Here is a 72089-nt window from a genome sequence, read left to right as displayed (position 1 = left end):
GCTCAACCTCTGATAGACAAAAGAATGCTCATAAGGGAAAAGAGAAGTATGACAAGAAGAAGATCCAATGTTACTGTTGTAAGAAGTTTGGTCACTTTGCTAGAGACTGTTGGTCAAACAAGGAGAGAAAATCAGAAGAAGCAAATATAGCCAGAAGTTCTGATGACAAATCTGTGCTATTGATGGCATCTGAATCTGATGATATGGATCTGATAGACTGGTGGTATATGGACACTGGCTGTTCAAATCATCTTACTGGAAACAAGAAATGGCTGGTTGACTTTGACTCTGGAAAGAGGACAAAGATCAGATGTGCTGATGACAAATATCTTAATACAGAAGGTATGGGAAATGTCAGAGTGATTCTGAACAATGGGAAAACAGCATTGATTCAGAACGTGTGGTATGTACCTGGCATCAGAAGCAATCTGATGAGTGTGGGACAATAATTGAGAAAGGTTTTTCAGTTACCATGAAGGACAATCTTCTGAAGCTGTATGACTGCAATCAGAAGTTGATTATGGAGTCAGAACAGGGAAGGAATAGAACATTCAAGGTGAATGTCAGAACTGCAGACTCAGAATGTCTTAGTGCAACAAGTGCTGAGAAGGAGAGTGCGCTGTGGCACAGAAGATTTGGTCATTTGAATTTCAGAAGCTTAAAACATCTGAATTCAAAGAAGTTGGTACATGGAATTCCTGCAATTAAGAAGCCTGAAAAGTCATGCAAAGTTTGCATGGAAGGAAAACAACCACGATTGCCATTTGCATCAGAAACTGCTCAAAGAGCAAAACATGCATTGGGAGTTGTACATTCTGATGTGTGTGGTCCATTTCCAGTAGCATCGATTGGAGGGAATAAATACTTTGTGTTATTTGTTAATGAATTCACAAGACTGACATGGGTATCCCTTATTAAGTTTAAACACGAGGTGTTTGATGAATTCAAGAAGTTCAGAATGAAGGCTGAGAATCAGAGTGGTCAGAAGTTGAAGATTCTTAGAACTGACGGTGGAGGTGAGTATAACTCCAAAGAGTTCCAGAAGTTCTGTGAGGAGAATGGAATTGAGCATGAGGTTACTGCTCCTTATACCCCTCAACACAATGGTCTTGCTGAAAGAAGAAACCGCACTTTGCTTGATATGGTGAGAAGCATGCTAAAGGAGAAGAAGCTTCCTCAGAAGCTCTGGGGAGAAGCTGTTGCCACCGCAACGTATGTACTCAACCGATGTCCTACGAAGAAGTTGAAGGAAATAGTTCCAATACAGAAGTGGACTGGAGATAAGCAAAGTGTTAGTCATCTGAAGGTGTTTGGCTCTGTTTGCTATAAACATGTTCCAGAAGCCAGAAGACAGAAGCTGGATGATAGAAGCAAAGTGATGATTCTGATAGGGTACCACAGTACAGGTGCATACAAGCTCTATTGTCCAGAAACTAATAAAATTGAATTCGGCAGAGATGTGATTGTGAAGGAATCAGAAATTTGGAATTGGGATAAGTCTCAATCTGATTCTGATGTTAGAACTTCCGAAGAAAGGTCAGAGTTAAGAATTTCTGAAGTTGGAGTAAACTCTGACGTTGATTCTGATTCTGATAGTGATTCTGACTCTGGAGAAGACTCAGAAGATGAAGTTGACTCTGATGATCCAGACTCTGATGGTAATCCAGATTCTGGTGGCAATTCAGACTCTGGAAATATGCCAGACCCTGAAGATGGTCAAAACTCTAGAGGAAGTCAACTATCTGAAGCTAGAAACTCTGAAGCTCAAGACTCTGAACAAGTTCAGAGACCACAAAGAATCAGAAACATCCCCAAAAGATATGCAGAATTTGACATGCTGCAAGACACTGAAGTAGACTCTGAAGGAGAAGTTATTCAGTGTGCCATGTTAGTAGACTCTGAACCCATAAGTATAGAAGAGGCTCTTAAGCAGAAGCTCTGGCTGAAGGCCATGAAAGAAGAACTTGATGCTATAGAAAGAAACAAGACTTGGAAGCTGACAGAACTTCCAAAAGACAAGAAAGCCATCAGCGTCAGATGGGTTTTCAAGCAGAAGTTAAAGCGAGATGGTTCAATTGGCAAACATAAAGCAAGGTTGGTAGCCAGAGGATTTCTACAGAAACCTGGGCTGGATTACTCTGAAGTGTTTGCACCTGTAGCAAGACATGAAACAATCAGAATGGTGATTGCAATAGCTGCTAACAGGAATTGGCCTCTGATGCATTTAGATGTAAATCTGCATTTCTGAATGGTCCATTAGAAGAAGAAGTTTACGTGTCACAACCTCCTGGATTTGTGAAAAAGAATCAGGAAGGGATGGTGTACAGATTATACAAAGCTCTGTATGGATTGAAACAAGCGCCCAGAGCTTGGAATCAGAAGATTGATTCATTTTTCAAGAAGCAAGGCTTTCAGAAATGTGAGATGGAGTACGGTGTCTATGTTCAGCATACTTTTGAAGGAAATATGACTCTGGTATGTTTATATGTTGATGATATACTGCTGACTGGAAGTTCTGAACAGGAGATAGCCAAGTTCAAGAAAGTTCTGATGAATGAATTCGAAATGACTGATCTAAGCAAAATGACATACTTTCTAGGGATGGAATTCAGATACTCTGAGAAAGGTATTATTTTGCATCAGCTCAAGTATGAATTAGAACTTCTGAAGAGATTTGATCTAAAGAATTGTAAGATTGCTGTCACACCTTCTGATACAAATCAGAAACTGGATTCTGACTCTGATGGAAAGGATGTGGGCGCTACAACCTTCAAACAATTGGTTGGTTCTCTGAGGTATTTGTGCAATACCAGACCTGATATTTGCTATCCAATTGGGATGGTTAGTAGGTTCATGAGTAAACCTAAGTGGTCCCATTATCAAGCTGCTGTCAGGATTCTGAGGTATATCAAGGGAACTCTGAAGTATGGAGTATTATTTCCTTCTGGAAGAAAGGATGAGTCAGAACTTCTGAGTTATTCAAATTCTGATTGGTGTGGAGACAGAGTTGACAGAAGAAGTACGTCTGGGTACTTATTCAAATTTCTGGGAGGTCCCATTTCTTGGTGTTCCAAGAAGCAACCTGTTGTGGCGTTGTCAACTTGTGAAGCTGAATACATTGCAGGTGCTGTTACTGCATGCCAAACTGTGTGGATTCTGAATCTATTGCAGGATCTGAAGATTAAAGTAAACAAACCTCTGAAGCTAATGATTGACAACAAGTCTGCAATCAATCTTGCCAGAAACCCAGTGTTGCATGGGAGAAGCAAGCACATTGAGACCAAGTATCATTTTCTGAGACATCAAGTTCAGAGGGGAGTGTTAGAAGTTGTACACTGCAGCACTCAGAAACAGTTGGCAGATGTTCTGACGAAAGCTATCAAGACTGATCAATTTCTCAGATTAAGGGATGGAATTGGTGTTACAAGTTTTGATGGAATATGAATTAAGGGATGGTATTAGAAGTAATTCATATTTATTAGTTGTACTATTTTCTTAGCCCCTAAGTTTGTTAGAGGGTATTTTAGTATTTTATCCTATTATAGTAACCCTAGTTTTAGCTTATAAATAGGGTGGCAATCATTGTAATTTTATCATGTTTTGTAGCCGTCATTCTCTTAATAGAATAATTCCATTCATCATTTATTCTACCTTTGCACCAACAATTTTTTTCTCTTATTTTATCAATATTCATATAACAGAGAAAAACTTAAGTGTTGCCCAATATTTTTTTATCAAAATAATACTTAAAAGTTAATATTTTTGTTTACGTTACAGAAAATATAGAAAAATTATTAATCAAATAAGGTAAAATTATTTATTCTGAATTACTATATATATATATATATATATATATATATATATATATATATATATATATATATATATATATATATATATATATATATATATATATATATATATATATATATATATAATATATATATATATATATATATATATATATATATATATATATATTTTATATGTTAAATAGAAGATCACTTTCGTTCTGATAATATCTTACACATTACTATTTAAAAAGCATGACTATTTTCTATTTGAAATATGTTTCCATCTATTTAAAATTAACAATAATGATATATAAAAAAAAATATCAAATACAATACCTTTATAGATTGAATCATTAAATTTTTATAAAATAAGTTAAAATTAGTTGTTAAAAATAATTAATTAGTTAAATCTTCCAACAGTGTTTTGTTAGATTTTTGGACAACTTAAAAAGTTTTGTTTCTAATTTTTACGGTTGGATATGAAAGACGTTGTAACCACATAATATAGAAAATATAAATAATATTTTATAACTATTTACAAAAAAATTATATTTTTATTTGTACCATTGGTTAGGGAAGACATTGTAGCCAAAAGATGTAATAAACATATTATATAGACTAAATTCTCTGCATTTGTAGATTAATTATGGGATCTAAATAAAGCAATTTGGAAAATAAAATTTGACTCTTAAAACATATTGAGAAATAAAATTATCATGTATTTTTATTTTGAGTTTCGTAACTGTTTAATATTTGTGACAAGTTAATAAATGACTAAAAAATGTTTTACTACTAAAAGAGATGTTATTAAAACATATTAAAGTTGACATTTCAATGGCTTTTTTACATAGGAATTTAATAGGTTATGTCGTATAAAACTTGTATATTGACATGGTGTTTAATTCTGAACAATAATATGTCCCCATCATTATTGGGTATTAATAAAAATTTAAATCCATACAAACTTCTAAGTTTGGTCACATCGTTATAGTTTGGTCACAAAAAAGAATTACATTTTTTTACATCCATACAAACTTCTAAGTTTGGTCACATCGTTATAGTTTTTCTTTCAACTACACTCCATCATCATCACGCTGTCTTTTTCAAACATAGTCACGATGTCCTGCATAATGTTAATTTCCGTTTAATTCAATATTGTTTGTTGTTGTCAACTTTAACTTGTTTGTCGTAGTTCAACTCGATTTTTTTAATTTAATTTAGTTTATTGTATTCTTTATTTTTGGTATTTTATCTTATTTGATTTAGCTATTCTTAGTTATTTGAACTTTATTTTAGTTATTATCTTCTATTATTTTAATTTTGGTTTGAATTAGCTTAAGTTATTTTATTATAACTTTTTAATTTGTTCAAATTATTCTTAAATGAAGATTAAATGAACTGTGCAACTATGTTGTGTTATTATATATGCTATTGACATTGTCGTATTAAGTTTGTAATTTATTTTTGAAATATTTCTTTTATTAAGTTGTGAACCTATGATTATGTGTGACATATCTATGAATATTAGTTTATTTAATAAACAGTTCAACTGTATGTTTAACCGGTTGAATTCATTGAACCTTAAACCAGGAATTTCACGGGTTCGATTTTTAAAACATTGATGAACCTATAAAAGTTGGCATTTAATAGGATATGTCACATAAAATTTGTATATTCATATGTATGAAACTATTTTATTTGAGCAACAAATTATCTGATAAAATATAATGTACATAATTTAGTTCAAATTAATATATATTAATTTATTCTATAAGTAAGTCTTATGTTCTTATCCTCTTAATATTAAACACAATAACGTTGAAATAAAAGATAAGATTTCTCATTTGAAATATATTGCCATGTAGTTAAAATTTCCAAAATGGCACAACAAGAAGTAATTAAGGAAATACAATTCATTGATAGAAGAAATCGTTAGGTTTTGTAAAAAATAATTTTAAAAATAATTTTCATAAATAAAAGAATATTTATTAGTAGACAATACATTACTTTTAACAATCATGGACTTTATGAGTTTAAGAAAAAAAAAATTATTAAGAACAAAAGTGATTGGATTTTAAACCAATGGTTTAGGCCAAGATATTACATTATGGAAAAATAGTAGAAAAATAAGTTTTAATATATTTTTTTTAATATTTATTAATAAGAATATCAAATGATGGTTTTTTAACTTTGGAGTATATTTTTTCTCTTATTTTATCAATATTCATATAACAGAGAATAACTTGAGTGTTGCCCAATATTTTTTTATCAAAATAATACTTAAAAGTTAATATTTTTGTTTAAGTTACAAAAAATATAGAAAAATTATTATTCAAATAAGGTAAAAATTATTTATTCTGAATTACTATATATATATATATTTATTTATTTTATATGTTAAATAGAAAATCACTTTAATGCTGATAATATCTTACACATTACTATTTAAAAAGCATGACTATTTTCTATTTGAAATATGTTTCCATCTATTTAAAATTAACAATAATGATATATAAAAAAAATATCAAATACAATTCCTTTATAGATTGAATCATTAAATTTTTATAAAATAAGTTAAAATTAGTTTTTTAAAAAATAATTAATTAGTTAAATCTTCCAACAGTGTTTTGTTAGATTTTTGGACAACTTAAAAAGTTTTGTTTTTAATTTTTACGGTTGGATATGAAAGACGTTGTAACCACATAATATAGAAAATATAAATAATATTTTATAACTATTCACAAAAAAAATTATATTTTTATTTGTACCATTGGTTGGGGAAGACATTGTAGCCAAAAGATGTAATAAACATATTATATAGACTAAATTCTCTGCATTTGTAGATTAATTATGGGATCTAAATAAAGCAATTTGGAAAATAAAATTTGACTCTTAAAACATATTGAGAAATAAAATTATCATGTTTTGTTATTTTGAGTTTCGTAGCTGTTTAATATTTGTGACAATTTAATAAATGACTAAAAAATGTTTTACTACTAAAAGAGATGTTATTAAAACATATTAAAGTTGACATTTCAATGGCTTTTTTACACAGGAATTCAATAGGTTATGTCGTATAAAACTTGTATATTGACATGGTGTTTAATTCTGAACAATAATATGTCCCCATCATTATTGGGTATTAATAAAAATTTAAATCTATCCCAAAAATAGTTTAATATTTGAGAAGTTATATAAATAAAATAATATTTGGAAATTTTATGTATTATTCATTGGGTCGATTTAAAAAAAGCATAAAAATAAATTAAAAGATTTAAATTAAAAGATAGAATTTTTAAAATCGGGATAATATCGTATTTCATAATTAAATTATGTCCTTTGGCTCACTTCTTGAAACTATTGTTCTAACTTAATTCCCAAAGTCCTTATAAATAGGCATTTGCAACATGCTTACTTCAACATTAAAAAACAAAATGGCATCCTACAAGACTCTCATTTTAACCATTTTGATCATTTGCATTGCTTCAGGCATGGTTGCCGGTAATAATCTAATTATAAAACTCAATTTTTATTGCTTCATATTCATTGTTATGTTTTTATTAAAACATTTGGATGGTAGGATACTATCGAGTATACTAAAAGGAATATGTTTTTGTTTAAGAAAACACAATCTTATGAACACAATTTTATATATTATTTCTAATGTAATTGAAATGATAGTTTCAGGAGCAAACGGAAAATTATGCTTCGCATCAAATTTTTGTCCAACTGCATCAGAACAGTGTGACCATTTTTGTAAAGCATCATTGGGCAAACCAAAAGGTGGCTCGTGTTTAGGGGGTGAATGTTGTTGCAATTTGGAAAGTTTGAATATAAAATAAACATTTTCGTTGTTTCTTTGAATACATTTATCTACAAACACTCCATCTGAAATTTACATAATTTTTTTTTGAAGTATCAATAATGTAATTTCATTTCAAAACTTTAATTTTATAATTTCTACTTATTAATTGGAATAAAAATTTAATAATTTTCAACACTAAACTTATATTAAATTAATGTATTTACAAATTATTTAATTAATAGTTGTTATGGATTTTATAATTATAGTTATAAAAATAATGAAAAATATAACATGAGTAACTTATAAAAATAATCTACCATACATAAACTTCACATGACAAAATATTTATATTCCTTTAAAGAAAAAAGTGCGGAATTTTGTTTTTATTGAGACTGAGGAAATATAATTAAATTTTTTTTTAATGTATGACATTTTTTATTTTTTAATTTATCAAAAACATTGTTATCTAATGACCGTATATTTTAGCAATAGTTAATAATAAGAAATTCAAATGACATCCGTTGTTTTTGTAAAAATAATAATTAAAAGCTAATATTGGTGTTTAAATTATAATAAAATCTCATCAAATTATTTTATCAAGTGGTTTGGATTATAATAAAATATCTTCAAATTATTTGATCAAATATAGTGAAAATAATATATTTTTAATTAATATATAATTATTTCATTAATAAGTTAGACTGATGTTCTCAATCTCATGTTATTAAACACAATGGAACAACACAAAATATTTTAGGAGACACAATTAATGTATAGATTGAATTATTCAAGTTTAATGAAAATAATTTAAATATAAATTGTTAGAGAGTAACTTAATATTTATTACCTAGAAAATACTCCAATTTACATATGTAGTAGATTATTAAATAATTTGTTTTAACTTTCGAGTAGTTTTTATAGGTTATTTTTTACAGATGTGTAGAATTAGAGCAAAACCTATGTGTTGCCAATATTTTTATTAAAATACTACCTAAAAGCCATCTGTAAATATTTTTATTTTATTCTGTAACATTGATTATGAAAGATATTTTATGAAATAAAAATATTATCCAGATTATATGATCTGCACTTGAAGAAGAATTATGGGTTCTACAGAAAGTAATTTTAAATTTTAAATTTCTTTTAAAAAGAAATCTAGAAAGAGAGTTATAATATTTTAAAATCAAGAGTTGTGAAAATATTTGACATTATTAATCGTCACTAATAAAAGAGATCTTAATTGAATCTATAAAAGTTTGAGTTTAATAGGATATGTTGTATACAATTTGTATGTTTATATGTATCAAAATAATTTTTTTGAACCAAATGTTTTAAAAACAAGATCGAACCGGTCGGTTCAATCGGTTGGTCCGGGAACCAGCGATGAATCTGGTTGGGTCAACCTTTTAAAACCGCTAGTGGGTCAAAACCGGAATAAAATTGCAAAAACTAGATTAAACAGTCCAAAACCATTCGAACCAAATAACCGAAGTTGGTTTTGTTATACCGTCTGGTTCAGAAAAATACATCAAATTGACCATTTTGTTAAAAAAACACTTTAAAAATTAATATGTCAATATTAAAACTTAACACGCATTCCCCAATCACAAAAAAGAATTACATTTTTTACATCCATACAAACTTCTAAGTTTGGTCACATCGTTATAGTTTTTCTTTCAACTACACTCCATCATCATCACGCTGTCTTTTTCAAACATAGTCACGATGTCCTGCATAATGTTAATTTCCGTTTAATTCAATATTGTTTGTTGTTGTCAACTTTAACTTGTTTGTCGTAGTTCAACTCGATTTTTTTAATTTAATTTAGTTTATTGTATTCTTTATTTTTGGTATTTTATCTTATTTGATTTAGCTATTCTTAGTTATTTGAACTTTATTTTAGTTATTATCTTCTATTATTTTAATTTTGGTTTGAATTAGCTTAAGTTATTTTATTATAACTTTTTAATTTGTTCAAATTATTCTTAAATGAAGATGAAATGAACTGTGCAACTATGTTGTGTTATTATATATGCTATTGACATTGTCGTATTAAGTTTGTAATTTATTTTTGAAATATTTATTTTATTAAGTTGTGAACCTATGATTATGTGTGACATATCTATGAATATTAGTTTATTTAATAAACAGTTCAACTGTATGTTTAACCGGTTGAATTCATTGAACCTTAAACCAGGAATTTCACCGGTTCGATTTTTAAAACATTGATGAACCTATAAAAGTTGGCATTTAATAGGATATGTCACATAAAATTTGTATATTCATATGTATGAAACTAATTTATTTGATCAACAAATTATTTGATAAAATATAATGTACAAAATTTATTTCAAATTAATATATATTAATTTATTCTATAAGTTAGTCTTATGTTCTTATCCTCTTAATATTAAACACAATAACGTTGAAATAAAAGATAAGATTTCTCATTTGAAATATATTGCCGTGTAGTTAAAATTTCCCAAATGGCACAACAAGAAGTAATTAAGGAAATACAATTCATTGATAGAAGAAATCGTTAGGTTTTGTAAAAAATAATTTTAAAAATATTTTTCATAAATAAAAGAATGTTTATTAGTAGACAATACATTACTTTTAACAATCATGGGCTTTATGAGTTTAAGAAAAGTTGTTTTATTAAGAACAAAAGTGATTGGATTTTAAACCAATGGTTTAGGCCAAGATATTACATTATGGAAAAATAGTAGAAAAATAAGTTTTAATATATTTTTTTTAATATTTATTAATAAGATTATCAAATGATGGTTTTTTAACTTTGGAGTATATTTTTTCTCTTATTTTATCAATATTCATATAACAGAGAAAAACTTAAGTGTTGCCCAATATTTTTGTATCAAAATAATACTTAAAAGTTAATATTTTTGTTTAAGTTACAGAAAATATAGAAAAATTATTAATCAAATAAGGTAAATATTATTTATTTTGAATTACTATATATATATATATATATATATATATATATATATATATATATATATATATATTTGTTTATTTATTTTATATGTTAAATAGAAGATCACTTTCGTTCTGATAATATCTTACACATTAGTATTTAAAAAGCATGACTATTTTCTATTTGAAATATGTTTCCATCTATTTAAAATTAACAATAATGATATATAAAAAAAATATCAAATACAATTCCTTTATAGATTGAATCATTAAATTTTTATAAAATAAGTTAAAATTAGTTGTTAAAAAATAATTAATTAGTTAAATCTTCCAACAGTGTTTTGTTAGATTTTTGGACAACTTAAAAAGTTTTGTTTCTAATTTTTACGGTTGGATATGAAAGACGTTGTAACCATATAATATAGAAAATATAAATAATATTTTGTAACTATTCACAAAAAAATTATATTTTTATTTGTACCATTGGTTGGGGAAGACATTGTAGCCAAAAGATGTAATAAACATATTATATAGACTAAATTCCCTGCATTTGTAGATTAATTATGGGATCTAAATAAAGCAATTTGGAAAATAAAATTTGACTCTTAAAACATATTGAGAAATAAAATTATCATGTTTTTTTATTTTGAGTTTCGTAACTGTTTAATATTTGTGACAATTTAATAAATGACTAAAAAATGTTTTACTACTAAAAGAGATGTTATTAAAACATATTAAAGTTGACATTTCAATGGCTTTTTTACACAGGAATTTAATAGGTTATGTCGTATAAAACTTGTATATTGACATGGTGTTTAATTCTGAACAATAATATGTCCCCATCATTATTGGGTATTAATAAAAATTTAAATCTATCCCAAAATAGTTTAATATTTGAGAAGTTATATAAATAAAATAATATTTGGAAATTTTATGTATTATTCATTGGGTCGATTTAAAAAAAGCATAAAAATAAATTAAAAGATTTAAATTAAAAGATAGAATTTTTAAAATCGGGATAATATCGTATTTCATAATTAAATTATGTCCTTTGGCTCACTTCTTGAAACTATTGTTCTAACTTAATTCCCAAAGTCCTTATAAATAGGCATTTGCAACATGCTTACTTCAACATTAAAAAACAAAATGGCATCCTACAAGACTCTCATTTTAACCATTTTGATCATTTGCATTGCTTCAGGCATGGTTGCCGGTAATAATCTAATTATAAAACTCAATTTTTATTGCTTCATATTCATTGTTATGTTTTTATTAAAGCATTTGGATGGTAGGATACTATCGAGTATACTAAAAGGAATATGTTTTTGTTTAAGAAAACACAATCTTATGAACACAATTTTATATATTATTTCTAATGTAATTGAAATGATAGTTTCAGGAGCAAACGGAAAATTATGCTTCGCATCAAATTTTTGTCCAACTGCATCAGAACAGTGTGACCATTTTTGTAAAGCATCATTGGGCAAACCAAAAGGTGGCTCGTGTTTAGGGGGTGAATGTTGTTGCAATTTGGAAAGTTTGAATATAAAATAAACATTTTCGTTGTTTCTTTGAATACATTTATCTACAAACACTCCATCTGAAATTTACATAATTTTTTTTTGAAGTATCAATAATGTAATTTCATTTCAAAACTTTAATTTTATAATTTCTACTTATTAATTGGAATAAAAATTTAATAATTTTCAACACTAAACTTATATTAAATTAATGTATTTACAAATTATTTAATTAATAGTTGTTATGGATTTTATAATTATAGTTATAAAAATAATGAAAAATATAACATGAGTAACTTATAAAAATAATCTACCATACATAAACTTCACATGACAAAATATTTATATTCCTTTAAAGAAAAAAGTGCGGAATTTTGTTTTTATTGAGACTGAGGAAATATAATTAAATTTTTTTTTAATGTATGACATTTTTTATTTTTTAATTTATCAAAAACATTGTTATCTAATGACCGTATATTTTAGCAATAGTTAATAATAAGAAATTCAAATGACATCCGTTGTTTTTGTAAAAATAATAATTAAAAGCTAATATTGGTGTTTAAATTATAATAAAATCTCATCAAATTATTTTATCAAGTGGTTTGGATTATAATAAAATATCTTCAAATTATTTGATCAAATATAGTGAAAATAATATATTTTTAATTAATATATAATTATTTCATTAATAAGTTAGACTGATGTTCTCAATCTCATGTTATTAAACACAATGGAACAACACAAAATATTTTAGGAGACACAATTAATGTATAGATTGAATTATTCAAGTTTAATGAAAATAATTTAAATATAAATTGTTAGAGAGTAACTTAATATTTATTACCTAGAAAATACTCCAATTTACATATGTAGTAGATTATTAAATAATTTGTTTTAACTTTCGAGTAGTTTTTATAGGTTATTTTTTACAGATGTGTAGAATTAGAGCAAAACCTATGTGTTGCCAATATTTTTATTAAAATACTACCTAAAAGCCATCTGTAAATATTTTTATTTTATTCTGTAACATTGATTATGAAAGATATTTTATGAAATAAAAATATTATCCAGATTATATGATCTGCACTTGAAGAAGAATTATGGGTTCTACAGAAAGTAATTTTAAATTTTAAATTTCTTTTAAAAAGAAATCTAGAAAGAGAGTTATAATATTTTAAAATCAAGAGTTGTGAAAATATTTGACATTATTAATCGTCACTAATAAAAGAGATCTTAATTGAATCTATAAAAGTTTGAGTTTAATAGGATATGTTGTATACAATTTGTATGTTTATATGTATCAAAATAATTTTTTTGAACCAAATGTTTTAAAAACAAGATCGAACCGGTCGGTTCAATCGGTTGGTCCGGGAACCAGCGATGAATCTGGTTGGGTCAACCTTTTAAAACCGCTAGTGGGTCAAAACCGGAATAAAATTGCAAAAACTAGATTAAACCGTCCAAAACCATTCGAACCAAATAACCGAAGTTGGTTTTGTTATACCGTCTGGTTCAGAAAAATACATCAAATTGACCATTTTGTTAAAAAAACACTTTAAAAATTAATATGTCAATATTAAAACTTAACACGCATTCCCCAATCACAAAAAAGAATTACATTTTTTACATCCATACAAACTTCTAAGTTTGGTCACATCGTTATAGTTTTTCTTTCAACTACACTCCATCATCATCACGCTGTCTTTTTCAAACATAGTCACGATGTCCTGCATAATGTTAATTTCCGTTTAATTCAATATTGTTTGTTGTTGTCAACTTTAACTTGTTTGTCGTAGTTCAACTCGATTTTTTTAATTTAATTTAGTTTATTGTATTCTTTATTTTTGGTATTTTATCTTATTTGATTTAGCTATTCTTAGTTATTTGAACTTTATTTTAGTTATTATCTTCTATTATTTTAATTTTGGTTTGAATTAGCTTAAGTTATTTTATTATAACTTTTTAATTTGTTCAAATTATTCTTAAATGAAGATGAAATGAACTGTGCAACTATGTTGTGTTATTATATATGCTATTGACATTGTCGTATTAAGTTTGTAATTTATTTTTGAAATATTTCTTTTATTAAGTTGTGAACCTATGATTATGTGTGACATATCTATGAATATTAGTTTATTTAATAAACAGTTCAACTGTATGTTTAACCGGTTGAATTCATTGAACCTTAAACCAGGAATTTCACCGGTTCGATTTTTAAAACATTGATGAACCTATAAAAGTTGGCATTTAATAGGATATGTCACATAAAATTTGTATATTCATATGTATGAAACTAATTTATTTGATCAACAAATTATTTGATAAAATATAATGTACAAAATTTATTTCAAATTAATATATATTAATTTATTCTATAAGTTAGTCTTATGTTCTTATCCTCTTAATATTAAACACAATAACGTTGAAATAAAAGATAAGATTTCTCATTTGAAATATATTGCCGTGTAGTTAAAATTTCCAAAATGGCACAACAAGAAGTAATTAAGGAAATACAATTCATTGATAGAAGAAATCGTTAGGTTTTGTAAAAAATAATTTTAAAAATATTTTTCATAAATAAAAGAATATTTATTAGTAGACAATACATTACTTTTAACAATCATGGGCTTTATGAGTTTAAGAAAAGTTTTTTATTAAGAACAAAAGTGATTGGATTTTAAACCAATGGTTTAGGCCAAGATATTACATTATGGAAAAATAGTAGAAAAATAAGTTTTAATATATTTTTTTTAATATTTATTAATAAGATTATCAAATGATGGTTTTTTAACTTTGGAGTATATTTTTTCTCTTATTTTATCAATATTCATATAACAGAGAAAAACTTAAGTGTTGCCCAATATTTTTGTATCAAAATAATACTTAAAAGTTAATATTTTTGTTTAAGTTACAGAAAATATAGAAAAATTATTAATCAAATAAGGTAAATATTATTTATTTGAATTACTATATATATATATATATATATATATATATATATATATATATATATATATATATATATATATATATATATTTGTTTATTTATTTTATATGTTAAATAGAAGATCACTTTCGTTCTGATAATATCTTACACATTACTATTTAAAAAGCATGACTATTTTCTATTTGAAATATGTTTCCATCTATTTAAAATTAACAATAATGATATATAAAAAAAAATATCAAATACAATTCCTTTATAGATTGAATCATTAAATTTTTATAAAATAAGTTAAAATTAGTTGTTAAAAAATAATTAATTAGTTAAATCTTCCAACAGTGTTTTGTTAGATTTTTGGACAACTTAAAAAGTTTTGTTTCTAATTTTTACGGTTGGATATGAAAGACGTTGTAACCACATAATATAGAAAATATAAATAATTTTTTATAACTATTCACAAAAAAATTATATTTTTATTTGTACCATTGGTTGGGGAAGACATTGTAGCCAAAAGATGTAATAAACATATTATATAGACTAAATTCCCTGCATTTGTAGATTAATTATGGGATCTAAATAAAGCAATTTGGAAAATAAAATTTGACTCTTAAAACATATTGAGAAATAAAATTATCATGTTTTTTTATTTTGAGTTTCGTAACTGTTTAATATTTGTGACAATTTAATAAATGACTAAAAAATGTTTTACTACTAAAAGAGATGTTATTAAAACATATTAAAGTTGACATTTCAATGGCTTTTTTACACAGGAATTTAATAGGTTATGTCGTATAAAACTTGTATATTGACATGGTGTTTAATTCTGAACAATAATATGTCCCCATCATTATTGGGTATTAATAAAAATTTAAATCTATCCCAAAAATAGTTTAATATTTGAGAAGTTATATAAATAAAATAATATTTGGAAATTTTATGTATTATTCATTGGGTCGATTTAAAAAAAGCAAAAAATAAATTAAAAGATTAAATTAAAAGATAGAATTTTTAAAATCGGGATAATATCGTATTTCATAATTAAATTATGTCCTTTGGCTCACTTCTTGAAACTATTGTTCTAACTTAATTCCCAAAGTCCTTATAAATAGGCATTTGCAACATGCTTACTTCAACATTAAAAAACAAAATGGCATCCTACAAGACTCTCATTTTAACCATTTTGATCATTTGCATTGCTTCAGGCATGGTTGCCGGTAATAATCTAATTATAAAACTCAATTTTTATTGCTTCATATTCATTGTTATGTTTTTATTAAAGCATTTGGATGGTAGGATACTATCGAGTATACTAAAAGGAATATGTTTTTGTTTAAGAAAACACAATCTTATGAACACAATTTTATATATTATTTCTAATGTAATTGAAATGATAGTTTCAGGAGCAAACGGAAAATTATGCTTCGCATCAAATTTTTGTCCAACTTCACCAGAACAGTGTGACCATTTTTGTAAAGCATCATTGGGCAAACCAAAAGGTGGCTCGTGTTTAGGGGGTGAATGTTGTTGCAATTTGGAAAGTTTGAATATAAAATAAACATTTACGTTGTTTCTTTGAATACATTTATCTACAAACACTCCATCTGAAATTTACATAATTTTTTTTGAAGTATCAATAATGTAATTTCATTTCAAATATTTAATTTTATAATTTCTACTTATTAATTGGAATAAAAATTTAATAATTTTCAACACTAAACTTATATTAAATTAATGTATTTACAAATTATTTAATTAATAGTTGTTATGGATTTTATAATTATAGTTATAAAAATAATGAAAAATATAACATGAGTAACTTATAAAAATAATCTACCATACATAAACTTCACATGACAAAATATTTATATTCCTTTAAAGAAAAAAGTGCGGAATTTTGTTTTTATTGAGACTGAGGAAATATAATTAAATTTTTTTTAATGTATGACATTTTTTATTTTTTAAATTTATCAAAAACATTGTTATCTAATGACCTTATATTTTAGCAATAGTTAATAATAAGAAATTCAAATGACATCCGTTGTTTTTGTAAAAATAATAATTAAAAGCTAATATTGGTGTTTAAATTATAATAAAATCTCATCAAATTATTTTATCAAGTGGTTTGGATTATAATAAAATATCTTCAAATTATTTGATCAAATATAGTGAAAATAATATATTTTTAATTAATATATAATTATTTCATTAATAAGTTAGACTGATGTTCTCAATCTCATGTTATTAAACACAATGGAACAACACAAAATATTTTAGGAGACACAATTAATGTATAGATTGAATTATTCAAGTTTAATGAAAATAATTTAAATATAAATTGTTAGAGAGTAACTTAATATTTATTACCTAGAAAATACTCCAATTTACATATGTAGTAGATTATTAAATAATTTGTTTTAACTTTCGAGTAGTTTTTATAGGTTATTTTTTACAGATGTGTAAGAATTAGAGCAAAACCTATGTGTTGCCAATATTTTTATTAAAATACTACCTAAAAGCCATCTGTAAATATTTTTATTTTATTCTGTAACATTGATTATGAAAGATATTTTATGAAATAAAAATATTATCCAGATTATATGATCTGCACTTGAAGAAGAATTATGGGTTCTACAGAAAGTAATTTTAAATTTTAAATTTCTTTTAAAAAGAAATCTAGAAAGAGAGTTATAATATTTTAAAATCAAGAGTTGTGAAAATATTTGACATTATTAATCGTCACTAATAAAAGAGATCTTAATTGAATCTATAAAAGTTGGAGTTTAATAGGATATGTTGTATACAATTTGTATGTTTATATGTATCAAAATAATTTTTTTGAACCAAATGTTTTAAAAACAAGATCGAACCGGTCGGTTCAATCGGTTGGTCCGGGAACCAGCGATGAATCTGGTTGGGTCAACCTTTTAAAACCGCTAGTGGGTCAAAACCGGAATAAAATTGCAAAAACTAGATTGAACCGTCCAAAACCATTCGAACCAAATAACCGAAGTTGGTTTTGTTATACCGTCTGGTTCAGAAAAATACATCAAATTGACCATTTTGTTAAAAAACACTTTAAAAATTAATATGTCAATATTAAAACTTAACACGCATTCCCCAATCACAAAAAAGAATTACATTTTTTACATCCATACAAACTTCTAAGTTTGGTCACATCGTTATAGTTTTTCTTTCAACTACACTTCATCATCATCACGCTGTCTTTTTCAAACATAGTCACGATGTCCTGCATAATGTTAATTTCCGTTTAATTCAATATTGTTTGTTGTTGTCAACTTTAACTTGTTTGCCGTAGTTCAACTCGATTTTTTTAATTTAATTTAGTTTATTGTATTCTTTATTTTTGGTATTTTATCTTATTTGATTTAGCTATTCTTAGTTATTTGAACTTTATTTTAGTTATTATCTTCTATTATTTTAATTTTGGTTTGAATTAGCTTAAGTTATTTTATTATAACTTTTTAATTTGTTCAAATTATTCTTAAATGAAGATGAAATGAACTGTGCAACTATGTTGTGTTATTATATATGCTATTGACATTGTCGTATTAAGTTTGTAATTTATTTTTGAAATATTTCTTTTATTAAGTTGTGAACCTATGATTATGTGTGACATATCTATGAATATTAGTTTATTTAATAAACAGTTCAACTGTATGTTTAACCGGTTGAATTCATTGAACCTTAAACCAGGAATTTCACCGGTTCGATTTTTAAAACATTGATGAACCTATAAAAGTTGGCATTTAATAGGATATGTCACATAAAATTTGTATATTCATATGTATGAAACTAATTTATTTGATCAACAAATTATTTGATAAAATATAATGTACAAAATTTATTTCAAATTAATATATATTAATTTATTCTATAAGTTAGTCTTATGTTCTTATCCTCTTAATATTAAACACAATAACGTTGAAATAAAAGATAAGATTTCTCATTTGAAATATATTGCCATGTAGTTAAAATTTCCAAAATGGCACAACAAGAAGTAATTAAGGAAATACAATTCATTGATAGAAGAAATCGTTAGGTTTTGTAAAAAATAATTTTAAAAATATTTTTCATAAATAAAAGAATATTTATTAGTAGACAATACATTACTTTTAACAATAATGGGCTTTATGAGTTTAAGAAAAGTTTTTTTATTAAGATAAAAAGTGATTGGATTTTAAACCAATGGTTTAGGCCAAGATATTAGTTTATGGAAAAATAGTAGAAAAATAAGTTTTCATATATTTTTTTTAATATTTATTAATAAGAATATCAAATGATGGTTTTTTAACTTTGGAGTATATTTTTTCTCTTATTTTATCAATATTCATATAACAGAGAAAAACTTAAGTGTTGCCCAATATTTTTTTATCAAAATAATACTTAAAAGTTAATATTTTTGTTTAAGTTACAGAAAATATAGAAAAATTATTAATCAAATAAGGTAAAAATTATTTATTCTGAATTACTATATATATATATATATATATATATATATATATATATATATATATATATATATATATTTTATATGTTAAATAGAAGATCACTTTCGTTCTGATAATATCTTACACATTACTATTTAAAAAGCATGACTATTTTCTATTTGAAATATGTTTCCATCTATTTAAAATTAACAATAATGATATATAAAAAAAATATCAAATACAATTCCTTTATAGATTGAATCATTAAATTTTTATAAAATAAGTTAAAATTAGTTGTTAAAAAATAATTAATTAGTTAAATCTTCCAACAGTGTTTTGTTAGATTTTTGGACAACTTAAAAAGTTTTGTTTCTAATTTTTACGGTTGGATATGAAAGACGTTGTAACCACATAATATAGAAAATATAAATAATTTTTTATAACTATTCACAAAAAAATTATATTTTTATTTGTACCATTGGTTGGGGAAGACATTGTAGTCAAAAGATGTAATAAACATATTATATAGACTAAATTCTCTGAATTTGTAGATTAATTATGGGATCTAAATAAAGCAATTTGGAAAATAAAATTTGACTCTTAAAACATATTGAGAAATAAAATTATCATGTTTTTTTATTTTGAGTTTCGTAACTGTTTAATATTTGTGACAATTTAATAAATGACTAAAAAATGTTTTACTACTAAAAGAGATGTTATTAAAACATATTAAAGTTGACATTTCAATGGCTTTTTTACACAGGAATTTAATAGGTTATGTCGTATAAAACTTGTATATTGACATGGTGTTTAATTCTGAACAATAATATGTCCCCATCATTATTGGGTATTAATAAAAATTTAAATCTATCCCAAAAATAGTTTAATATTTGAGAAGTTATATAAATAAAATAATATTTGGAAATTTTATGTATTATTCATTGGGTCGATTTAAAAAAAGCAAAAAAATAAATTAAAAGATAGAATTTTTAAAATCGGGATAATATCGTATTTCATAATTAAATTATGTCCTTTGGCTCACTTCTTGAAACTATTGTTCTAACTTAATTCCCAAAGTCCTTATAAATAGGCATTTGCAACATGCTTACTTCAACATTAAAAAACAAAATGGCATCCTACAAGACTCTCATTTTAACCATTTTGATCATTTGCATTGCTTCAGGCATGGTTGCCGGTAATAATCTAATTATAAAACTCAATTTTTATTGCTTCATATTCATTGTTATGTTTTTTATTAAAGCATTTGGATGGTAGGATACTATCGAGTATACTAAAAGGAATATGTTTTTGTTTAAGAAAACACAATCTTATGAACACAATTTTATATATTATTTCTAATGTAATTGAAATGATAGTTTCAGGAGCAAACGGAAAATTATGCTTCGCATCAAATTTTTGTCCAACTTCACCAGAACAGTGTGACCATTTTTGTAAAGCATCATTGGGCAAACCAAAAGGTGGCTCGTGTTTAGGGGGTGAATGTTGTTGCAATTTGGAAAGTTTGAATATAAAATAAACATTTACGTTGTTTCTTTGAATACATTTATCTACAAACACTCCATCTGAAATTTACATAATTTTTTTTGAAGTATCAATAATGTAATTTCATTTCAAATATTTAATTTTATAATTTCTACTTATTAATTGGAATAAAAATTTAATAATTTTCAACACTAAACTTATATTAAATTAATGTATTTACAAATTATTTAATTAATAGTTGTTATGGATTTTATAATTATAGTTATAAAAATAATGAAAAATATAACATGAGTAACTTATAAAAATAATCTACCATACATAAACTTCACATGACAATATATTTATATTCCTTTAAAGAAAAAAGTGCGGAATTTTGTTTTTATTGAGACTGAGGAAATATAATTAAATTTTTTTTAATGTATGACATTTATTATTATTTTTTTAAATTTATCAAAAACATTGTTATCTAATGACCTTATATTTTAGCAATAGTTAATAATAAGAAATTCAAATGACATCCGTTGTTTTTGTAAAAATAATAATTAAAAGCTAATATTGGTGTTTAAATTATAATAAAATCTCATCAAATTATTTTATCAAGTGGTTTGGATTATAATAAAATATCTTCAAATTATTTGATCAAATATAGTGAAAATAATATATTTTTAATTAATATATAATTATTTCATTAATAAGTTAGACTGATGTTCTCAATCTCATGTTATTAAACACAATGGAACAACACAAAATATTTTAGGAGACACAATTAATGTATAGATTGAATTATTCAAGTTTAATGAAAATAATTTAAATATAAATTGTTAGAGAGTAACTTAATATTTATTACCTAGAAAATACTCCAATTTACATATGTAGTAGATTATTAAATAATTTGTTTTAACTTTCGAGTAGTTTTTATAGGTTATTTTTTACAGATGTGTAAGAATTAGAGCAAAACCTATGTGTTGCCAATATTTTTATTAAAATACTACCTAAAAGCCATCTGTAAATATTTTTATTTTATTCTGTAACATTGATTATGAAAGATATTTTATGAAATAAAAATATTATCCAGATTATATGATCTGCACTTGAAGAAGAATTATGGGTTCTACAGAAAGTAATTTTAAATTTTAAATTTCTTTTAAAAAGAAATCTAGAAAGAGAGTTATAATATTTTAAAATCAAGAGTTGTGAAAATATTTGACATTATTAATCGTCACTAATAAAAGAGATCTTAATTGAATCTATAAAAGTTGGAGTTTAATAGGATATGTTGTATACAATTTGTATGTTTATATGTATCAAAATAATTTTTTTGAACCAAATGTTTTAAAAACAAGATCGAACCGGTCGGTTCAATCGGTTGGTCCGGGAACCAGCGATGAATCTGGTTGGGTCAACCTTTTAAAACCGCTAGTGGGTCAAAACCGGAATAAAATTGCAAAAACTAGATTGAACCGTCCAAAACCATTCGAACCAAATAACCGAAGTTGGTTTTGTTATACCGTCTGGTTCAGAAAAATACATCAAATTGACCATTTTGTTAAAAAACACTTTAAAAATTAATATGTCAATATTAAAACTTAACACGCATTCCCCAATCACAAAAAAGAATTACATTTTTTACATCCATACAAACTTCTAAGTTTGGTCACATCGTTATAGTTTTTCTTTCAACTACACTTCATCATCATCACGCTGTCTTTTTCAAACATAGTCACGATGTCCTGCATAATGTTAATTTCCGTTTAATTCAATATTGTTTGTTGTTGTCAACTTTAACTTGTTTGCCGTAGTTCAACTCGATTTTTTTAATTTAATTTAGTTTATTGTATTCTTTATTTTTGGTATTTTATCTTATTTGATTTAGCTATTCTTAGTTATTTGAACTTTATTTTAGTTATTATCTTCTATTATTTTAATTTTGGTTTGAATTAGCTTAAGTTATTTTATTATAACTTTTTAATTTGTTCAAATTATTCTTAAATGAAGATGAAATGAACTGTGCAACTATGTTGTGTTATTATATATGCTATTGACATTGTCGTATTAAGTTTGTAATTTATTTTTGAAATATTTCTTTTATTAAGTTGTGAACCTATGATTATGTGTGACATATCTATGAATATTAGTTTATTTAATAAACAGTTCAACTGTATGTTTAACCGGTTGAATTCATTGAACCTTAAACCAGGAATTTCACCGGTTCGATTTTTAAAACATTGATGAACCTATAAAAGTTGGCATTTAATAGGATATGTCACATAAAATTTGTATATTCATATGTATGAAACTAATTTATTTGATCAACAAATTATTTGATAAAATATAATGTACAAAATTTATTTCAAATTAATATATATTAATTTATTCTATAAGTTAGTCTTATGTTCTTATCCTCTTAATATTAAACACAATAACGTTGAAATAAAAGATAAGATTTCTCATTTGAAATATATTGCCATGTAGTTAAAATTTCCAAAATGGCACAACAAGAAGTAATTAAGGAAATACAATTCATTGATAGAAGAAATCGTTAGGTTTTGTAAAAAATAATTTTAAAAATATTTTTCATAAATAAAAGAATATTTATTAGTAGACAATACATTACTTTTAACAATAATGGGCTTTATGAGTTTAAGAAAAGTTTTTTTATTAAGATAAAAAGTGATTGGATTTTAAACCAATGGTTTAGGCCAAGATATTAGTTTATGGAAAAATAGTAGAAAAATAAGTTTTCATATATTTTTTTTAATATTTATTAATAAGAATATCAAATGATGGTTTTTTAACTTTGGAGTATATTTTTTCTCTTATTTTATCAATATTCATATAACAGAGAAAAACTTAAGTGTTGCCCAATATTTTTTTATCAAAATAATACTTAAAAGTTAATATTTTTGTTTAAGTTACAGAAAATATAGAAAAATTATTAATCAAATAAGGTAAAAATTATTTATTCTGAATTACTATATATATATATATATATATATATATATATATATATATATATATATATTTTATATGTTAAATAGAAGATCACTTTCGTTCTGATAATATCTTACACATTACTATTTAAAAAGCATGACTATTTTCTATTTGAAATATGTTTCCATCTATTTAAAATTAACAATAATGATATATAAAAAAAATATCAAATACAATTCCTTTATAGATTGAATCATTAAATTTTTATAAAATAAGTTAAAATTAGTTGTTAAAAAATAATTAATTAGTTAAATCTTCCAACAGTGTTTTGTTAGATTTTTGGACAACTTAAAAAGTTTTGTTTCTAATTTTTACGGTTGGATATGAAAGACGTTGTAACCACATAATATAGAAAATATAAATAATTTTTTATAACTATTCACAAAAAAATTATATTTTTATTTGTACCATTGGTTGGGGAAGACATTGTAGTCAAAAGATGTAATAAACATATTATATAGACTAAATTCTCTGAATTTGTAGATTAATTATGGGATCTAAATAAAGCAATTTGGAAAATAAAATTTGACTCTTAAAACATATTGAGAAATAAAATTATCATGTTTTTTTATTTTGAGTTTCGTAACTGTTTAATATTTGTGACAATTTAATAAATGACTAAAAAATGTTTTACTACTAAAAGAGATGTTATTAAAACATATTAAAGTTGACATTTCAATGGCTTTTTTACACAGGAATTTAATAGGTTATGTCGTATAAAACTTGTATATTGACATGGTGTTTAATTCTGAACAATAATATGTCCCCATCATTATTGGGTATTAATAAAAATTTAAATCTATCCCAAAAATAGTTTAATATTTGAGAAGTTATATAAATAAAATAATATTTGGAAATTTTATGTATTATTCATTGGGTCGATTTAAAAAAAGCAAAAAAATAAATTAAAAGATAGAATTTTTAAAATCGGGATAATATCGTATTTCATAATTAAATTATGTCCTTTGGCTCACTTCTTGAAACTATTGTTCTAACTTAATTCCCAAAGTCCTTATAAATAGGCATTTGCAACATGCTTACTTCAACATTAAAAAACAAAATGGCATCCTACAAGACTCTCATTTTAACCATTTTGATCATTTGCATTGCTTCAGGCATGGTTGCCGGTAATAATCTAATTATAAAACTCAATTTTTATTGCTTCATATTCATTGTTATGTTTTTTATTAAAGCATTTGGATGGTAGGATACTATCGAGTATACTAAAAGGAATATGTTTTTGTTTAAGAAAACACAATCTTATGAACACAATTTTATATACTATTTCTAATGTAATTGAAATGATAGTTTCAGGAGCAAACGGAAAATTATGCTTCGCATCAAATTTTTGTCCAACTTCACCAGAACAGTGTGACCATTTTTGTAAAGCATCATTGGGCAAACCAAAAGGTGGCTCGTGTTTAGGGGGTGAATGTTGTTGCAATTTGGAAAGTTTGAATATAAAATAAACATTTACGTTGTTTCTTTGAATACATTTATCTACAAACACTCCATCTGAAATTTACATAATTTTTTTTGAAGTATCAATAATGTAATTTCATTTCAAATATTTAATTTTATAATTTCTACTTATTAATTGGAATAAAAATTTAATAATTTTCAACACTAAACTTATATTAAATTAATGTATTTACAAATTATTTAATTAATAGTTGTTATGGATTTTATAATTATAGTTATAAAAATAATGAAAAATATAACATGAGTAACTTATAAAAATAATCTACCATACATAAACTTCACATGACAATATATTTATATTCCTTTAAAGAAAAAAGTGCGGAATTTTGTTTTTATTGAGACTGAGGAAATATAATTAAATTTTTTTTAATGTATGACATTTATTATTATTTTTTTAAATTTATCAAAAACATTGTTATCTAATGACCTTATATTTTAGCAATAGTTAATAATAAGAAATTCAAATGACATCCGTTGTTTTTGTAAAAATAATAATTAAAAGCTAATATTGGTGTTTAAATTATAATAAAATCTCATCAAATTATTTTATCAAGTGGTTTGGATTATAATAAAATATCTTCAAATTATTTGATCAAATATAGTGAAAATAATATATTTTTAATTAATATATAATTATTTCATTAATAAGTTAGACTGATGTTCTCAATCTCATGTTATTAAACACAATGGAACAACACAAAATATTTTAGGAGACACAATTAATGTATAGATTGAATTATTCAAGTTTAATGAAAATAATTTAAATATAAATTGTTAGAGAGTAACTTAATATTTATTACCTAGAAAATACTCCAATTTACATATGTAGTAGATTATTAAATAATTTGTTTTAACTTTCGAGTAGTTTTTATAGGTTATTTTTTACAGATGTGTAAGAATTAGAGCAAAACCTATGTGTTGCCAATATTTTTATTAAAATACTACCTAAAAGCCATCTGTAAATATTTTTATTTTATTCTGTAACATTGATTATGAAAGATATTTTATGAAATAAAAATATTATCCAGATTATATGATCTGCACTTGAAGAAGAATTATGGGTTCTACAGAAAGTAATTTTAAAATTTAAATTTCTTTTAAAAAGAAATCTAGAAAGAGAGTTATAATATTTTAAAATCAAGAGTTGTGAAAATATTTGACATTATTAATCGTCACTAATAAAAGAGATCTTAATTGAATCTATAAAAGTTGGAGTTTAATAGGATATGTTGTATACAATTTGTATGTTTATATGTATCAAAATAATTTTTTTGAACCAAATGTTTTAAAAACAAGATCGAACCGGTCGGTTCAATCGGTTGGTCCGGGAACCAGCGATGAATCTGGTTGGGTCAACCTTTTAAAACCGCTAGTGGGTCAAAACCGGAATAAAATTGCAAAAACTAGATTGAACCGTCCAAAACCATTCGAACCAAATAACCGAAGTTGGTTTTGTTATACCGTCTGGTTCAGAAAAATACATCAAATTGACCATTTTGTTAAAAAACACTTTAAAAATTAATATGTCAATATTAAAACTTAACACGCATTCCCCAATCACAAAAAAGAATTACATTTTTTACATCCATACAAACTTCTAAGTTTGGTCACATCGTTATAGTTTTTCTTTCAACTACACTTCATCATCATCACGCTGTCTTTTTCAAACATAGTCACGATGTCCTGCATAATGTTAATTTCCGTTTAATTCAATATTGTTTGTTGTTGTCAACTTTAACTTGTTTGCCGTAGTTCAACTCGATTTTTTTTAATTTAATTTAGTTTATTGTATTCTTTATTTTTGGTATTTTATCTTATTTGATTTAGCTATTCTTAGTTATTTGAACTTTATTTTAGTTATTATCTTCTATTATTTTAATTTTGGTTTGAATTAGCTTAAGTTATTTTATTATAACTTTTTAATTTGTTCAAATTATTCTTAAATGAAGATGAAATGAACTGTGCAACTATGTTGTGTTATTATATATGCTATTGACATTGTCGTATTAAGTTTGTAATTTATTTTTGAAATATTTCTTTTATTAAGTTGTGAACCTATGATTATTTGTGACATATCTATGAATATTAGTTTATTTAATAAACAGTTCAACTGTATGTTTAACCGGTTGAATTCATTGAACCTTAAACCAGGAATTTCACCGGTTCGATTTTTAAAACATTGATGAACCTATAAAAGTTGGCATTTAATAGGATATGTCACATAAAATTTGTATATTCATATGTATGAAACTAATTTATTTGATCAACAAATTATTTGATAAAATATAATATACAAAATTTATTTCAAATTAATATATATTAATTTATTCTATAAGTTAGTCTTATGTTCTTATCCTCTTAATATTAAACACAATAACGTTGAAATAAAAGATAAGATTTCTCATTTGAAATATATTGCCATGTAGTTAAAATTTCCAAAATGGCACAACAAGAAGTAATTAAGGAAATACAATTCATTGATAGAAGAAATCGTTAGGTTTTGTAAAAAATAATTTTAAAAATATTTTTCATAAATAAAAGAATATTTATTAGTAGACAATACATTACTTTTAACAATAATGGGCTTTATGAGTTTAAGAAAAGTTTTTTTATTAAGATAAAAAGTGATTGGATTTTAAACCAATGGTTTAGGCCAAGATATTAGTTTATGGAAAAATAGTAGAAAAATAAGTTTTCATATATTTTTTTTAATATTTATTAATAAGAATATCAAATGATGGTTTTTTAACTTTGGAGTATATTTTTTCTCTTATTTTATCAATATTCATATAACAGAGAAAAACTTAAGTGTTGCCCAATATTTTTTTATCAAAATAATACTTAAAAGTTAATATTTTTGTTTAAGTTACAGAAAATATAGAAAAATTATTAATCAAATTAGGTAAAAATTATTTATTCTGAATTACTATATATATATATATATATATATATATATATATATATATATATATATATATTATATGTTAAATAGAAGATCACTTTCGTTCTGATAATATCTTACACATTACTATTTAAAAAGCATGACTATTTTCTATTTGAAATATGTTTCCATCTATTTAAAATTAACAATAATGATATATAAAAAAAATATCAAATACAATTCCTTTATAGATTGAATCATTAAATTTTTATAAAATAAGTTAAAATTAGTTGTTAAAAAATAATTAATTAGTTAAATCTTCCAACAGTGTTTTGTTAGATTTTTGGACAACTTAAAAAGTTTTGTTTCTAATTTTTACGGTTGGATATGAAAGACGTTGTAACCACATAATATAGAAAATATAAATAATTTTTTATAACTATTCACAAAAAAATTATATTTTTATTTGTACCATTGGTTGGGGAAGACATTGTAGTCAAAAGATGTAATAAACATATTATATAGACTAAATTCTCTGAATTTGTAGATTAATTATGGGATCTAAATAAAGCAATTTGGAAAATAAAATTTGACTCTTAAAACATATTGAGAAATAAAATTATCATGTTTTTTTATTTTGAGTTTCGTAACTGTTTAATATTTGTGACAATTTAATAAATGACTAAAAAATGTTTTACTACTAAAAGAGATGTTATTAAAACATATTAAAGTTGACATTTCAATGGCTTTTTTACACAGGAATTTAATAGGTTATGTCGTATAAAACTTGTATATTGACATGGTGTTTAATTCTGAACAATAATATGTCCCCATCATTATTGGGTATTAATAAAAATTTAAATCTATCCCAAAAATAGTTTAATATTTGAGAAGTTATATAAATAAAATAATATTTGGAAATTTTATGTATTATTCATTGGGTCGATTTAAAAAAAGCAAAAAAATAAATTAAAAGATAGAATTTTTAAAATCGGGATAATATCGTATTTCATAATTAAATTATGTCCTTTGGCTCACTTCTTGAAACTATTGTTCTAACTTAATTCCCAAAGTCCTTATAAATAGGCATTTGCAACATGCTTACTTCAACATTAAAAAACAAAATGGCATCCTACAAGACTCTCATTTTAACCATTTTGATCATTTGCATTGCTTCAGGCATGGTTGCCGGTAATAATCTAATTATAAAACTCAATTTTTATTGCTTCATATTCATTGTTATGTTTTTTATTAAAGCATTTGGATGGTAGGATACTATCGAGTATACTAAAAGGAATATGTTTTTGTTTAAGAAAACACAATCTTATGAACACAATTTTATATACTATTTCTAATGTAATTGAAATGATAGTTTCAGGAGCAAACGGAAAATTATGCTTCGCATCAAATTTTTGTCCAACTTCACCAGAACAGTGTGACCATTTTTGTAAAGCATCATTGGGCAAACCAAAAGGTGGCTCGTGTTTAGGGGGTGAATGTTGTTGCAATTTGGAAAGTTTGAATATAAAATAAACATTTACGTTGTTTCTTTGAATACATTTATCTACAAACACTCCATCTGAAATTTACATAATTTTTTTTGAAGTATCAATAATGTAATTTCATTTCAAATATTTAATTTTATAATTTCTACTTATTAATTGGAATAAAAATTTAATAATTTTCAACACTAAACTTATATTAAATTAATGTATTTACAAATTATTTAATTAATAGTTGTTATGGATTTTATAATTATAGTTATAAAAATAATGAAAAATATAACATGAGTAACTTATAAAAATAATCTACCATACATAAACTTCACATGACAATATATTTATATTCCTTTAAAGAAAAAAGTGCGGAATTTTGTTTTTATTGAGACTGAGGAAATATAATTAAATTTTTTTTAATGTATGACATTTATTATTATTTTTTTAAATTTATCAAAAACATTGTTATCTATTAGAATATCATTGTTATTATTAGGATATCATTGTTATTATTAGAATATTATTGTTATTAAATAGTCTTGATTGTATAGCAAACAGACAGAGAGAAAAACTGATTGTATATATATCATTGAAAATCAATAGAAAGGCCTATCATTCCAATATGGTATCAGTAAGCATCAGGTACTGATCCTAAACCCTAATCCTTGCGCCACCGCTCTTCTCACATAACCGGCTGCGCAACCTTCCTCTTTCTCTCATCTCACTCACGCTTCTCTCATCAGATTTCTTTCTCTCATCATGAGCACCGATCGATCATTCCAACCGAAACCACATCATCTCCTAATCTCAAAGACACCGATCCTACTCTTTGGGCACGTCTTGATGCTGTTGTCCTTCAATGGATTTATGGCACAATTTCTGATGATCTTCTCCACACCATCATTGAGCGCGATTCAACCGCAGAAAATGCGTGGAACAGGCTATTCAACATTTTTTATGACAATAAAAATTCTAGGGCTCTCTACCTCGAGCAAGAATTTTCTAATGTTCATATGGAGCAATTTCCTGATGCCTCCGCCTATTGTCAACATCTCAAATCCCTATCTGATCAACTCTCTAATGTCGGTGCTCCCGTGTCTAACGAAAGGCTTGTTCTTCAACTCATTTCTGGCCTGACAGATGCGTATGCCACGGTGGGTTCACAAATCCGTCATGGAGACTCTCTTCCACCTTTTTACAAAGCTCGTTCTATGATAATTTTGGAAGAAACAGCTAAAGCAAAGAAAGTAGAAAATTCTAGCAGCAACTCTGCTTTCGTATCATCTCTTGATGATAACGCGGCCTCAACCACTCTAAATCAACAACGTAACAACCGCAACAACAATGGTGCTGGTCGTGGTGGTAGAAGCAATGGTCGTGGTGGAGGTCGTGGCAGGGGTAGAAGCAATGGTCGTGGTGGAGGTCGTTCCCAGCCACAACCACATCAGTGGCCTCAGTATCCCTATCAGCAACCTCAGTGGACTACTCCCACTTATCCCAGACAGCAGCAACAGTGGGCATATCCATGGCAGCCATGGGCCACTCCACCATGTCCATATCCGACAACGGTTTCTCCCCATCAACAATCAGGCATACTAGGTCCTAAACCTCAGCAAGCTCACATGGCAACTGCTCCACCTCACATGAACAGTCAGCAAGGTTCATCTTCTTATGCTCCGACAGACATCCAAGTTGCTATGCATACTTTCTCCATCTCTCCTCCTGATGATCAATGGTATATGGACAGCGGAGCGACTTCTCATATGACGGGTAATGGAGGTAATCTCACATCTTATTTTAATATGAGTAATAATATTACTGTTGGAAGTGGTCATCATATACCTGTAATTGGTTGTGGTCATGCATCTTTACCCAATTCCCTAACCTTAAACAATGTTTTGCATGCACCAAAACTTATCAAAAACCTTGTTTCTGTCAGAAAATTTACAATCGATAATGATGTTTCTGTTGAATTTGATTATCTCGGTTTTTCTGTGAAGGATTTTCAGACAGGAACGCTTTTAATGAGATGTAATAGTTCTGGCGACCTCTACCCTATTCCCACAAAACCAAACACAACAGCACTACCACCATCCGCCTTTGCTGCTTCATCTAACGAGTTATGGCATAGTCGTTTAGGACATCCAGGAGCTCCTATCTTAAATTCTCTTCATCGAAACAAATTTTTGCTGTGTAATAAGTTTCGAAATGATTTCTTTTGTCAATCTTGTCCACTTGGGAAACAAATAAAATTGCCTTTTCATAATTCCCTGTCATTTACTTGTATGCCTTTTGACATTGTTCATAGCGATCTTTGGACATCTCCGGTATTAAGCTCCGGAGGGCATCGTTACTATGTTTTATTTCTTGATGATTTTACTAATTTTTTATGGACTTCTCCAGTTTCTAACAAATCACAAGTACATTCCATTTTTTTACAATTCCGTGCTCACATTAAAACACAATTTGAACGTGAAATAAAATGTTTTCAATGTGACAATGGAAAGGAATACGATAATGCTCTCTTTCATAAGTTTTGTGAACAAAATGGAATGTCTTTTCGATTCTCTTGTCCTCATACCTCCCCACAAAATGGAAAAGCCGAAAGAAAAATTCGTACAATCAATAATATAATCCGAACCCTCCTTGCTCATGCTTCTATTCCACCGGTTTTCTGGCACCATGCTCTTCAAATGGCCACTTACCTACACAACATACTTCCAAATAAGAAACTCACTCTCCAATCACCCACCAAAATTCTCTACCAAAAAGATCCGTCTTATTCACACCTCCGAGTATTTGGATGTCTCTGTTATCCCTTAATTCCGTCCACAACTAGGAATAAACTCCAACCTCGGTCTACACCATGTGTCTTTCTAGGATATCCGTCTAATCATAGAGGTTATAAGTGTTACGATTTGTCAAGTCATAAAATCATTATTTCTCGGCATGTCATTTTTGAGGAAAATACGTTTCCCTTTTCCACCATGAATGCGCCTACAACGACTAACTATAACTTCTTAGATGACGGCATAATCCCCCTTCTTCCCTCACACTTGTACACCACATCTCCAGCAGCCCCCTCTCCCAACGTAACTGTCACCCAACCACCATCACCAGCAGTACCACAAACTCCTCCCCCTCCAACCACGAATCAAACAACCTCTCCCTCGGCCCAACAAACTACACCCACGGCTCAAACACCTTCTCCCTCCCAAACAACAACTTCATCTACAAAAACAACACCTACCACCTCCTCTGCACCTATTCCGACACCCATTTCCCCTCCTGCACCTCATTCACCTCAAATGACAACCCGGTCACAACACGGAATTGTCAAACCCCGTAAGCTTTTCAAACTACACACATCAACCCACCAATCAATCTCTCCTTTGCCTACAAATCCAATTGATGCATTAAGAGATCCTAATTGGAAAATGGCCATGAAAGACGAATATTATGCTCTTATTGAAAATAAGACGTGGGAATTAGTTCCTCGTCCCTCTAATGCTAATGTTATTCGAAGTTTGTGGATTTTCAGGCACAAGAAGAAATCTGATGGGTCTTTTGAGCGATACAAAGCTCGTCTTGTAGGTAATGGTGCTAATCAACAATCAGGTGTCGATTGTGGTGAAACCTTCAGCCCTGTCGTCAAACCGGCCACTATTCGCATGGTACTTAGCATTGCAATATCCAAATCATGGTGTCTCCACCAACTAGATGTCAAAAATGCCTTTTTGCACGGAAATCTGGATGAAACAGTGTATATGCACCAGCCTCCTGGATTCCGCGATCCACAATATCCTGAGCACGTTTGTCTACTCAAAAAGTCTCTCTATGGTCTAAAACAAGCACCTCGTGCCTGGTACCAAAGATTCACTGATTATGTTGCCACATTGGGTTTCTCTCACAGCATCTCTGATCATTCCTTATTCGTTTTTCATCGCGGTATTGATACTGCTTATATCCTTCTATATGTGGATGACATAATTCTCACTGCTTCGTCTGATGCTCTTCGTGACTCTATTATGTCTAAACTTAGTTCTGAATTCGCCATGAAGGATTTGGGTCCTCTAAGTTATTTTCTGGGAATATCTGTCACCAAACATACAGGTGGTCTTTTCTTGTCTCAAAGAAAATATGCAGAGGAAATTATAGAACGAGCAGGCATGTCCTCTTGCAAACCATCACCCACTCCAGTCGACACCAAGGCAAAACTCAGTGGCTCTTCTGGGAATCCATATCATGACCCAACTGAATATCGGAGTCTTGCAGGAGCATTGCAGTATTTAACCTTCACAAGACCCGATATCTCTTATGCAGTACAACAGGTATGCCTATTCATGCATGACCCAAAAACACAACATATGTCAGCACTGAAGCGTATAATTCGGTATATTCACGGCACTATTGATTTCGGCCTTCACTTGCATCCCTCCTCTGTCAGCAAATTGGTTTCTTACACTGATGCAGATTGGGCTGGTTGCCCAGACACCAGGCGATCCACCTCTGGTTACTGTGTCTATCTTGGTGACAATTTAATATCATGGTCTGTCAAACGCCAGCACACCCTCTCTCGGTCCAGTGCCGAAGCCGAGTACCGTGGAGTCGCCAATGTAGTATCTGAATCTTGTTGGATTAGAAACTTACTGTTGGAACTACATTGCCCAGTCACAACAGCCACTATAGTCTATTGTGACAATGTGAGTGCTGTCTATCTATCTGGCAACCCAGTTCAACATCAGCGTACCAAACACATCGAGATGGATATACATTTTGTGCGTGAAAAAGTCGCCCGGGGCCAAGTACGGGTCTTACATGTCCCTTCACGTTACCAAATCGCTGACATCTTCACCAAAGGACTTCCGCTGCAACTCTTTGATGATTTTCGTGATAGTCTCAACATTCGTCAGCCTCCCGTTTCGACTACGGGGGTGTATTAGAATATCATTGTTATTATTAGGATATCATTGTTATTATTAGAATATTATTGTTATTAAATAGTCTTGATTGTATAGCAAACAGACAGAGAGAAAAACTGATTGTATATATATCATTGAAAATCAATAGAAAGGCCTATCATTCCAATATTATCTAATGACCTTATATTTTAGCAATAGTTAATAATAAGAAATTCAAATGACATCCGTTGTTTTTGTAAAAATAATAATTAAAAGCTAATATTGGTGTTTAAATTATAATAAAATCTCATCAAATTATTTTATCAAGTGGTTTGGATTATAATAAAATATCTTCAAATTATTTGATCAAATATAGTGAAAATAATATATTTTTAATTAATATATAATTATTTCATTAATAAGTTAGACTGATGTTCTCAATCTCATGTTATTAAACACAATGGAACAACACAAAATATTTTAGGAGACACAATTAATGTATAGATTGAATTATTCAAGTTTAATGAAAATAATTTAAATATAAATTGTTAGAGAGTAACTTAATATTTATTACCTAGAAAATACTCCAATTTACATATGTAGTAGATTATTAAATAATTTGTTTTAACTTTCGAGTAGTTTTTATAGGTTATTTTTTACAGATGTGTAAGAATTAGAGCAAAACCTATGTGTTGCCAATATTTTTATTAAAATACTACCTAAAAGCCATCTGTAAATATTTTTATTTTATTCTGTAACATTGATTATGAAAGATATTTTATGAAATAAAAATATTATCCAGATTATATGATCTGCACTTGAAGAAGAATTATGGGTTCTACAGAAAGTAATTTTAAATTTTAAATTTCTTTTAAAAAGAAATCTAGAAAGAGAGTTATAATATTTTAAAATCAAGAGTTGTGAAAATATTTGACATTATTAATCGTCACTAATAAAAGAGATCTTAATTGAATCTATAAAAGTTGGAGTTTAATAGGATATGTTGTATACAATTTGTATGTTTATATGTATCAAAATAATTTTTTTGAACCAAATGTTTTAAAAACAAGATCGAACCGGTCGGTTCAATCGGTTGGTCCGGGAACCAGCGATGAATCTGGTTGGGTCAACCTTTTAAAACCGCTAGTGGGTCAAAACCGGAATAAAATTGCAAAAACTAGATTGAACCGTCCAAAACCATTCGAACCAAATAACCGAAGTTGGTTTTGTTATACCGTCTGGTTCAGAAAAATACATCAAATTGACCATTTTGTTAAAAAACACTTTAAAAATTAATATGTCAATATTAAAACTTAACACGCATTCCCCAATCACAAAAAAGAATTACATTTTTTACATCCATACAAACTTCTAAGTTTGGTCACATCGTTATAGTTTTTCTTTCAACTACACTTCATCATCATCACGCTGTCTTTTTCAAACATAGTCACGATGTCCTGCATAATGTTAATTTCCGTTTAATTCAATATTGTTTGTTGTTGTCAACTTTAACTTGTTTGCCGTAGTTCAACTCGATTTTTTTTAATTTAATTTAGTTTATTGTATTCTTTATTTTTGGTATTTTATCTTATTTGATTTAGCTATTCTTAGTTATTTGAACTTTATTTTAGTTATTATCTTCTATTATTTTAATTTTGGTTTGAATTAGCTTAAGTTATTTTATTATAACTTTTTAATTTGTTCAAATTATTCTTAAATGAAGATGAAATGAACTGTGCAACTATGTTGTGTTATTATATATGCTATTGACATTGTCGTATTAAGTTTGTAATTTATTTTTGAAATATTTCTTTTATTAAGTTGTGAACCTATGATTATGTGTGACATATCTATGAATATTAGTTTATTTAATAAACAGTTCAACTGTATGTTTAACCGGTTGAATTCATTGAACCTTAAACCAGGAATTTCACCGGTTCGATTTTTAAAACATTGATGAACCTATAAAAGTTGGCATTTAATAGGATATGTCACATAAAATTTGTATATTCATATGTATGAAACTAATTTATTTGATCAACAAATTATTTGATAAAATATAATGTACAAAATTTATTTCAAATTAATATATATTAATTTATTCTATAAGTTAGTCTTATGTTCTTATCCTCTTAATATTAAACACAATAACGTTGAAATAAAAGATAAGATTTCTCATTTGAAATATATTGCCATGTAGTTAAAATTTCCAAAATGGCACAACAAGAAGTAATTAAGGAAATACAATTCATTGATAGAAGAAATCGTTAGGTTTTGTAAAAAATAATTTTAAAAATATTTTTCATAAATAAAAGAATATTTATTAGTAGACAATACATTACTTTTAACAATAATGGGCTTTATGAGTTTAAGAAAAGTTTTTTTATTAAGATAAAAAGTGATTGGATTTTAAACCAATGGTTTAGGCCAAGATATTAGTTTATGGAAAAATAGTAGAAAAATAAGTTTTCATATATTTTTTTTTAATATTTATTAATAAGAATATCAAATGATGGTTTTTTAACTTTGGAGTATATTTTTTCTCTTATTTTATCAATATTCATATAACAGAGAAAAACTTAAGTGTTGCCCAATATTTTTTTATCAAAATAATACTTAAAAGTTAATATTTTTGTTTAAGTTACAGAAAATATAGAAAAATTATTAATCAAATAAGGTAAAAATTATTTATTCTGAATTACTATATATATATATATATATATATATATATATATATATATATATATATATATATATATTTTATATGTTAAATAGAAGATCACTTTCGTTCTGATAATATCTTACACATTACTATTTAAAAAGCATGACTATTTTCTATTTGAAATATGTTTCCATCTATTTAAAATTAACAATAATGATATATAAAAAAAATATCAAATACAATTCCTTTATAGATTGAATCATTAAATTTTTATAAAATAAGTTAAAATTAGTTGTTAAAAAATAATTAATTAGTTAAATCTTCCAACAGTGTTTTGTTAGATTTTTGGACAACTTAAAAAGTTTTGTTTCTAATTTTTACGGTTGGATATGAAAGACGTTGTAACCACATAATATAGAAAATATAAATAATTTTTTATAACTATTCACAAAAAAATTATATTTTTATTTGTACCATTGGTTGGGGAAGACATTGTAGTCAAAAGATGTAATAAACATATTATATAGACTAAATTCTCTGAATTTGTAGATTAATTATGGGATCTAAATAAAGCAATTTGGAAAATAAAATTTGACTCTTAAAACATATTGAGAAATAAAATTATCATGTTTTTTTATTTTGAGTTTCGTAACTGTTTAATATTTGTGACAATTTAATAAATGACTAAAAAATGTTTTACTACTAAAAGAGATGTTATTAAAACATATTAAAGTTGACATTTCAATGGCTTTTTTACACAGGAATTTAATAGGTTATGTCGTATAAAACTTGTATATTGACATGGTGTTTAATTCTGAACAATAATATGTCCCCATCATTATTGGGTATTAATAAAAATTTAAATCTATCCCAAAAATAGTTTAATATTTGAGAAGTTATATAAATAAAATAATATTTGGAAATTTTATGTATTATTCATTGGGTCGATTTAAAAAAAGCAAAAAAATAAATTAAAAGATAGAATTTTTAAAATCGGGATAATATCGTATTTCATAATTAAATTATGTCCTTTGGCTCACTTCTTGAAACTATTGTTCTAACTTAATTCCCAAAGTCCTTATAAATAGGCATTTGCAACATGCTTACTTCAACATTAAAAAACAAAATGGCATCCTACAAGACTCTCATTTTAACCATTTTGATCATTTGCATTGCTTCAGGCATGGTTGCCGGTAATAATCTAATTATAAAACTCAATTTTTATTGCTTCATATTCATTGTTATGTTTTTTATTAAAGCATTTGGATGGTAGGATACTATCGAGTATACTAAAAGGAATATGTTTTTGTTTAAGAAAACACAATCTTATGAACACAATTTTATATATTATTTCTAATGTAATTGAAATGATAGTTTCAGGAGCAAACGGAAAATTATGCTTCGCATCAAATTTTTGTCCAACTTCACCAGAACAGTGTGACCATTTTTGTAAAGCATCATTGGGCAAACCAAAAGGTGGCTCGTGTTTAGGGGGTGAATGTTGTTGCAATTTGGAAAGTTTGAATATAAAATAAACATTTACGTTGTTTCTTTGAATACATTTATCTACAAACACTCCATCTGAAATTTACATAATTTTTTTTGAAGTATCAATAATGTAATTTCATTTCAAATATTTAATTTTATAATTTCTACTTATTAATTGGAATAAAAATTTAATAATTTTCAACACTAAACTTATATTAAATTAATGTATTTACAAATTATTTAATTAATAGTTGTTATGGATTTTATAATTATAGTTATAAAAATAATGAAAAATATAACATGAGTAACTTATAAAAATAATCTACCATACATAAACTTCACATGACAATATATTTATATTCCTTTAAAGAAAAAAGTGCGGAATTTTGTTTTTATTGAGACTGAGGAAATATAATTAAATTTTTTTTAATGTATGACATTTATTATTATTTTTTTAAATTTATCAAAAACATTGTTATCTAATGACCTTATATTTTAGCAATAGTTAATAATAAGAAATTCAAATGACATCCGTTGTTTTTGTAAAAATAATAATTAAAAGCTAATATTGGTGTTTAAATTATAATAAAATCTCATCAAATTATTTTATCAAGTGGTTTGGATTATAATAAAATATCTTCAAATTATTTGATCAAATATAGTGAAAATAATATATTTTTAATTAATATATAATTATTTCATTAATAAGTTAGACTGATGTTCTCAATCTCATGTTATTAAACACAATGGAACAACACAAAATATTTTAGGAGACACAATTAATGTATAGATTGAATTATTCAAGTTTAATGAAAATAATTTAAATATAAATTGTTAGAGAGTAACTTAATATTTATTACCTAGAAAATACTCCAATTTACATATGTAGTAGATTATTAAATAATTTGTTTTAACTTTCGAGTAGTTTTTATAGGTTATTTTTTACAGATGTGTAAGAATTAGAGCAAAACCTATGTGTTGCCAATATTTTTATTAAAATACTACCTAAAAGCCATCTGTAAATATTTTTATTTTATTCTGTAACATTGATTATGAAAGATATTTTATGAAATAAAAATATTATCCAGATTATATGATCTGCACTTGAAGAAGAATTATGGGTTCTACAGAAAGTAATTTTAAATTTTAAATTTCTTTTAAAAAGAAATCTAGAAAGAGAGTTATAATATTTTAAAATCAAGAGTTGTGAAAATATTTGACATTATTAATCGTCACTAATAAAAGAGATCTTAATTGAATCTATAAAAGTTGGAGTTTAATAGGATATGTTGTATACAATTTGTATGTTTATATGTATCAAAATAATTTTTTTGAACCAAATGTTTTAAAAACAAGATCGAACCGGTCGGTTCAATCGGTTGGTCCGGGAACCAGCGATGAATCTGGTTGGGTCAACCTTTTAAAACCGCTAGTGGGTCAAAACCGGAATAAAATTGCAAAAACTAGATTGAACCGTCCAAAACCATTCGAACCAAATAACCGAAGTTGGTTTTGTTATACCGTCTGGTTCAGAAAAATACATCAAATTGACCATTTTGTTAAAAAACACTTTAAAAATTAATATGTCAATATTAAAACTTAACACGCATTCCCCAATCACAAAAAAGAATTACATTTTTTACATCCATACAAACTTCTAAGTTTGGTCACATCGTTATAGTTTTTCTTTCAACTACACTTCATCATCATCACGCTGTCTTTTTCAAACATAGTCACGATGTCCTGCATAATGTTAATTTCCGTTTAATTCAATATTGTTTGTTGTTGTCAACTTTAACTTGTTTGCCGTAGTTCAACTCGATTTTTTTAATTTAATTTAGTTTATTGTATTCTTTATTTTTGGTATTTTATCTTATTTGATTTAGCTATTCTTAGTTATTTGAACTTTATTTTAGTTATTATCTTCTATTATTTTAATTTTGGTTTGAATTAGCTTAAGTTATTTTATTATAACTTTTTAATTTGTTCAAATTATTCTTAAATGAAGATGAAATGAACTGTGCAACTATGTTGTGTTATTATATATGCTATTGACATTGTCGTATTAAGTTTGTAATTTATTTTTGAAATATTTCTTTTATTAAGTTGTGAACCTATGATTATGTGTGACATATCTATGAATATTAGTTTATTTAATAAACAGTTCAACTGTATGTTTAACCGGTTGAATTCATTGAACCTTAAACCAGGAATTTCACCGGTTCGATTTTTAAAACATTGATGAACCTATAAAAGTTGGCATTTAATAGGATATGTCACATAAAATTTGTATATTCATATGTATGAAACTAATTTATTTGATCAACAAATTATTTGATAAAATATAATGTACAAAATTTATTTCAAATTAATATATATTAATTTATTCTATAAGTTAGTCTTATGTTCTTATCCTCTTAATATTAAACACAATAACGTTGAAATAAAAGATAAGATTTCTCATTTGAAATATATTGCCATGTAGTTAAAATTTCCAAAATGGCACAACAAGAAGTAATTAAGGAAATACAATTCATTGATAGAAGAAATCGTTAGGTTTTGTAAAAAATAATTTTAAAAATATTTTTCATAAATAAAAGAATATTTATTAGTAGACAATACATTACTTTTAACAATAATGGGCTTTATGAGTTTAAGAAAAGTTTTTTTATTAAGATAAAAAGTGATTGGATTTTAAACCAATGGTTTAGGCCAAGATATTAGTTTATGGAAAAATAGTAGAAAAATAAGTTTTAATATATTTTTTTTAATATTTATTAATAAGAATATCAAATGATGGTTTTTTAACTTTGGAGTATATTTTTTCTCTTATTTTATCAATATTCATATAACAGAGAAAAACTTAAGTGTTGCCCAATATTTTTTTATCAAAATAATACTTAAAAGTTAATATTTTTGTTTAAGTTACAGAAAATATAGAAAAATTATTAATCAAATAAGGTAAAAATTATTTATTCTGAATTACTATATATATATATATATATATATATATATATATATATATATATATATATATATATATATATATATATATATATATTTTATATGTTAAATAGAAGATCACTTTCGTTCTGATAATATCTTACACATTACTATTTAAAAAGCATGACTATTTTCTATTTGAAATATGTTTCCATCTATTTAAAATTAACAATAATGATATATAAAAAAAATATCAAATACAATTCCTTTATAGATTGAATCATTAAATTTTTATAAAATAAGTTAAAATTAGTTGTTAAAAAATAATTAATTAGTTAAATCTTCCAACAGTGTTTTGTTAGATTTTTGGACAACTTAAAAAGTTTTGTTTCTAATTTTTACGGTTGGATATGAAAGACGTTGTAACCACATAATATAGAAAATATAAATAATTTTTTATAACTATTCACAAAAAAATTATATTTTTATTTGTACCATTGGTTGGGGAAGACATTGTAGTCAAAAGATGTAATAAACATATTATATAGACTAAATTCTCTGAATTTGTAGATTAATTATGGGATCTAAATAAAGCAATTTGGAAAATAAAATTTGACTCTTAAAACATATTGAGAAATAAAATTATCATGTTTTTTTATTTTGAGTTTCGTAACTGTTTAATATTTGTGACAATTTAATAAATGACTAAAAAATGTTTTACTACTAAAAGAGATGTTATTAAAACATATTAAAGTTGACATTTCAATGGCTTTTTTACACAGGAATTTAATAGGTTATGTCGTATAAAACTTGTATATTGACATGGTGTTTAATTCTGAACAATAATATGTCCCCATCATTATTGGGTATTAATAAAAATTTAAATCTATCCCAAAAATAGTTTAATATTTGAGAAGTTATATAAATAAAATAATATTTGGAAATTTTATGTATTATTCATTGGGTCGATTTAAAAAAAGCAAAAAAATAAATTAAAAGATAGAATTTTTAAAATCGGGATAATATCGTATTTCATAATTAAATTATGTCCTTTGGCTCACTTCTTGAAACTATTGTTCTAACTTAATTCCCAAAGTCCTTATAAATAGGCATTTGCAACATGCTTACTTCAACATTAAAAAACAAAATGGCATCCTACAAGACTCTCATTTTAACCATTTTGATCATTTGCATTGCTTCAGGCATGGTTGCCGGTAATAATCTAATTATAAAACTCAATTTTTATTGCTTCATATTCATTGTTATGTTTTTTATTAAAGCATTTGGATGGTAGGATACTATCGAGTATACTAAAAGGAATATGTTTTTGTTTAAGAAAACACAATCTTATGAACACAATTTTATATATTATTTCTAATGTAATTGAAATGATAGTTTCAGGAGCAAACGGAAAATTATGCTTCGCATCAAATTTTTGTCCAACTTCACCAGAACAGTGTGACCATTTTTGTAAAGCATCATTGGGCAAACCAAAAGGTGGCTCGTGTTTAGGGGGTGAATGTTGTTGCAATTTGGAAAGTTTGAATATAAAATAAACATTTACGTTGTTTCTTTGAATACATTTATCTACAAACACTCCATCTGAAATTTACATAATTTTTTTTGAAGTATCAATAATGTAATTTCATTTCAAATATTTAATTTTATAATTTCTACTTATTAATTGGAATAAAAATTTAATAATTTTCAACACTAAACTTATATTAAATTAATGTATTTACAAATTATTTAATTAATAGTTGTTATGGATTTTATAATTATAGTTATAAAAATAATGAAAAATATAACATGAGTAACTTATAAAAATAATCTACCATACATAAACTTCACATGACAAAATATTTATATTCCTTTAAAGAAAAAAGTGCGGAATTTTGTTTTTATTGAGACTGAGGAAATATAATTAAATTTTTTTTAATGTATGACATTTATTATTATTTTTTTAAATTTATCAAAAACATTGTTATCTAATGACCTTATATTTTAGCAATAGTTAATAATAAGAAATTCAAATGACATCCGTTGTTTTTGTAAAAATAATAATTAAAAGCTAATATTGGTGTTTAAATTATAATAAAATCTCATCAAATTATTTTATCAAGTGGTTTGGATTATAATAAAATATCTTCAAATTATTTGATCAAATATAGTGAAAATAATATATTTTTAATTAATATATAATTATTTCATTAATAAGTTAGACTGATGTTCTCAATCTCATGTTATTAAACACAATGGAACAACACAAAATATTTTAGGAGACACAATTAATGTATAGATTGAATTATTCAAGTTTAATGAAAATAATTTAAATATAAATTGTTAGAGAGTAACTTAATATTTATTACCTAGAAAATACTCCAATTTACATATGTAGTAGATTATTAAATAATTTGTTTTAACTTTCGAGTAGTTTTTATAGGTTATTTTTTACAGATGTGTAAGAATTAGAGCAAAACCTATGTGTTGCCAATATTTTTATTAAAATACTACCTAAAAGCCATCTGTAAATATTTTTATTTTATTCTGTAACATTGATTATGAAAGATATTTTATGAAATAAAAATATTATCCAGATTATATGATCTGCACTTGAAGAAGAATTATGGGTTCTACAGAAAGTAATTTTAAATTTTAAATTTCTTTTAAAAAGAAATCTAGAAAGAGAGTTATAATATTTTAAAATCAAGAGTTGTGAAAATATTTGACATTATTAATCGTCACTAATAAAAGAGATCTTAATTGAATCTATAAAAGTTGGAGTTTAATAGGATATGTTGTATACAATTTGTATGTTTATATGTATCAAAATAATTTTTTTGAACCAAATGTTTTAAAAACAAGATCGAACCGGTCGGTTCAATCGGTTGGTCCGGGAACCAGCGATGAATCTGGTTGGGTCAACCTTTTAAAACCGCTAGTGGGTCAAAACCGGAATAAAATTGCAAAAACTAGATTGAACCGTCCAAAACCATTCGAACCAAATAACCGAAGTTGGTTTTGTTATACCGTCTGGTTCAGAAAAATACATCAAATTGACCATTTTGTTAAAAAACACTTTAAAAATTAATATGTCAATATTAAAACTTAACACGCATTCCCCAATCACAAAAAAGAATTACATTTTTTACATCCATACAAACTTCTAAGTTTGGTCACATCGTTATAGTTTTTCTTTCAACTACACTTCATCATCATCACGCTGTCTTTTTCAAACATAGTCACGATGTCCTGCATAATGTTAATTTCCGTTTAATTCAATATTGTTTGTTGTTGTCAACTTTAACTTGTTTGCCGTAGTTCAACTCGATTTTTTTAATTTAATTTAGTTTATTGTATTCTTTATTTTTGGTATTTTATCTTATTTGATTTAGCTATTCTTAGTTATTTGAACTTTATTTTAGTTATTATCTTCTATTATTTTAATTTTGGTTTGAATTAGCTTAAGTTATTTTATTATAACTTTTTAATTTGTTCAAATTATTCTTAAATGAAGATGAAATGAACTGTGCAACTATGTTGTGTTATTATATATGCTATTGACATTGTCGTATTAAGTTTGTAATTTATTTTTGAAATATTTCTTTTATTAAGTTGTGAACCTATGATTATGTGTGACATATCTATGAATATTAGTTTATTTAATAAACAGTTCAACTGTATGTTTAACCGGTTGAATTCATTGAACCTTAAACCAGGAATTTCACCGGTTCGATTTTTAAAACATTGATGAACCTATAAAAGTTGGCATTTAATAGGATATGTCACATAAAATTTGTATATTCATATGTATGAAACTAATTTATTTGATCAACAAATTATTTGATAAAATATAATGTACAAAATTTATTTCAAATTAATATATATTAATTTATTCTATAAGTTAGTCTTATGTTCTTATCCTCTTAATATTAAACACAATAACGTTGAAATAAAAGATAAGATTTCTCATTTGAAATATATTGCCATGTAGTTAAAATTTCCAAAATGGCACAACAAGAAGTAATTAAGGAAATACAATTCATTGATAGAAGAAATCGTTAGGTTTTGTAAAAAATAATTTTAAAAATATTTTTCATAAATAAAAGAATATTTATTAGTAGACAATACATTACTTTTAACAATAATGGGCTTTATGAGTTTAAGAAAAGTTTTTTTATTAAGATAAAAAGTGATTGGATTTTAAACCAATGGTTTAGGCCAAGATATTAGTTTATGGAAAAATAGTAGAAAAATAAGTTTTAATATATTTTTTTTTAATATTTATTAATAAGAATATCAAATGATGGTTTTTTAACTTTGGAGTATATTTTTTCTCTTATTTTATCAATATTCATATAACAGAGAAAAACTTAAGTGTTGCCCAATATTTTTTTATCAAAATAATACTTAAAAGTTAATATTTTTGTTTAAGTTACAGAAAATATAGAAAAATTATTAATCAAATAAGGTAAAAATTATTTATTCTGAATTACTATATATATATATATATATATATATATATATATATATATATATATATATATATATATATATATATATATTTTATATGTTAAATAGAAGATCACTTTCGTTCTGATAATATCTTACACATTACTATTTAAAAAGCATGACTATTTTCTATTTGAAATATGTTTCCATCTATTTAAAATTAACAATAATGATATATAAAAAAAATATCAAATACAATTCCTTTATAGATTGAATCATTAAATTTTTATAAAATAAGTTAAAATTAGTTGTTAAAAAATAATTAATTAGTTAAATCTTCCAACAGTGTTTTGTTAGATTTTTGGACAACTTAAAAAGTTTTGTTTCTAATTTTTACGGTTGGATATGAAAGACGTTGTAACCACATAATATAGAAAATATAAATAATTTTTTATAACTATTCACAAAAAAATTATATTTTTATTTGTACCATTGGTTGGGGAAGACATTGTAGTCAAAAGATGTAATAAACATATTATATAGACTAAATTCTCTGCATTTGTAGATTAATTATGGGATCTAAATAAAGCAATTTGGAAAATAAAATTTGACTCTTAAAACATATTGAGAAATAAAATTATCATGTTTTTTTATTTTGAGTTTCGTAACTGTTTAATATTTGTGACAATTTAATAAATGACTAAAAAATGTTTTACTACTAAAAGAGATGTTATTAAAACATATTAAAGTTGACATTTCAATGGCTTTTTTACACAGGAATTTAATAGGTTATGTCGTATAAAACTTGTATATTGACATGGTGTTTAATTCTGAACAATAATATGTCCCCATCATTATTGGGTATTAATAAAAATTTAAATCTATCCCAAAAATAGTTTAATATTTGAGAAGTTATATAAATAAAATAATATTTGGAAATTTTATGTATTATTCATTGGGTCGATTTAAAAAAAGCAAAAAAATAAATTAAAAGATAGAATTTTTAAAATCGGGATAATATCGTATTTCATAATTAAATTATGTCCTTTGGCTCACTTCTTGAAACTATTGTTCTAACTTAATTCCCAAAGTCCTTATAAATAGGCATTTGCAACATGCTTACTTCAACATTAAAAAACAAAATGGCATCCTACAAGACTCTCATTTTAACCATTTTGATCATTTGCATTGCTTCAGGCATGGTTGCCGGTAATAATCTAATTATAAAACTCAATTTTTATTGCTTCATATTCATTGTTATGTTTTTTATTAAAGCATTTGGATGGTAGGATACTATCGAGTATACTAAAAGGAATATGTTTTTGTTTAAGAAAACACAATCTTATGAACACAATTTTATATATTATTTCTAATGTAATTGAAATGATAGTTTCAGGAGCAAACGGAAAATTATGCTTCGCATCAAATTTTTGTCCAACTTCACCAGAACAGTGTGACCATTTTTGTAAAGCATCATTGGGCAAACCAAAAGGTGGCTCGTGTTTAGGGGGTGAATGTTGTTGCAATTTGGAAAGTTTGAATATAAAATAAACATTTACGTTGTTTCTTTGAATACATTTATCTACAAACACTCCATCTGAAATTTACATAATTTTTTTTGAAGTATCAATAATGTAATTTCATTTCAAATATTTAATTTTATAATTTCTACTTATTAATTGGAATAAAAATTTAATAATTTTCAACACTAAACTTATATTAAATTAATGTATTTACAAATTATTTAATTAATAGTTGTTATGGATTTTATAATTATAGTTATAAAAATAATGAAAAATATAACATGAGTAACTTATAAAAATAATCTACCATACATAAACTTCACATGACAATATATTTATATTCCTTTAAAGAAAAAAGTGCGGAATTTTGTTTTTATTGAGACTGAGGAAATATAATTAAATTTTTTTTAATGTATGACATTTATTATTATTTTTTTAAATTTATCAAAAACATTGTTATCTAATGACCTTATATTTTAGCAATAGTTAATAATAAGAAATTCAAATGACATCCGTTGTTTTTGTAAAAATAATAATTAAAAGCTAATATTGGTGTTTAAATTATAATAAAATCTCATCAAATTATTTTATCAAGTGGTTTGGATTATAATAAAATATCTTCAAATTATTTGATCAAATATAGTGAAAATAATATATTTTTAATTAATATATAATTATTTCATTAATAAGTTAGACTGATGTTCTCAATCTCATGTTATTAAACACAATGGAACAACACAAAATATTTTAGGAGACACAATTAATGTATAGATTGAATTATTCAAGTTTAATGAAAATAATTTAAATATAAATTGTTAGAGAGTAACTTAATATTTATTACCTAGAAAATACTCCAATTTACATATGTAGTAGATTATTAAATAATTTGTTTTAACTTTCGAGTAGTTTTTATAGGTTATTTTTTACAGATGTGTAAGAATTAGAGCAAAACCTATGTGTTGCCAATATTTTTATTAAAATACTACCTAAAAGCCATCTGTAAATATTTTTATTTTATTCTGTAACATTGATTATGAAAGATATTTTATGAAATAAAAATATTATCCAGATTATATGATCTGCACTTGAAGAAGAATTATGGGTTCTACAGAAAGTAATTTTAAATTTTAAATTTCTTTTAAAAAGAAATCTAGAAAGAGAGTTATAATATTTTAAAATCAAGAGTTGTGAAAATATTTGACATTATTAATCGTCACTAATAAAAGAGATCTTAATTGAATCTATAAAAGTTGGAGTTTAATAGGATATGTTGTATACAATTTGTATGTTTATATGTATCAAAATAATTTTTTTGAACCAAATGTTTTAAAAACAAGATCGAACCGGTCGGTTCAATCGGTTGGTCCGGGAACCAGCGATGAATCTGGTTGGGTCAACCTTTTAAAACCGCTAGTGGGTCAAAACCGGAATAAAATTGCAAAAACTAGATTGAACCGTCCAAAACCATTCGAACCAAATAACCGAAGTTGGTTTTGTTATACCGTCTGGTTCAGAAAAATACATCAAATTGACCATTTTGTTAAAAAACACTTTAAAAATTAATATGTCAATATTAAAACTTAACACGCATTCCCCAATCACAAAAAAGAATTACATTTTTTACATCCATACAAACTTCTAAGTTTGGTCACATCGTTATAGTTTTTCTTTCAACTACACTTCATCATCATCACGCTGTCTTTTTCAAACATAGTCACGATGTCCTGCATAATGTTAATTTCCGTTTAATTCAATATTGTTTGTTGTTGTCAACTTTAACTTGTTTGTCGTAGTTCAACTCGATTTTTTTAATTTAATTTAGTTTATTGTATTCTTTATTTTTGGTATTTTATCTTATTTGATTTAGCTATTCTTAGTTATTTGAACTTTATTTTAGTTATTATCTTCTATTATTTTAATTTTGGTTTGAATTAGCTTAAGTTATTTTATTATAACTTTTTAATTTGTTCAAATTATTCTTAAATGAAGATGAAATGAACTGTGCAACTATGTTGTGTTATTATATATGCTATTGACATTGTCGTATTAAGTTTGTAATTTATTTTTGAAATATTTCTTTTATTAAGTTGTGAACCTATGATTATGTGTGACATATCTATGAATATTAGTTTATTTAATAAACAGTTCAACTGTATGTTTAACCGGTTGAATTCATTGAACCTTAAACCAGGAATTTCACCGGTTCGATTTTTAAAACATTGATGAACCTATAAAAGTTGGCATTTAATAGGATATGTCACATAAAATTTGTATATTCATATGTATGAAACTAATTTATTTGATCAACAAATTATTTGATAAAATATAATGTACAAAATTTATTTCAAATTAATATATATTAATTTATTCTATAAGTTAGTCTTATGTTCTTATCCTCTTAATATTAAACACAATAACGTTGAAATAAAAGATAAGATTTCTCATTTGAAATATATTGCCATGTAGTTAAAATTTCCAAAATGGCACAACAAGAAGTAATTAAGGAAATACAATTCATTGATAGAAGAAATCGTTAGGTTTTGTAAAAAATAATTTTAAAAATATTTTTCATAAATAAAAGAATATTTATTAGTAGACAATACATTACTTTTAACAATAATGGGCTTTATGAGTTTAAGAAAAGTTTTTTTATTAAGATAAAAAGTGATTGGATTTTAAACCAATGGTTTAGGCCAAGATATTAGTTTATGGAAAAATAGTAGAAAAATAAGTTTTATATATTTTTTTTTAATATTTATTAATAAGAATATCAAATGATGGTTTTTTAACTTTGGAGTATATTTTTTCTCTTATTTTATCAATATTCATATAACAGAGAAAAACTTAAGTGTTGCCCAATATTTTTTATCAAAATAATACTTAAAAGTTAATATTTTTGTTTAAGTTACAGAAAATATAGAAAAATTATTAATCAAATAAGGTAAAAATTATTCTGAATTACTATATATATATATATATATATATATATATATATATATATATATATATATATATATATATATATATTTTATATGTTAAATAGAAGATCACTTTCGTTCTGATAATATCTTACACATTACTATTTAAAAAGCATGACTATTTTCTATTTGAAATATGTTTCCATCTATTTAAAATTAACAATAATGATATATAAAAAAAATATCAAATACAATTCCTTTATAGATTGAATCATTAAATTTTTATAAAATAAGTTAAAATTAGTTGTTAAAAAATAATTAATTAGTTAAATCTTCCAACAGTGTTTTGTTAGATTTTTGGACAACTTAAAAAGTTTTGTTTCTAATTTTTACGGTTGGATATGAAAGACGTTGTAACCACATAATATAGAAAATATAAATAATTTTTTATAACTATTCACAAAAAAATTATATTTTTATTTGTACCATTGGTTGGGGAAGACATTGTAGTCAAAAGATGTAATAAACATATTATATAGACTAAATTCTCTGCATTTGTAGATTAATTATGGGATCTAACTAAAGCAATTTGGAAAATAAAATTTGACTCTTAAAACATATTGAGAAATAAAATTATCATGTTTTTTTATTTTGAGTTTCGTAACTGTTTAATATTTGTGACAATTTAATAAATGACTAAAAAATGTTTTACTACTAAAAGAGATGTTATTAAAACATATTAAAGTTGACATTTCAATGGCTTTTTTACACAGGAATTTAATAGGTTATGTCGTATAAAACTTGTATATTGACATGGTGTTTAATTCTGAACAATAATATGTCCCCATCATTATTGGGTATTAATAAAAATTTAAATCTATCCCAAAAATAGTTTAATATTTGAGAAGTTATATAAATAAAATAATATTTGGAAATTTTATGTATTATTCATTGGGTCGATTTAAAAAAAGCAAAAAAATAAATTAAAAGATAGAATTTTTAAAATCGGGATAATATCGTATTTCATAATTAAATTATGTCCTTTGGCTCACTTCTTGAAACTATTGTTCTAACTTAATTCCCAAAGTCCTTATAAATAGGCATTTGCAACATGCTTACTTCAACATTAAAAAACAAAATGGCATCCTACAAGACTCTCATTTTAACCATTTTGATCATTTGCATTGCTTCAGGCATGGTTGCCGGTAATAATCTAATTATAAAACTCAATTTTTATTGCTTCATATTCATTGTTATGTTTTTTATTAAAGCATTTGGATGGTAGGATACTATCGAGTATACTAAAAGGAATATGTTTTTGTTTAAGAAAACACAATCTTATGAACACAATTTTATATATTATTTCTAATGTAATTGAAATGATAGTTTCAGGAGCAAACGGAAAATTATGCTTCGCATCAAATTTTTGTCCAACTTCACCAGAACAGTGTGACCATTTTTGTAAAGCATCATTGGGCAAACCAAAAGGTGGCTCGTGTTTAGGGGGTGAATGTTGTTGCAATTTGGAAAGTTTGAATATAAAATAAACATTTACGTTGTTTCTTTGAATACATTTATCTACAAACACTCCATCTGAAATTTACATAATTTTTTTTGAAGTATCAATAATGTAATTTCATTTCAAATATTTAATTTTATAATTTCTACTTATTAATTGGAATAAAAATTTAATAATTTTCAACACTAAACTTATATTAAATTAATGTATTTACAAATTATTTAATTAATAGTTGTTATGGATTTTATAATTATAGTTATAAAAATAATGAAAAATATAACATGAGTAACTTATAAAAATAATCTACCATACAAAAAATTCACATGACAATATTTATATTCCTTTAAAGAAAAAAGTGCGGAATTTTGTTTTTATTGAGACTGAGGAAATATAATTAAATTTTTTTTAATGTATGACATTTATTATTATTTTTTTAAATTTATCAAAAACATTGTTATCTAATGACCTTATATTTTAGCAATAGTTAATAATAAGAAATTCAAATGACATCCGTTGTTTTTGTAAAAATAATAATTAAAAGCTAATATTGGTGTTTAAATTATAATAAAATCTCATCAAATTATTTTATCAAGTGGTTTGGATTATAATAAAATATCTTCAAATTATTTGATCAAATATAGTGAAAATAATATATTTTTAATTAATATATAATTATTTCATTAATAAGTTAGACTGATGTTCTCAATCTCATGTTATTAAACACAATGGAACAACACAAAATATTTTAGGAGACACAATTAATGTATAGATTGAATTATTCAAGTTTAATGAAAATAATTTAAATATAAATTGTTAGAGAGTAACTTAATATTTATTACCTAGAAAATACTCCAATTTACATATGTAGTAGATTATTAAATAATTTGTTTTAACTTTCGAGTAGTTTTTATAGGTTATTTTTTACAGATGTGTAAGAATTAGAGCAAAACCTATGTGTTGCCAATATTTTTATTAAAATACTACCTAAAAGCCATCTGTAAATATTTTTATTTTATTCTGTAACATTGATTATGAAAGATATTTTATGAAATAAAAATATTATCCAGATTATATGATCTGCACTTGAAGAAGAATTATGGGTTCTACAGAAAGTAATTTTAAATTTTAAATTTCTTTTAAAAAGAAATCTAGAAAGAGAGTTATAATATTTTAAAATCAAGAGTTGTGAAAATATTTGACATTATTAATCGTCACTAATAAAAGAGATCTTAATTGAATCTATAAAAGTTGGAGTTTAATAGGATATGTTGTATACAATTTGTATGTTTATATGTATCAAAATAATTTTTTTGAACCAAATGTTTTAAAAACAAGATCGAACCGGTCGGTTCAATCGGTTGGTCCGGGAACCAGCGATGAATCTGGTTGGGTCAACCTTTTAAAACCGCTAGTGGGTCAAAACCGGAATAAAATTGCAAAAACTAGATTGAACCGTCCAAAACCATTCGAACCAAATAACCGAAGTTGGTTTTGTTATACCGTCTGGTTCAGAAAAATACATCAAATTGACCATTTTGTTAAAAAACACTTTAAAAATTAATATGTCAATATTAAAACTTAACACGCATTCCCCAATCACAAAAAAGAATTACATTTTTTACATCCATACAAACTTCTAAGTTTGGTCACATCGTTATAGTTTTTCTTTCAACTACACTTCATCATCATCACGCTGTCTTTTTCAAACATAGTCACGATGTCCTGCATAATGTTAATTTCCGTTTAATTCAATATTGTTTGTTGTTGTCAACTTTAACTTGTTTGTCGTAGTTCAACTCGATTTTTTTAATTTAATTTAGTTTATTGTATTCTTTATTTTTGGTATTTTATCTTATTTGATTTAGCTATTCTTAGTTATTTGAACTTTATTTTAGTTATTATCTTCTATTATTTTAATTTTGGTTTGAATTAGCTTAAGTTATTTTATTATAACTTTTTAATTTGTTCAAATTATTCTTAAATGAAGATGAAATGAACTGTGCAACTATGTTGTGTTATTATATATGCTATTGACATTGTCGTATTAAGTTTGTAATTTATTTTTGAAATATTTCTTTTATTAAGTTGTGAACCTATGATTATGTGTGACATATCTATGAATATTAGTTTATTTAATAAACAGTTCAACTGTATGTTTAACCGGTTGAATTCATTGAACCTTAAACCAGGAATTTCACCGGTTCGATTTTTAAAACATTGATGAACCTATAAAAGTTGGCATTTAATAGGATATGTCACATAAAATTTGTATATTCATATGTATGAAACTAATTTATTTGATCAACAAATTATTTGATAAAATATAATGTACAAAATTTATTTCAAATTAATATATATTAATTTATTCTATAAGTTAGTCTTATGTTCTTATCCTCTTAATATTAAACACAATAACGTTGAAATAAAAGATAAGATTTCTCATTTGAAATATATTGCCATGTAGTTAAAATTTCCAAAATGGCACAACAAGAAGTAATTAAGGAAATACAATTCATTGATAGAAGAAATCGTTAGGTTTTGTAAAAAATAATTTTAAAAATATTTTTCATAAATAAAAGAATATTTATTAGTAGACAATACATTACTTTTAACAATAATGGGCTTTATGAGTTTAAGAAAAGTTTTTTTATTAAGATAAAAGTGATTGGATTTTAAACCAATGGTTTAGGCCAAGATATTAGTTTATGGAAAAATAGTAGAAAAATAAGTTTTAATATATTTTTTTTAATATTTATTAATAAGAATATCAAATGATGGTTTTTTAACTTTGGAGTATATTTTTTCTCTTATTTTATCAATATTCATATAACAGAGAAAAACTTAAGTGTTGCCCAATATTTTTTTATCAAAATAATACTTAAAAGTTAATATTTTTGTTTAAGTTACAGAAAATATAGAAAAATTATTAATCAAATAAAAATTATTTATTCTGAATTACTATATATATATATATATATATATATATATATATATATATATATATATATATATATATGTTAAATAGAAGATCACTTTCGTTCTGATAATATCTTACACATTACTATTTAAAAAGCATGACTATTTTCTATTTGAAATATGTTTCCATCTATTTAAAATTAACAATAATGATATATAAAAAAAATATCAAATACAATTCCTTTATAGATTGAATCATTAAATTTTTATAAAATAAGTTAAAATTAGTTGTTAAAAAATAATTAATTAGTTAAATCTTCCAACAGTGTTTTGTTAGATTTTTGGACAACTTAAAAAGTTTTGTTTCTAATTTTTACGGTTGGATATGAAAGACGTTGTAACCACATAATATAGAAAATATAAATAATTTTTTATAACTATTCACAAAAAAATTATATTTTTATTTGTACCATTGGTTGGGGAAGACATTGTAGTCAAAAGATGTAATAAACATATTATATAGACTAAATTCTCTGCATTTGTAGATTAATTATGGGATCTAAATAAAGCAATTTGGAAAATAAAATTTGACTCTTAAAACATATTGAGAAATAAAATTATCATGTTTTTTTATTTTGAGTTTCGTAACTGTTTAATATTTGTGACAATTTAATAAATGACTAAAAAATGTTTTACTACTAAAAGAGATGTTATTAAAACATATTAAAGTTGACATTTCAATGGCTTTTTTACACAGGAATTTAATAGGTTATGTCGTATAAAACTTGTATATTGACATGGTGTTTAATTCTGAACAATAATATGTCCCCATCATTATTGGGTATTAATAAAAATTTAAATCTATCCCAAAAATAGTTTAATATTTGAGAAGTTATATAAATAAAATAATATTTGGAAATTTTATGTATTATTCATTGGGTCGATTTAAAAAAAGCAAAAAATAAATTAAAAGATAGAATTTTTAAAATCGGGATAATATCGTATTTCATAATTAAATTATGTCCTTTGGCTCACTTCTTGAAACTATTGTTCTAACTTAATTCCCAAAGTCCTTATAAATAGGCATTTGCAACATGCTTACTTCAACATTAAAAAACAAAATGGCATCCTACAAGACTCTCATTTTAACCATTTTGATCATTTGCATTGCTTCAGGCATGGTTGCCGGTAATAATCTAATTATAAAACTCAATTTTTATTGCTTCATATTCATTGTTATGTTTTTATTAAAGCATTTGGATGGTAGGATACTATCGAGTATACTAAAAGGAATATGTTTTTGTTTAAGAAAACACAATCTTATGAACACAATTTTATATATTATTTCTAATGTAATTGAAATGATAGTTTCAGGAGCAAACGGAAAATTATGCTTCGCATCAAATTTTTGTCCAACTTCACCAGAACAGTGTGACCATTTTTGTAAAGCATCATTGGGCAAACCAAAAGGTGGCTCGTGTTTAGGGGGTGAATGTTGTTGCAATTTGGAAAGTTTGAATATAAAATAAACATTTACGTTGTTTCTTTGAATACATTTATCTACAAACACTCCATCTGAAATTTACATAATTTTTTTTGAAGTATCAATAATGTAATTTCATTTCAAATATTTAATTTTATAATTTCTACTTATTAATTGGAATAAAAATTTAATAATTTTCAACACTAAACTTATATTAAATTAATGTATTTACAAATTATTTAATTAATAGTTGTTATGGATTTTATAATTATAGTTATAAAAATAATGAAAAATATAACATGAGTAACTTATAAAAATAATCTACCATACATAAACTTCACATGACAAAATATTTATATTCCTTTAAAGAAAAAAGTGCGGAATTTTGTTTTTATTGAGACTGAGGAAATATAATTAAATTTTTTTTAATGTATGACATTTATTATTTTTTTTAAATTTATCAAAAACATTGTTATCTAATGACCTTATATTTTAGCAATAGTTAATAATAAGAAATTCAAATGACATCCGTTGTTTTTGTAAAAATAATAATTAAAAGCTAATATTGGTGTTTAAATTATAATAAAATCTCATCAAATTATTTTATCAAGTGGTTTGGATTATAATAAAATATCTTCAAATTATTTGATCAAATATAGTGAAAATAATATATTTTTAATTAATATATAATTATTTCATTAATAAGTTAGACTGATGTTCTCAATCTCATGTTATTAAACACAATGGAACAACACAAAATATTTTAGGAGACACAATTAATGTATAGATTGAATTATTCAAGTTTAATGAAAATAATTTAAATATAAATTGTTAGAGAGTAACTTAATATTTATTACCTAGAAAATACTCCAATTTACATATGTAGTAGATTATTAAATAATTTGTTTTAACTTTCGAGTAGTTTTTATAGGTTATTTTTTACAGATGTGTAAGAATTAGAGCAAAACCTATGTGTTGCCAATATTTTTATTAAAATACTACCTAAAAGCCATCTGTAAATATTTTTATTTTATTCTGTAACATTGATTATGAAAGATATTTTATGAAATAAAAATATTATCCAGATTATATGATCTGCACTTGAAGAAGAATTATGGGTTCTACAGAAAGTAATTTTAAATTTTAAATTTCTTTTAAAAAGAAATCTAGAAAGAGAGTTATAATATTTTAAAATCAAGAGTTGTGAAAATATTTGACATTATTAATCGTCACTAATAAAAGAGATCTTAATTGAATCTATAAAAGTTGGAGTTTAATAGGATATGTTGTATACAATTTGTATGTTTATATGTATCAAAATAATTTTTTTGAACCAAATGTTTTAAAAACAAGATCGAACCGGTCGGTTCAATCGGTTGGTCCGGGAACCAGCGATGAATCTGGTTGGGTCAACCTTTTAAAACCGCTAGTGGGTCAAAACCGGAATAAAATTGCAAAAACTAGATTGAACCGTCCAAAACCATTCGAACCAAATAACCGAAGTTGGTTTTGTTATACCGTCTGGTTCAGAAAAATACATCAAATTGACCATTTTGTTAAAAAACACTTTAAAAATTAATATGTCAATATTAAAACTTAACACGCATTCCCCAATCACAAAAAAGAATTACATTTTTTACATCCATACAAACTTCTAAGTTTGGTCACATCGTTATAGTTTTTCTTTCAACTACACTTCATCATCATCACGCTGTCTTTTTCAAACATAGTCACGATGTCCTGCATAATGTTAATTTCCGTTTAATTCAATATTGTTTGTTGTTGTCAACTTTAACTTGTTTGTCGTAGTTCAACTCGATTTTTTTAATTTAATTTAGTTTATTGTATTCTTTATTTTTGGTATTTTATCTTATTTGATTTAGCTATTCTTAGTTATTTGAACTTTATTTTAGTTATTATCTTCTATTATTTTAATTTTGGTTTGAATTAGCTTAAGTTATTTTATTATAACTTTTTAATTTGTTCAAATTATTCTTAAATGAAGATGAAATGAACTGTGCAACTATGTTGTGTTATTATATATGCTATTGACATTGTCGTATTAAGTTTGTAATTTATTTTTGAAATATTTCTTTTATTAAGTTGTGAACCTATGATTATGTGTGACATATCTATGAATATTAGTTTATTTAATAAACAGTTCAACTGTATGTTTAACCGGTTGAATTCATTGAACCTTAAACCAGGAATTTCACCGGTTCGATTTTTAAAACATTGATGAACCTATAAAAGTTGGCATTTAATAGGATATGTCACATAAAATTTGTATATTCATATGTATGAAACTAATTTATTTGATCAACAAATTATTTGATAAAATATAATGTACAAAATTTATTTCAAATTAATATATATTAATTTATTCTATAAGTTAGTCTTATGTTCTTATCCTCTTAATATTAAACACAATAACGTTGAAATAAAAGATAAGATTTCTCATTTGAAATATATTGCCATGTAGTTAAAATTTCCAAAATGGCACAACAAGAAGTAATTAAGGAAATACAATTCATTGATAGAAGAAATCGTTAGGTTTTGTAAAAAATAATTTTAAAAATATTTTTCATAAATAAAAGAATATTTATTAGTAGACAATACATTACTTTTAACAATAATGGGCTTTATGAGTTTAAGAAAAGTTTTTTTATTAAGAAAAAAGTGATTGGATTTTAAACCAATGGTTTAGGCCAAGATATTAGTTTATGGAAAAATAGTAGAAAAATAAGTTTTAATATATTTTTTTTAATATTTATTAATAAGAATATCAAATGATGGTTTTTTAACTTTGGAGTATATTTTTTCTCTTATTTTATCAATATTCATATAACAGAGAAAAACTTAAGTGTTGCCCAATATTTTTTATCAAAATAATACTTAAAAGTTAATATTTTTGTTTAAGTTACAGAAAATATAGAAAAATTATTAATCAAATAAGGTAAAATTATTTATTCTGAATTATATATATATATATATATATATATATATATATATATATATATATATATATATATATATATATATATATATATATATATATATATTTATATATATGTTAAATAGAAGATCACTTTCGTTCTGATAATATCTTACACATTACTATTTAAAAAGCATGACTATTTTCTATTTGAAATATGTTTCCATCTATTTAAAATTAACAATAATGATATATAAAAAAAATATCAAATACAATTCCTTTATAGATTGAATCATTAAATTTTTATAAAATAAGTTAAAATTAGTTGTTAAAAAATAATTAATTAGTTAAATCTTCCAACAGTGTTTTGTTAGATTTTTGGACAACTTAAAAAGTTTTGTTTCTAATTTTTACGGTTGGATATGAAAGACGTTGTAACCACATAATATAGAAAATATAAATAATTTTTATAACTATTCACAAAAAAATTATATTTTTATTTGTACCATTGGTTGGGGAAGACATTGTAGTCAAAAGATGTAATAAACATATTATATAGACTAAATTCTCTGCATTTGTAGATTAATTATGGGATCTAAATAAAGCAATTTGGAAAATAAAATTTGACTCTTAAAACATATTGAGAAATAAAATTATCATGTTTTTTTATTTTGAGTTTCGTAACTGTTTAATATTTGTGACAATTTAATAAATGACTAAAAAATGTTTTACTACTAAAAGAGATGTTATTAAAACATATTAAAGTTGACATTTCAATGGCTTTTTTACACAGGAATTTAATAGGTTATGTCGTATAAAACTTGTATATTGACATGGTGTTTAATTCTGAACAATAATATGTCCCCATCATTATTGGGTATTAATAAAAATTTAAATCTATCCCAAAAATAGTTTAATATTTGAGAAGTTATATAAATAAAATAATATTTGGAAATTTTATGTATTATTCATTGGGTCGATTTAAAAAAAGCAAAAAATAAATTAAAAGATAGAATTTTTAAAATCGGGATAATATCGTATTTCATAATTAAATTATGTCCTTTGGCTCACTTCTTGAAACTATTGTTCTAACTTAATTCCCAAAGTCCTTATAAATAGGCATTTGCAACATGCTTACTTCAACATTAAAAAACAAAATGGCATCCTACAAGACTCTCATTTTAACCATTTTGATCATTTGCATTGCTTCAGGCATGGTTGCCGGTAATAATCTAATTATAAAACTCAATTTTTATTGCTTCATATTCATTGTTATGTTTTTTATTAAAGCATTTGGATGGTAGGATACTATCGAGTATACTAAAAGGAATATGTTTTTGTTTAAGAAAACACAATCTTATGAACACAATTTTATATATTATTTCTAATGTAATTGAAATGATAGTTTCAGGAGCAAACGGAAAATTATGCTTCGCATCAAATTTTTGTCCAACTTCACCAGAACAGTGTGACCATTTTTGTAAAGCATCATTGGGCAAACCAAAAGGTGGCTCGTGTTTAGGGGGTGAATGTTGTTGCAATTTGGAAAGTTTGAATATAAAATAAACATTTACGTTGTTTCTTTGAATACATTTATCTACAAACACTCCATCTGAAATTTACATAATTTTTTTTGAAGTATCAATAATGTAATTTCATTTCAAATATTTAATTTTATAATTTCTACTTATTAATTGGAATAAAAATTTAATAATTTTCAACACTAAACTTATATTAAATTAATGTATTTACAAATTATTTAATTAATAGTTGTTATGGATTTTATAATTATAGTTATAAAAATAATGAAAAATATAACATGAGTAACTTATAAAAATAATCTACCATACATAAACTTCACATGACAAAATATTTATATTCCTTTAAAGAAAAAAGTGCGGAATTTTGTTTTTATTGAGACTGAGGAAATATAATTAAATTTTTTTTAATGTATGACATTTATTATTATTTTTTTAAATTTATCAAAAACATTGTTATCTAATGACCTTATATTTTAGCAATAGTTAATAATAAGAAATTCAAATGACATCCGTTGTTTTTGTAAAAATAATAATTAAAAGCTAATATTGGTGTTTAAATTATAATAAAATCTCATCAAATTATTTTATCAAGTGGTTTGGATTATAATAAAATATCTTCAAATTATTTGATCAAATATAGTGAAAATAATATATTTTTAATTAATATATAATTATTTCATTAATAAGTTAGACTGATGTTCTCAATCTCATGTTATTAAACACAATGGAACAACACAAAATATTTTAGGAGACACAATTAATGTATAGATTGAATTATTCAAGTTTAATGAAAATAATTTAAATATAAATTGTTAGAGAGTAACTTAATATTTATTACCTAGAAAATACTCCAATTTACATATGTAGTAGATTATTAAATAATTTGTTTTAACTTTCGAGTAGTTTTTATAGGTTATTTTTTACAGATGTGTAGAATTAGAGCAAAACCTATGTGTTGCCAATATTTTTATTAAAATACTACCTAAAAGCCATCTGTAAATATTTTTATTTTATTCTGTAACATTGATTATGAAAGATATTTTATGAAATAAAAATATTATCCAGATTATATGATCTGCACTTGAAGAAGAATTATGGGTTCTACAGAAAGTAATTTTAAATTTTAAATTTCTTTTAAAAAGAAATCTAGAAAGAGAGTTATAATATTTTAAAATCAAGAGTTGTGAAAATATTTGACATTATTAATCGTCACTAATAAAAGAGATCTTAATTGAATCTATAAAAGTTGAGTTTAATAGGATATGTTGTATACAATTTGTATGTTTATATGTATCAAAATAATTTTTTTGAACCAAATGTTTTAAAAACAAGATCGAACCGGTCGGTTCAATCGGTTGGTCCGGGAACCAGCGATGAATCTGGTTGGGTCAACCTTTTAAAACCGCTAGTGGGTCAAAACCGGAATAAAATTGCAAAAACTAGATTGAACCGTCCAAAACCATTCGAACCAAATAACCGAAGTTGGTTTTGTTATACCGTCTGGTTCAGAAAAATACATCAAATTGACCATTTTGTTAAAAAAACACTTTAAAAATTAATATGTCAATATTAAAACTTAACACGCATTCCCCAATCACAAAAAAGAATTACATTTTTTACATCCATACAAACTTCTAAGTTTGGTCACATCGTTATAGTTTTTCTTTCAACTACACTCCATCATCATCACGCTGTCTTTTTCAAACATAGTCACGATGTCCTGCATAATGTTAATTTCCGTTTAATTCAATATTGTTTGTTGTTGTCAACTTTAACTTGTTTGTCGTAGTTCAACTCGATTTTTTTAATTTAATTTAGTTTATTGTATTCTTTATTTTTGGTATTTTATCTTATTTGATTTAGCTATTCTTAGTTATTTGAACTTTATTTTAGTTATTATCTTCTATTATTTTAATTTTGGTTTGAATTAGCTTAAGTTATTTTATTATAACTTTTTAATTTGTTCAAATTATTCTTAAATGAAGATGAAATGAACTGTGCAACTATGTTGTGTTATTATATATGCTATTGACATTGTCGTATTAAGTTTGTAATTTATTTTTGAAATATTTCTTTTATTAAGTTGTGAACCTATGATTATGTGTGACATATCTATGAATATTAGTTTATTTAATAAACAGTTCAACTGTATGTTTAACCGGTTGAATTCATTGAACCTTAAACCAGGAATTTCACCGGTTCGATTTTTAAAACATTGATGAACCTATAAAAGTTGGCATTTAATAGGATATGTCACATAAAATTTGTATATTCATATGTATGAAACTAATTTATTTGATCAACAAATTATTTGATAAAATATAATGTACAAAATTTATTTCAAATTAATATATATTAATTTATTCTATAAGTTAGTCTTATGTTCTTATCCTCTTAATATTAAACACAATAACGTTGAAATAAAAGATAAGATTTCTCATTTGAAATATATTGCCATGTAGTTAAAATTTCCAAAATGGCACAACAAGAAGTAATTAAGGAAATACAATTCATTGATAGAAGAAATCGTTAGGTTTTGTAAAAAATAATTTTAAAAATATTTTTCATAAATAAAAGAATATTTATTAGTAGACAATACATTACTTTTAACAATAATGGGCTTTATGAGTTTAAGAAAAGTTTTTTTATTAAGAAAAAAGTGATTGGATTTTAAACCAATGGTTTAGGCCAAGATATTAGTTTATGGAAAAATAGTAGAAAAATAAGTTTTAATATATTTTTTTTAATATTTATTAATAAGAATATCAAATGATGGTTTTTTAACTTTGGAGTATATTTTTTCTCTTATTTTATCAATATTCATATAACAGAGAAAAACTTAAGTGTTGCCCAATATTTTTTATCAAAATAATACTTAAAAGTTAATATTTTTGTTTAAGTTACAGAAAATATAGAAAAATTATTAATCAAATAAGGTAAAAATTATTTATTCTGAATTACTATATATATATATATATATATATATATATATATATATATATATATATTTTTTATTTATTTTATATGTTAAATAGAAGATCACTTTCGTTCTGATAATATCTTACACATTACTATTTAAAAAGCATGACTATTTTCTATTTGAAATATGTTTCCATCTATTTAAAATTAACAATAATGATATATAAAAAAATATCAAATACAATTCCTTTATAGATTGAATCATTAAATTTTTATAAAATAAGTTAAAATTAGTTGTTAAAAAATAATTAATTAGTTAAATCTTCCAACAGTGTTTTGTTAGATTTTGGACAACTTAAAAAGTTTTGTTTCTAATTTTTACGGTTGGATATGAAAGACGTTGTAACCACATAATATAGAAAATATAAATAATATTTTATAACTATTCACAAAAAAATTATATTTTTATTTGTACCATTGGTTGGGGAAGACATTGTAGCCAAAAGATGTAATAAACATATTATATAGACTAAATTCTCTGCATTTGTAGATTAATTATGGGATCTAAATAAAGCAATTTGGAAAATAAAATTTGACTCTTAAAACATATTGAGAAATAAAATTATCATGTTTTTTTATTTTGAGTTTCGTAACTGTTTAATATTTGTGACAATTTAATAAATGACTAAAAAATGTTTTACTACTAAAAGAGATGTTATTAAAACATATTAAAGTTGACATTTCAATGGCTTTTTTACACAGGAATTTAATAGGTTATGTCGTATAAAACTTGTATATTGACATGGTGTTTAATTCTGAACAATAATATGTCCCCATCATTATTGGGTATTAATAAAAATTTAAATCTATCCCAAAAATAGTTTAATATTTGAGAAGTTATATAAATAAAATAATATTTGGAAATTTTATGTATTATTCATTGGGTCGATTTAAAAAAAGCAAAAAATAAATTAAAAGATAGAATTTTTAAAATCGGGATAATATCGTATTTCATAATTAAATTATGTCCTTTGGCTCACTTCTTGAAACTATTGTTCTAACTTAATTCCCAAAGTCCTTATAAATAGGCATTTGCAACATGCTTACTTCAACATTAAAAAACAAAATGGCATCCTACAAGACTCTCATTTTAACCATTTTGATCATTTGCATTGCTTCAGGCATGGTTGCCGGTAATAATCTAATTATAAAACTCAATTTTTATTGCTTCATATTCATTGTTATGTTTTTTTAAAGCATTTGGATGGTAGGATACTATCGAGTATACTAAAAGGAATATGTTTTTGTTTAAGAAAACACAATCTTATGAACACAATTTTATATATTATTTCTAATGTAATTGAAATGATAGTTTCAGGAGCAAACGGAAAATTATGCTTCGCATCAAATTTTTGTCCAACTTCACCAGAACAGTGTGACCATTTTTGTAAAGCATCATTGGGCAAACCAAAAGGTGGCTCGTGTTTAGGGGGTGAATGTTGTTGCAATTTGGAAAGTTTGAATATAAAATAAACATTTTCGTTGTTTCTTTGAATACATTTATCTACAAACACTCCATCTGAAATTTACATAATTTTTTTTTGAAGTATCAATAATGTAATTTCATTTTAAATATTTAATTTTATAATTTCTACTTATTAATTGGAATAAAAATTTAATAATTTTCAACACTAAACTTATATTAAATTAATGTATTTACAAATTATTTAATTAATAGTTGTTATGGATTTTATAATTATAGTTATAAAAATAATGAAAAATATAACATGAGTAACTTATAAAAATAATCTACCATACATAAACTTCACATGACAAAATATTTATATTCCTTTAAAGAAAAAAGTGCGGAATTTTGTTTTTATTGAGACTGAGGAAATATAATTAAATTTTTTTTTAATGTATGACATTTATTATTTTTTTTTAAATTTATCAAAAACATTGTTATCTAATGACCGTATATTTTAGCAATAGTTAATAATAAGAAATTCAAATGACATCCGTTGTTTTTGTAAAAATAATAATTAAAAGCTAATATTGGTGTTTAAATTATAATAAAATCTCATCAAATTATTTTATCAAGTGGTTTGGATTATAATAAAATATCTTCAAATTATTTGATCAAATATAGTGAAAATAATATATTTTTAATTAATATATAATTATTTCATTAATAAGTTAGACTGATGTTCTCAATCTCATGTTATTAAACACAATGGAACAACACAAAATATTTTAGGAGACACAATTAATGTATAGATTGAATTATTCAAGTTTAATGAAAATAATTTAAATATAAATTGTTAGAGAGTAACTTAATATTTATTACCTAGAAAATACTCCAATTTACATATGTAGTAGATTATTAAATAATTTGTTTTAACTTTCGAGTAGTTTTTATAGGTTATTTTTTACAGATGTGTAGAATTAGAGCAAAACCTATGTGTTGCCAATATTTTTATTAAAATACTACCTAAAAGCCATCTGTAAATATTTTTATTTTATTCTGTAACATTGATTATGAAAGATATTTTATGAAATAAAAATATTATCCAGATTATATGATCTGCACTTGAAGAAGAATTATGGGTTCTACAGAAAGTAATTTTAAATTTTAAATTTCTTTTAAAAAGAAATCTAGAAAGAGAGTTATAATATTTTAAATCAAGAGTTGTGAAAATATTTGACATTATTAATCGTCACTAATAAAAGAGATCTTAATTGAATCTATAAAAGTTGGAGTTTAATAGGATATGTTGTATACAATTTGTATGTTTATATGTATCAAAATAATTTTTTTGAACCAAATGTTTTAAAAACAAGATCGAACCGGTCGGTTCAATCGGTTGGTCCGGGAACCAGCGATGAATCTGGTTGGGTCAACCTTTTAAAACCGCTAGTGGGTCAAAACCGGAATAAAATTGCAAAAACTAGATTGAACCGTCCAAAACCATTCGAACCAAATAACCGAAGTTGGTTTTGTTATACCGTCTGGTTCAGAAAAATACATCAAATTGACCATTTTGTTAAAAAACACTTTAAAAATTAATATGTCAATATTAAAACTTAACACGCATTCCCCAATCACAAAAAAGAATTACATTTTTTACATCCATACAAACTTCTAAGTTTGGTCACATCGTTATAGTTTTTCTTTCAACTACACTCCATCATCATCACGCTGTCTTTTTCAAACATAGTCACGATGTCCTGCATAATGTTAATTTCCGTTTAATTCAATATTGTTTGTTGTTGTCAACTTTAACTTGTTTGTCGTAGTTCAACTCGATTTTTTTAATTTAATTTAGTTTATTGTATTCTTTATTTTTGGTATTTTATCTTATTTGATTTAGCTATTCTTAGTTATTTGAACTTTATTTTAGTTATTATCTTCTATTATTTTAATTTTGGTTTGAATTAGCTTAAGTTATTTTATTATAACTTTTTAATTTGTTCAAATTATTCTTAAATGAAGATGAAATGAACTGTGCAACTATGTTGTGTTATTATATATGCTATTGACATTGTCGTATTAAGTTTGTAATTTATTTTTGAAATATTTCTTTTATTAAGTTGTGAACCTATGATTATGTGTGACATATCTATGAATATTAGTTTATTTAATAAACAGTTCAACTGTATGTTTAACCGGTTGAATTCATTGAACCTTAAACCAGGAATTTCACCGGTTCGATTTTTAAAACATTGATGAACCTATAAAAGTTGGCATTTAATAGGATATGTCACATAAAATTTGTATATTCATATGTATGAAACTAATTTATTTGATCAACAAATTATTTGATAAAATATAATGTACAAAATTTATTTCAAATTAATATATATTAATTTATTCTATAAGTTAGTCTTATGTTCTTATCCTCTTAATATTAAACACAATAACGTTGAAATAAAAGATAAGATTTCTCATTTGAAATATATTGCCGTGTAGTTAAAATTTCCAAAATGGCACAACAAGAAGTAATTAAGGAAATACAATTCATTGATAGAAGAAATCGTTAGGTTTTGTAAAAAATAATTTTAAAATATTTTTCATAAATAAAAGAATATTTATTAGTAGACAATACATTACTTTTAACAATAATGGGCTTTATGAGTTTAAGAAAAGTTTTTTATTAAGAAAAAAGTGATTGGATTTTAAACCAATGGTTTAGGCCAAGATATTAGTTTATGAAAAATAGTAGAAAAATAAGTTTTAATATATTTTTTTAATATTTATATAAAATTATCAAATGATGGTTTTTTAACTTTGGAGTATATTTTTTCTCTTATTTTATCAATATTCATATAACAGAGAAAAACTTAAGTGTTGCCCATATTTTTTTATCAAAATAATACTTAAAAGTTAATATTTTTGTTTAAGTTACAGAAAATATAGAAAAATTATTAATCAAATAAGGTAAATATTTTTATTCTGAATTATATATATATATATATATATATATAATATATATATTATATATATATATATATATATATATATATATTTTTTATTTATATTTTATATGTTAAATAGAAGATCATTTCGTTCTGATAATATCTTACACATTACTATTTAAAAAGCATGACTATTTTCTATTTGAAATATGTTTCCATCTATTTAAAATTAACACTATAATGATATATAAAAAAAAAATATCAAATACAATTCCTTTATAGATTGAATCATTAAATTTTTATAAAATAAGTTAAAATTAGTTGTTAAAAAATAATTAATTAGTTAAATCTTCCAACAGTGTTTTGTTAGATTTTTGACAACTTAAAAAGTTTGTTTCTAATTTTTACGGTTGGATATGAAAGACGTTGTAACCACATAATATAGAAAATATAAATAATATTTTATAACTATTCACAAAAAATTATATTTTTATTTGTACCATTGGTTGGGGAAGACATTGTGGCCAAAAGATGTAATAAACATATTATATAGACTAAATTCTCCTGCATTTGTAGATTAATTATGGGATCTAAATAAAGCAATTGGAAAATAAAATTTGACTCTTAAAACATATTGAGAAATAAATTATCATGTTTTTTATTTTGAGTTTCGTAACTGTTTAATATTGTGACAATTTAATAAATGACTAAAAAATGTTTTACTACTAAAGAGATGTTATTAAAACATATTAAAGTTGACATTTCAATGGCTTTTTTACACAGGAATTTAATAGGTTATGTCGTATAAAACTTGTATATTGACATGGTGTTTAATTCTGAACAATAATATGTCCCCATCATTATTGGGTATTAATAAAAATTTAAATCTATCCCAAAAATAGTTAATATTTGAGAAGTTATATAAATAAAATAATATTTGGAAATTTTATGTATTATTCATTGGGTCGATTTAAAAAAAAGCATAAAAATAAATTAAAAGATTTAAATTAAAAGATAGAATTTTTAAAATCGGGATAATATCGTATTCATAATTAAATATGTCCTTGGCTCACTTCTTGAAACTATTGTTCTAACTTAATCCCAAAGTCTCTTTATAAATAGGCATTTGCAACATGCTTACTTCAACATTAAAAACAAAATGGCATCCTACAAGACTCTCATTTTAACCATTTGATCATTTGCATTGCTTCAGGCATGGTTGCCGGTAATAATCTAATTATAAAACTCAATTTTTATTGCTTCATATTCATTGTTATGTTTTTATTAAAGCATTTGGATGGTAGGATACTATCGAGTATACTAAAAGGAATATGTTTTTGTTTAGAAAACACAATCTTATGAACACAATTTATATATATTTCTAATGTAATTGAAATGATAGTTTCAGGAGCAAACGGAAATTATGCTTCGCATCAAATTTTTGTCCAACTGCACCAGAACAGTGTGACCATTTTTGTAAAGCATCATTGGGCAAACCAAAAGGTGGCTCGTGTTTAGGGGGTGAATGTTGTTGCAATTTGGAAAGTTTGAATATAAAATAAACATTTTCGTTGTTTCTTTGAATACATTTATCTACAAACACTCCATCTGAATTTACATAATTTTTTTGAAGTATCAATAATGTAATTTCATTTCAAAACTTTAATTTTATAATTTCTACTTATTAATTGGAATAAAAATTTAATAATTTTCAACACTAAACTTATATTAAATTAATGTATTTACAAATTATTTAATAATAGTTGTTATGGATTTTATAATTATAGTTATAAAATAATGAAAATATAACATGAGTAACTTATAAAAATAATCTACCATACATAAACTTCACATGACAAAATATTTATTCCTTTAAAAAAAAAGTGCGGAATTTTGTTTATTGAGACTGAGGAAATATAATAAATTTTTTTTTTAATGTATGACATTATTATTTTTTTTTAAATTATCAAAACATTGTTATCTAATGACCGTATATTTTAGCAATAGTTAATAATAAGAAAAATTCAAATGACATCCGTGTTTTTGTGTAAAATAATAATTAAAAGCTAATATTGGTGTTTAATTATAATAAAATCTCATCAAATTATTTGATCAAGTGGTTTGGATTATAATAAAATATCTTCAAATTATTTGATCAAATATAGTGAAAATAATATATTTTTATTAATATATAATTATTTCATTAATAAGTTAGACTGATGTTCTCAATCTCATGTTATTAAACACAATGGAACAACACAAAATATTTTAGGAGACACAATTAATGTATAGATTGAATTATTCAAGTTTAATGAAAATAATTTAAATATAAATTGTTAGAGAGTAACTTAATATTATTACCTAGAAAATACTCCAATTTACATATGTAGTAGATTATAAAATAATTTGTTTTAACTTTCGAGTAGTTTTTATAGGTTATTTTTTACAGATGTGTAGAATTAGAGCAAAACCTATGTGTTGCCAATATTTTTATTAAAATACTACCTAAAAGCCATCTGTAAATATTTTATTTATTCTGTAACATTGATTATGAAAGATATTTTTGAAATAAAAATATTATCCAGATTATATGATCTGCACTTGAAGAAGAATTATGGGTTCTACAGAAAGTAATTTAAATTTTAAATTTCTTTTAAAAAGAAATCTAGAAAGAGAGTTATAATATTTTAAAATCAAGAGTTGTGAAAATATTTGATTATTAATCGTCACTAATAAAAGAGATCTTAATTGAATCTATAAAAGTTTGAGTTTAATAGGATATGTTGTATACAATTTGTATGTTTATATGTATCAAAATAATTTTTTTGAACAAATGTTTTAAAACAAGATCGAACCGGTCGGTTCAATCGTTTGGTCCGGAACCAGCGATGAATCTGGTTGGTCAACCTTTTAAACCGCTAGTGGGTCAAAACCGGAATAAAATTGCAAAAACTAGATTGAACCGTCCAAAACCATTCGAACCAAATAACCGAAGTTGGTTTTGTTATACCGTCTGGTTCAGAAAAATACATCAAATTGACCATTTTTAAAAACACTTTAAAAATTAATATGTCAATATTAAAACTTAACACGCATTCCCAATCACAAAAAAGAATTACATTTTTTACATCCATACAAACTTCTAAGTTTGGTCACATCGTTATAGTTTTTTCTTCAACTACACTCCATCACATCAACGCTGTCTTTTTCAAACATAGTCACGATGTCCTGCTAATGTTAATTTCCGTTTAATTTAATATTGTTTGTTGTTGTCAACTTTAACTTGTTTGTCGTAGTTCAACTCGATTTTTTTTAATTTAATTTAGTTTTATTGTATTCTTTATTTTGGTATTTTATCTTATTTGATTTAGCTATTCTTAGTTTATTTGAACTTTATTTTAGTTATTATCTTCTATTATTTTAATTTTGGTTGGAATTGCTTAGTTATTTTATTATAACTTTTTAATTGTTCAAATTATTCTTAAATGAAGATGAAAGGAACTGTGCAAATATGTGTGTTATTATATAATGCTATTGACATTGTCGTATTAATTTGTAATTTACTTTTGAAATATTCTTTTATTAAGTTGTGAACCTATGATTATGTGTGACATATCTATGAATATTAGTTTATTTAATAAACAGTTCAACTGTATGTTTAACCGGTTGAATTCA

General features: G+C 24.5%; 12 long non-coding RNA genes across 12 annotated transcripts; all 12 read left to right on the top strand.

The window, feature by feature from the left end:
* Positions 1 to 7102: 7102 nt before the first annotated feature.
* Positions 7103 to 7660, top strand: LOC127082805 (uncharacterized). The gene is made up of 2 exons (XR_007788227.1): positions 7103 to 7295; positions 7476 to 7660. It is a non-coding gene; the product is annotated as an uncharacterized LOC127082805 (long non-coding RNA).
* Positions 7661 to 11630: 3970 nt separating this feature from the next.
* Positions 11631 to 12111, top strand: LOC127082878 (uncharacterized). Its single transcript, XR_007788258.1, has 2 exons — positions 11631 to 11746; positions 11927 to 12111. It is a non-coding gene; the product is annotated as an uncharacterized LOC127082878 (long non-coding RNA).
* A 4027-nt stretch (positions 12112 to 16138) lies between these two features.
* LOC127083470 (uncharacterized) lies at positions 16139 to 16576 on the top strand. The gene is made up of 2 exons (XR_007788452.1): positions 16139 to 16211; positions 16392 to 16576. It is a non-coding gene; the product is annotated as an uncharacterized LOC127083470 (long non-coding RNA).
* Positions 16577 to 20384: 3808 nt separating this feature from the next.
* On the top strand, positions 20385 to 21006 carry LOC127083232 (uncharacterized). Its single transcript, XR_007788360.1, has 2 exons — positions 20385 to 20640; positions 20822 to 21006. It is a non-coding gene; the product is annotated as an uncharacterized LOC127083232 (long non-coding RNA).
* Positions 21007 to 24810: 3804 nt separating this feature from the next.
* LOC127083004 (uncharacterized) lies at positions 24811 to 25432 on the top strand. The gene is made up of 2 exons (XR_007788293.1): positions 24811 to 25066; positions 25248 to 25432. It is a non-coding gene; the product is annotated as an uncharacterized LOC127083004 (long non-coding RNA).
* Positions 25433 to 29237: 3805 nt separating this feature from the next.
* On the top strand, positions 29238 to 29859 carry LOC127083073 (uncharacterized). The gene is made up of 2 exons (XR_007788306.1): positions 29238 to 29493; positions 29675 to 29859. It is a non-coding gene; the product is annotated as an uncharacterized LOC127083073 (long non-coding RNA).
* Positions 29860 to 38298: 8439 nt separating this feature from the next.
* Positions 38299 to 38920, top strand: LOC127083133 (uncharacterized). Its single transcript, XR_007788333.1, has 2 exons — positions 38299 to 38554; positions 38736 to 38920. It is a non-coding gene; the product is annotated as an uncharacterized LOC127083133 (long non-coding RNA).
* A 3830-nt stretch (positions 38921 to 42750) lies between these two features.
* Positions 42751 to 43372, top strand: LOC127083188 (uncharacterized). Its single transcript, XR_007788338.1, has 2 exons — positions 42751 to 43006; positions 43188 to 43372. It is a non-coding gene; the product is annotated as an uncharacterized LOC127083188 (long non-coding RNA).
* Positions 43373 to 47197: 3825 nt separating this feature from the next.
* LOC127083285 (uncharacterized) lies at positions 47198 to 47819 on the top strand. The gene is made up of 2 exons (XR_007788382.1): positions 47198 to 47453; positions 47635 to 47819. It is a non-coding gene; the product is annotated as an uncharacterized LOC127083285 (long non-coding RNA).
* Positions 47820 to 51634: 3815 nt separating this feature from the next.
* Positions 51635 to 52256, top strand: LOC127082942 (uncharacterized). The gene is made up of 2 exons (XR_007788271.1): positions 51635 to 51890; positions 52072 to 52256. It is a non-coding gene; the product is annotated as an uncharacterized LOC127082942 (long non-coding RNA).
* A 3967-nt stretch (positions 52257 to 56223) lies between these two features.
* Positions 56224 to 56673, top strand: LOC127083347 (uncharacterized). Its single transcript, XR_007788401.1, has 2 exons — positions 56224 to 56308; positions 56489 to 56673. It is a non-coding gene; the product is annotated as an uncharacterized LOC127083347 (long non-coding RNA).
* A 4016-nt stretch (positions 56674 to 60689) lies between these two features.
* LOC127083408 (uncharacterized) lies at positions 60690 to 61128 on the top strand. Its single transcript, XR_007788411.1, has 2 exons — positions 60690 to 60762; positions 60944 to 61128. It is a non-coding gene; the product is annotated as an uncharacterized LOC127083408 (long non-coding RNA).
* Positions 61129 to 72089: the final 10961 nt, after the last annotated feature.

Source organism: Lathyrus oleraceus, chromosome 1 (assembly GCF_024323335.1).
Source record: "Lathyrus oleraceus cultivar Zhongwan6 chromosome 1, CAAS_Psat_ZW6_1.0, whole genome shotgun sequence".
NCBI classification, from domain to species: domain Eukaryota; kingdom Viridiplantae; phylum Streptophyta; class Magnoliopsida; order Fabales; family Fabaceae; genus Lathyrus; species Lathyrus oleraceus.
Note: the sequence above shows the minus strand (reverse complement) of the source record. Positions and strands in the feature narration are given on the sequence as shown.